This window comes from Eucyclogobius newberryi, unplaced genomic scaffold (genome assembly GCF_026437365.1).
Source record: "Eucyclogobius newberryi isolate DKJ021-1_F unplaced genomic scaffold, fEucNew1.0.hap1 SCAF_13, whole genome shotgun sequence".
Classification (NCBI taxonomy): Eukaryota; Metazoa; Chordata; class Actinopteri; order Gobiiformes; family Gobiidae; genus Eucyclogobius; species Eucyclogobius newberryi.
In genome coordinates this window covers 32734184-32806272 of record NW_027315757.1, presented here as the reverse complement: position 1 = coordinate 32806272, position 72089 = coordinate 32734184, and the positions used below count along the sequence as shown (strand labels likewise).

At 42.5% G+C, this 72089-nt stretch overlaps 2 protein-coding genes across 3 annotated transcripts; both read left to right on the top strand.

Annotated features, from left to right (window-relative positions):
- The first annotated feature begins 13962 nt into the window (after positions 1 to 13962).
- On the top strand, positions 13963 to 24856 carry LOC140358646 (choline transporter-like protein 2). Its single transcript, XM_072443636.1, has 22 exons — positions 13963 to 14052; positions 15460 to 15508; positions 15870 to 15943; positions 16021 to 16105; positions 16176 to 16260; positions 16490 to 16603; positions 16681 to 16741; positions 16829 to 16949; positions 17075 to 17158; positions 17243 to 17355; positions 17432 to 17563; positions 17646 to 17745; positions 18136 to 18228; positions 18316 to 18400; positions 18481 to 18743; positions 19290 to 19384; positions 19463 to 19566; positions 19647 to 19720; positions 19801 to 19871; positions 19950 to 20038; positions 20596 to 20680; positions 24598 to 24856. The coding sequence occupies exons 1-22, from the start codon at positions 14016 to 14018 to the stop codon at positions 24702 to 24704; spliced, it is 2121 nt and encodes a 706-aa protein (XP_072299737.1). The 5' UTR covers positions 13963 to 14015; the 3' UTR covers positions 24705 to 24856.
- Positions 24857 to 31686: 6830 nt separating this feature from the next.
- Positions 31687 to 59643, top strand: LOC140358639 (ral guanine nucleotide dissociation stimulator-like 1). Of its 2 annotated transcripts, none has more exons than XM_072443610.1 (17): positions 31687 to 31949; positions 35931 to 36202; positions 37337 to 37381; positions 38167 to 38366; positions 38995 to 39134; positions 39586 to 39834; positions 40575 to 40678; positions 41730 to 41802; positions 43542 to 43613; positions 44810 to 44896; positions 45606 to 45638; positions 45789 to 45910; positions 47525 to 47614; positions 47782 to 47902; positions 57587 to 57868; positions 58319 to 58433; positions 58509 to 59643. In XM_072443610.1, exons 1-17 carry the CDS (start codon positions 31926 to 31928, stop codon positions 58646 to 58648), a joined length of 2169 nt encoding a protein of 722 aa, XP_072299711.1. In that variant the 5' UTR covers positions 31687 to 31925; the 3' UTR covers positions 58649 to 59643. The 2 variants fall into 2 exon arrangements, with proteins under 2 accessions (XP_072299711.1, XP_072299712.1); XM_072443611.1 differs by having other exon boundaries at positions 31688 to 31949; positions 57593 to 57868.
- Positions 59644 to 72089: the final 12446 nt, after the last annotated feature.

The window sequence follows — 72089 nt, the reverse complement described above, 5'->3', positions numbered from 1 at the left end:
ACTCACTCGCTCACATTCATTCTCACTCACTCACTCGCTCACATTCATTCTCACTCACTCACTCGCTCACATTCATTCTCACTCACTCACTCGCTCACATTCATTCTCACTCACTCACTCGCTCGCTCACATTCATTCTCACTCACTCACTCGCTCACATTCATTCTCACTCACTCACTCGCTCACATTCATTCTCACTCACTCACTCGCTCACTCACTCACTCACAGTCACGCACGCTCGCTCGCTCACATTCACTCGCTCACATTCACTCACTCGCTCACATTCATTCTCACTCACTCACTCACTCACTCACTCGCTCACATTCATTCTCACTCACTCACTCACTCACTCGCTCACATTCATTCTCACTCACTCACTCGCTCACATTCATTCTCATTCACTCACTCGCTCACTCACTCACTCACAGTCACGCACGCTCGCTCGCTCACATTCACTCGCTCACATTCACTCATTCGCTCACATTCATTCTCACTCACTCACTCGCTCACATTCATTCTCACTCACTCGCTCACATTCATTCTCACTCACTCACTCACTCACTCACTCACTCACTCGCTCACATTCATTCTCACTCACTCACTCACTCACTCACTCGCTCACATTCATTCTCACTCACTCACTCACTCACTCGCTCACATTCATTCTCACTCACTCACTCACTCACTCACTCGCTCACATTCATTCTCACTCACTCACTCACTCGCTCACATTCATTCTCACTCACTCACTCACTCACAGTCACGCACGCTCGCTCGCTCGCTCACATTCACTCACTCGCTCACATTCATTCTCACTCACTCACTCGCTCACTCGCTCGCATTCATGCTCGCTCGCTCACTCACTCACTCACTCACAGTCACGCTCGCTCGCTCGCTCGCTCACATTCACTCACTCACATTCATTCTCACTCACTCACTCACTCACTCGCTCACTCGCTCACATTCATACTCGCTCGCTCACTCACTCACTCACTCGCTCACATTCATGCTCGCTCGCTCACTCACTCACTCACTCGCTCACTCGCTCACATTCATGCTCGCTCGCTCACTCACTCACTCACTCGCTCACTCGCTCACATTCATGCTCGCTCGCTCACTCACTCACTCACTCGCTCACATTCATACTCGCTCGCTCGCTCACTCACTCGCTCACACTCACTCACTCGCTCACATTCATACTCGCTCACTCGCTCGCTCACATTCATTCTCACTCACTCACTCACTCGCTCACATTCATTCTCACTCACTCACTCACTCGCTCACTCACTCACTCACAGTCACGCACGCTCGCTCGCTCACATTCACTCGCTCACATTCACTCACTCGCTCACATTCATTCTCACTCACTCACTCACTCACTCGCTCACATTCATTCTCACTCACTCACTCACTCACTCACTCGCTCACATTCATTCTCACTCACTCACTCGCTCACATTCATTCTCACTCACTCACTCGCTCACATTCATTCTCACTCACTCACTCGCTCACTCACTCACTCACAGTCACGCACGCTCGCTCGCTCACATTCACTCGCTCACATTCACTCATTCGCTCACATTCATTCTCACTCACTCACTCGCTCACATTCATTCTCACTCACTCGCTCACATTCATTCTCACTCACTCACTCACTCACTCACTCACTCGCTCACATTCATTCTCACTCACTCACTCACTCACTCGCTCACATTCATTCTCACTCACTCACTCACTCACTCGCTCACATTCATTCTCACTCACTCACTCACTCGCTCACATTCATTCTCACTCACTCACTCACTCGCTCACATTCATTCTCACTCACTCACTCACTCACAGTCACGCACGCTCGCTCGCTCGCTCACATTCACTCACTCGCTCACATTCATTCTCACTCACTCACTCGCTCACTCGCTCGCATTCATGCTCGCTCGCTCACTCACTCACTCACTCACAGTCACGCTCGCTCGCTCGCTCGCTCACATTCACTCACTCACATTCATTCTCACTCACTCACTCACTCACTCGCTCACATTCATACTCGCTCGCTCACTCACTCACTCACTCGCTCACATTCATGCTCGCTCGCTCACTCACTCACTCACTCGCTCACTCGCTCACATTCATGCTCGCTCGCTCACTCACTCACTCACTCGCTCACTCGCTCACATTCATGCTCGCTCGCTCACTCACTCGCTCACATTCATACTCGCTCGCTCGCTCACTCACTCGCTCACACTCACTCACTCGCTCACATTCATACTCGCTCACTCGCTCGCTCACATTCATTCTCACTCACTCACTCACTCACATTCATTCTCACTCACTCACTCACTTGCTCACTCACTCACTCACAGTCACGCACGCTCGCTCGCTCACATTCACTCGCTCACATTCACTCACTCGCTCACATTCATTCTCACTCACTCACTCACTCACTCACTCGCTCACATTCATTCTCACTCACTCACTCGCTCACATTCATTCTCACTCACTCACTCGCTCACATTCATTCTCACTCACTCACTCGCTCACTCACTCACTCACAGTCACGCACGCTCGCTCGCTCACATTCACTCGCTCACATTCACTCATTCGCTCACATTCATTCTCACTCACTCACTCGCTCACATTCATTCTCACTCACTCGCTCACATTCATTCTCACTCACTCACTCACTCACTCACTCACTCACTCACTCGCTCACATTCATTCTCACTCACTCACTCACTCACTCGCTCACATTCATTCTCACTCACTCACTCACTCACTCGCTCACATTCATTCTCACTCACTCACTCACTCGCTCACATTCATTCTCACTCACTCACTCACTCACAGTCACGCACGCTCGCTCGCTCGCTCACATTCACTCACTCGCTCACATTCATTCTCACTCACTCACTCGCTCACTCGCTCGCATTCATGCTCGCTCGCTCACTCACTCACTCACTCACAGTCACGCTCGCTCGCTCGCTCGCTCACATTCACTCACTCACATTCATTCTCACTCACTCACTCACTCACTCGCTCACTCGCTCACATTCATACTCGCTCGCTCACTCACTCACTCACTCGCTCACATTCATGCTCGCTCGCTCACTCACTCGCTCACTCGCTCACATTCATGCTCGCTCGCTCACTCACTCACTCACTCGCTCACTCGCTCACATTCATGCTCGCTCGCTCACTCACTCACTCACTCGCTCACATTCATACTCGCTCGCTCGCTCACTCACTCGCTCACACTCACTCACTCGCTCACATTCATACTCGCTCACTCGCTCGCTCACATTCATTCTCACTCACTCACTCACTCGCTCACATTCATTCTCACTCACTCACTCGCTCGCTCACATTCATTCTCACTCACTCACTCGCTCACATTCATTCTCACTCACTCACTCGCTCACATTCATTCTCACTCACTCACTCGCTCACTCACTCACTCACAGTCACGCACGCTCGCTCGCTCACATTCACTCGCTCACATTCACTCACTCGCTCACATTCATTCTCACTCACTCACTCACTCACTCACTCGCTCACATTCATTCTCACTCACTCACTCACTCACTCGCTCACATTCATTCTCACTCACCCACTCGCTCACATTCATTCTCACTCACTCACTCGCTCACATTCATTCTCACTCACTCACTCACTCGCTCACATTCATTCTCACTCACTCACTCGCTCACATTCATTCTCACTCACTCACTCGCTCACATTCATTCTCACTCACTCACTCGCTCACTCACTCACTCACAGTCACGCACGCTCGCTCGCTCACATTCACTCACTCGCTCACATTCATTCTCACTCACTCACTCACTCACTCACTCACTCGCTCACATTCATTCTCACTCACTCACTCACTCGCTCACATTCATTCTCACTCACTCACTCGCTCACATTCATTCTCACTCACTCACTCGCTCACATTCATTCTCACTCACTCACTCGCTCACATTCATTCTCACTCACTCACTCGCTCACTCACTCACTCACAGTCACGCACGCTCGCTCGCTCACATTCACTCGCTCACATTCACTCATTCGCTCACATTCTTTCTCACTCACTCACTCGCTCACATTCATTCTCACTCACTCACTCACTCACTCACTCACTCACTCGCTCACATTCATTCTCACTCACTCACTCACTCGCTCACATTCATTCTCACTCACTCACTCACTCACTCACTCGCTCACATTCATTCTCACTCACTCACTCACTCGCTCACATTCATTCTCACTCACTCGCTCACATTCATTCTCACTCACTCACTCACTCACTCACTCACTCGCTCACATTCATTCTCACTCACTCACTCACTCACTCGCTCACATTCATTCTCACTCACTCACTCACTCGCTCACATTCATTCTCACTCACTCGCTCACATTCATTCTCACTCACTCACTCACTCACTCACTCACTCGCTCACATTCATTCTCACTCACTCACTCACTCACTCGCTCACATTCATTCTCACTCACTCACTCACTCACTCACTCGCTCACATTCATTCTCACTCACTCACTCACTCGCTCACATTCATTCTCACTCACTCACTCACTCGCTCACATTCATTCTCACTCACTCACTCACTCACAGTCACGCACGCTCGCTCGCTCGCTCACATTCACTCACTCGCTCACATTCATTCTCACTCACTCACTCGCTCACTCGCTCGCATTCATGCTCGCTCGCTCACTCACTCACTCACTCACAGTCACGCTCGCTCGCTCGCTCGCTCACATTCACTCACTCACATTCATTCTCACTCACTCACTCACTCACTCGCTCACTCGCTCACATTCATACTCGCTCGCTCACTCACTCACTCACTCGCTCACATTCATGCTCGCTCGCTCACTCACTCACTCACTCGCTCACTCGCTCACATTCATGCTCGCTCGCTCACTCACTCACTCGCTCACTCGCTCACATTCATGCTCGCTCGCTCACTCACTCACTCACTCGCTCACATTCATACTCGCTCGCTCGCTCACTCACTCGCTCACACTCACTCACTCGCTCACATTCATACTCGCTCACTCGCTCGCTCACATTCATTCTCACTCACTCACTCGCTCACATTCATTCTCACTCACTCACTCACTCGCTCGCTCACATTCATTCTCACTCACTCGCTCGCTCACATTCATTCTCACTCACTCACTCGCTCACATTCATTCTCACTCACTCACTCGCTCACATTCATTCTCACTCACTCACTCGCTCACTCACTCACTCACAGTCACGCACGCTCGCTCGCTCACATTCACTCGCTCACATTCACTCACTCGCTCACATTCATTCTCACTCACTCACTCACTCACTCACTCACTCGCTCACATTCATTCTCACTCACTCACTCACTCACTCGCTCACATTCATTCTCACTCACCCACTCGCTCACATTCATTCTCACTCACTCACTCGCTCACATTCATTCTCACTCACTCACTCGCTCACTCACTCACTCACAGTCACGCACGCTCGCTCGCTCACATTCACTCGCTCACATTCACTCACTCGCTCACATTCATTCTCACTCACTCACTCACTCACTCACTCGCTCACATTCATTCTCACTCACTCACTCACTCACTCACTCGCTCACATTCATTCTCACTCACCCACTCGCTCACATTCATTCTCACTCACTCACTCGCTCACATTCATTCTCACTCACTCACTCACTCGCTCACATTCATGCTCGCTCGCTCACTCACTCACTCACTCGCTCACTCGCTCACATTCATGCTCGCTCGCTCACTCACTCACTCACTCGCTCACTCGCTCACATTCATGCTCGCTCGCTCACTCACTCGCTCACATTCATACTCGCTCGCTCGCTCACTCACTCGCTCACACTCACTCACTCGCTCACATTCATACTCGCTCACTCGCTCGCTCACATTCATTCTCACTCACTCACTCACTCACTCACATTCATTCTCACTCACTCACTCACTTGCTCACTCACTCACTCACAGTCACGCACGCTCGCTCGCTCACATTCACTCGCTCACATTCACTCACTCGCTCACATTCATTCTCACTCACTCACTCACTCACTCACTCGCTCACATTCATTCTCACTCACTCACTCGCTCACATTCATTCTCACTCACTCACTCGCTCACATTCATTCTCACTCACTCACTCGCTCACTCACTCACTCACAGTCACGCACGCTCGCTCGCTCACATTCACTCGCTCACATTCACTCATTCGCTCACATTCATTCTCACTCACTCACTCGCTCACATTCATTCTCACTCACTCGCTCACATTCATTCTCACTCACTCACTCACTCACTCACTCACTCACTCACTCGCTCACATTCATTCTCACTCACTCACTCACTCACTCGCTCACATTCATTCTCACTCACTCACTCACTCACTCGCTCACATTCATTCTCACTCACTCACTCACTCGCTCACATTCATTCTCACTCACTCACTCACTCACAGTCACGCACGCTCGCTCGCTCGCTCACATTCACTCACTCGCTCACATTCATTCTCACTCACTCACTCGCTCACTCGCTCGCATTCATGCTCGCTCGCTCACTCACTCACTCACTCACAGTCACGCTCGCTCGCTCGCTCGCTCACATTCACTCACTCACATTCATTCTCACTCACTCACTCACTCACTCGCTCACTCGCTCACATTCATACTCGCTCGCTCACTCACTCACTCACTCGCTCACATTCATGCTCGCTCGCTCACTCACTCGCTCACTCGCTCACATTCATGCTCGCTCGCTCACTCACTCACTCACTCGCTCACTCGCTCACATTCATGCTCGCTCGCTCACTCACTCACTCACTCGCTCACATTCATACTCGCTCGCTCGCTCACTCACTCGCTCACACTCACTCACTCGCTCACATTCATACTCGCTCACTCGCTCGCTCACATTCATTCTCACTCACTCACTCACTCGCTCACATTCATTCTCACTCACTCACTCGCTCGCTCACATTCATTCTCACTCACTCACTCGCTCACATTCATTCTCACTCACTCACTCGCTCACATTCATTCTCACTCACTCACTCGCTCACTCACTCACTCACAGTCACGCACGCTCGCTCGCTCACATTCACTCGCTCACATTCACTCACTCGCTCACATTCATTCTCACTCACTCACTCACTCACTCACTCGCTCACATTCATTCTCACTCACTCACTCACTCACTCGCTCACATTCATTCTCACTCACCCACTCGCTCACATTCATTCTCACTCACTCACTCGCTCACATTCATTCTCACTCACTCACTCACTCGCTCACATTCATTCTCACTCACTCACTCGCTCACATTCATTCTCACTCACTCACTCGCTCACATTCATTCTCACTCACTCACTCGCTCACTCACTCACTCACAGTCACGCACGCTCGCTCGCTCACATTCACTCACTCGCTCACATTCATTCTCACTCACTCACTCACTCACTCACTCACTCGCTCACATTCATTCTCACTCACTCACTCACTCGCTCACATTCATTCTCACTCACTCACTCGCTCACATTCATTCTCACTCACTCACTCGCTCACATTCATTCTCACTCACTCACTCGCTCACATTCATTCTCACTCACTCACTCGCTCACTCACTCACTCACAGTCACGCACGCTCGCTCGCTCACATTCACTCGCTCACATTCACTCATTCGCTCACATTCTTTCTCACTCACTCACTCGCTCACATTCATTCTCACTCACTCACTCACTCACTCACTCACTCACTCGCTCACATTCATTCTCACTCACTCACTCACTCGCTCACATTCATTCTCACTCACTCACTCACTCACTCACTCGCTCACATTCATTCTCACTCACTCACTCACTCGCTCACATTCATTCTCACTCACTCGCTCACATTCATTCTCACTCACTCACTCACTCACTCACTCACTCGCTCACATTCATTCTCACTCACTCACTCACTCACTCACTCGCTCACATTCATTCTCACTCACTCACTCACTCGCTCACATTCATTCTCACTCACTCGCTCACATTCATTCTCACTCACTCACTCACTCACTCACTCACTCGCTCACATTCATTCTCACTCACTCACTCACTCACTCGCTCACATTCATTCTCACTCACTCACTCACTCACTCACTCGCTCACATTCATTCTCACTCACTCACTCACTCGCTCACATTCATTCTCACTCACTCACTCACTCGCTCACATTCATTCTCACTCACTCACTCACTCACAGTCACGCACGCTCGCTCGCTCGCTCACATTCACTCACTCGCTCACATTCATTCTCACTCACTCACTCGCTCACTCGCTCGCATTCATGCTCGCTCGCTCACTCACTCACTCACTCACAGTCACGCTCGCTCGCTCGCTCGCTCACATTCACTCACTCACATTCATTCTCACTCACTCACTCACTCACTCGCTCACTCGCTCACATTCATACTCGCTCGCTCACTCACTCACTCACTCGCTCACATTCATGCTCGCTCGCTCACTCACTCACTCACTCGCTCACTCGCTCACATTCATGCTCGCTCGCTCACTCACTCACTCGCTCACTCGCTCACATTCATGCTCGCTCGCTCACTCACTCACTCACTCGCTCACATTCATACTCGCTCGCTCGCTCACTCACTCGCTCACACTCACTCACTCGCTCACATTCATACTCGCTCACTCGCTCGCTCACATTCATTCTCACTCACTCACTCGCTCACATTCATTCTCACTCACTCACTCACTCGCTCGCTCACATTCATTCTCACTCACTCACTCGCTCACATTCATTCTCACTCACTCACTCGCTCACATTCATTCTCACTCACTCACTCGCTCACTCACTCACTCACAGTCACGCACGCTCGCTCGCTCACATTCACTCGCTCACATTCACTCACTCGCTCACATTCATTCTCACTCACTCACTCACTCACTCACTCACTCGCTCACATTCATTCTCACTCACTCACTCACTCACTCGCTCACATTCATTCTCACTCACCCACTCGCTCACATTCATTCTCACTCACTCACTCGCTCACATTCATTCTCACTCACTCACTCGCTCACTCACTCACTCACAGTCACGCACGCTCGCTCGCTCACATTCACTCGCTCACATTCACTCACTCGCTCACATTCATTCTCACTCACTCACTCACTCACTCACTCGCTCACATTCATTCTCACTCACTCACTCACTCACTCACTCGCTCACATTCATTCTCACTCACCCACTCGCTCACATTCATTCTCACTCACTCACTCGCTCACATTCATTCTCACTCACTCACTCACTCGCTCACATTCATTCTCACTCACTCACTCGCTCACATTCATTCTCACTCACTCACTCGCTCACATTCATTCTCACTCACTCACTCGCTCACTCACTCACTCACAGTCACGCACGCTCGCTCGCTCACATTCACTCACTCGCTCACATTCATTCTCACTCACTCACTCACTCACTCGCTCACATTCATTCTCACTCACTCACTCACTCGCTCACATTCATTCTCACTCACTCACTCGCTCACATTCATTCTCACTCACTCACTCGCTCACATTCATTCTCACTCACTCACTCGCTCACATTCATTCTCACTCACTCGCTCACATTCATTCTCACTCACTCACTCGCTCACTCACTCACTCACAGTCACGCACGTTCGCTCGCTCACATTCACTCGCTCACATTCACTCATTCGCTCACATTCATTCTCACTCACTCACTCGCTCACATTCATTCTCACTCACTCACTCACTCACTCACTCGCTCACATTCATTCTCACTCACTCACTCACTCGCTCACATTCATTCTCACTCACTCACTCACTCGCTCACATTCATTCTCACTCACTCACTCACTCACTCACTCACTCGCTCACATTCATTCTCACTCACTCACTCACTCGCTCACATTCATACTCACTCACTCACTCACTCACAGTCACGCACGCTCGCTCGCTCGCTCACATTCACTCACTCGCTCACATTCATTCTCACTCACTCACTCACTCACTCACTCGCTCACTCGCTCGCATTCATGCTCGCTCGCTCACTCACTCACTCACTCACTCACAGTCACGCTCGCTCGCTCGCTCGCTCACATTCACTCACTCACATTCATTCTCACTCACTCACTCACTCACTCACTCACTCACATTCACTCACTCACTGTATATTGATAAAGCAGTACTTTGTGACACTGTCTGCATGTACAGTATTGATAAAGTATTTCTCATCAAGCCCAAAGTGAAAGCAGAATGCAGCGCTCTGATTGGCTGTGCTTGGGTGGTCCACCCTGTCTGAAGAAGCTGTGGGTTTGTGAGAGAACTAGTCAGACAGATTTAATACTTCCTCTTTCCACAGTGATAATCAGGTAATCCAGCTCTAATAGAAAATAAAATATACCGGTCAATCATAAGAATTATGACCGAGACAGCTGCAGTTTCTCCTTTAGATTGTGTGCTGCTTAAATAGGTCTTGGTGCTTTCGTTTCAGTGGAAGTGGGTGAGTTTTCCTGTAGTGAAAGTCCCTGATCTAATTTTAGCCACTGACCTATACGTTGTTTGTTTCAATCTAAAGGACAGATGTTGAGGCATGTTCAGGTGTGGGGAAAGTGTCGTAATCCTGACATGTTTTTACAGATTATCGTGTAACTTTGCTGTGACTTCCTGTAGACTTTAAATAGACACGAGGCTGGATATAACCCCTCCACACCCTCCACACCCTGCTGTAATGAAAGACATGTGGATAGAGGGCGCACGGGCCCCCAGCTGAAGTCTGTGCACTACAGTGGCCTTGTCCCCTAAAGTCAAGTGATTTTAATTCATAAGAGTGGAATCATTTGGGGTGTTTTTTTACTTCTCTAGCTCTAGTAATGTGTTGGGTATTTTTGGCGATGTGATAAAGCGAGGAAATTGAGGAATGTCAGGACGTGACGTGAGACAACATCAAGTCATAAGTGTGTTTCACGGCACACACTGCTGGTTCTTTGGATTATATTAACAGCTTGTGTATTCTTGAATTGTACAGTATTTTTGTGTATTGTCCGACACCTGGACTTGTCTTGTTTTGTTGATAGTGTCGTAAATGGATGAGACAAGATCTTGTTCAACACAAAACAAATTGGCTCAATATTGTACACACAAGTAGAAAATTATCTTCGTCCTTTTGCTTTACATTTGGCCCGGATAGAGTTGCTGGTGAGTTACTCCTCTTGAGGCAACAGACATATTAAATCAAATAAAAGTGAGGCAAACATTTTGAATTGAACTAGAACTGAACTAGTACTGCCACTGAGAGCAACCACTCTCAACTTCAACGACTTACCACCGACTAGTGATGAAAAGAAGGGGAAATACTTCTAGATTCATGCCCTAAATGTTTTTCAAAATGTTTCCACTCGTATTTCTGAAATTGCCTTCAAAATAAGTGTTTTTGACGTAACCAGTTGGTGTCCGGTATCAGTTACGTCCACGCAGTACCAATTACCACGGCCATCAGAATTTTGGAATCGCCACGTCATAAAAAGACAACACTTTATTGCTGTTGTTGTTGTTGTTGTTGGTGGTGTTTTATGGCGATTGCTGTACTCGACGGTGGGACTGTTGGTTGTGTCTACTCACGCACCAAAGAAGAAGGCGGCGAATAAAGTCTAAAGAATAAAGTCTAAGAATAAAGTCTAAAGAATGAAGTCTAAAGAATAGTATCTGACCATAAAAGACCGAAGAAGAAAAGTCTCCCTGGAATAAAGCCGGTCGGTCTCTGAAACAACAACAACAACTATTCTAGTCACAAAGACATATCATGACCTCATGGGCTTTGTAACAATGGAAGGAGTACTTTTACGGACTACGACAGAGTCTGAGGACTACGAAAAGTCTGAGGAATAAAGTCTGGCGGTAATGCAACAATTGGATGCCAACCGCCGTTCAATCATAATTTAGATCACTTTTCGTGTCCTTTTATGAGTTGTTACGTCGAAACAACATTGTTTACCACGTGTGGAAAACCAACATGCCAAACGCAGCACCGCCCGGCCCAAAATGGTTCTCCATTTTTCCAGTTTGGGGTAAATAAAGAGACAACTTGACTTGAGATTGTGCGGTTGCGTCTGCAAACTCTGCAACTCTGGTTTTTATCATATTTTTCTGCATACGTGAAGTTAGGATTTTGTCCCCACACACACTTTTAGCTTGAGTTTTTTGTATAAATGAGACCCCTAATTAGAAAAATAGCTATATTTTGTAAAGGGGGAAAGGCCACATCCAGTCCTGGGATCAAACCTTGAGTTAAAAGCGCCTTGCCCTGTTTGACTAGGCAGAAGGAATCAAATATGTCACAAAAACACATCATGACCTCATGGGCTTTGTAACGCCAAAGCGATGGGAGGAGTACTTTTACGGACTACGACAGAGTCTGAGGACTACGAAACGTCTGAGGAATAAAGTCTGGCGGTAATGCAACACTCGGATGCCAACCGCCATAAAACAACAACAACAACAACAACAACAATATACATGAACGAATACATGGATAGTGCAACAGCCAACCCAGTGGACACTTTTACCATAAAAATGAGCATATTTGTCCTTAGTGCAATGGCAAAGACAGACGCTGTTGCGATGAATCTTTATTTTCATATTTAGGAGTCAAATTCCAGAAGCGCTCACAGAAGGACTCTATAAAATGAAGGCTATGGCAGCTTTCCCCTTTTCTTTCTTCATTGCCAAGATCAAAAAACAAAATGGGATGGAAACTTTCAGTCCGTCCAGCTGAACAGAACCATCTGGAAAACACATTGCAGCGTTTATTTCCCTCCATTTCTGAAAGTAACAGAACACAGTGTATTTGTTTCTCTCACATCAGCGTTAAATACATTTGGATTCAATTCTACTCAAAACTTCTTGTCCTTCGTTTGTACAAATAACAAAGTGTTACATCCTTGGATTTAAATGTTCTAATTCCTAATTTCTAATGTTGTAATATTATTTTGTATTGATGTGCAAAGTACTTGAGTACAATTGGTAGTATCGTTTACTACAGTTGAGCGCAGAATGGGTTCAGTCTACATTTTTAGACTGGACTGAAAAGTAGAAGGTCTTTTCAGTTCAGTCTAAAAATGTAGACTACCGACTGTCCAGAGCCAGCTTTGAGCAAACAAAATATGCACATACAATTATCATTTTACTCTACAGGTACATTTGTAATCAGGTGTTTCAAAACTTTAACTGAAGTAGATTTTTGTACTTCGTCCCCCACTGTGATTTAACAATTATTCCTGTTTAATGATTCCTTGACAGTCAAATCTGTTCCTCTGGTGTGTGAGCTCAGCTTTATGAAATCAAAATTTTCTGAATGACAAAATAAAGTTGACGTAACATAAAACAGCCAGATAAAAGTGCTTTACATTTTGGTTTACTTCTTTGCAGTATCATTATGATTGTCATGACTTAAATGTGCTTATGAAATTGCATTTATTTATTTGTCCCGAAGAATCACTTTTATCGATTAACCTAATTATCCTGACGTCCCTAAAGCCCACTAGTGTAGACTTTGCACATGTTTCCTATCACCTTTGCAGATAATAACCTCCACTTCTCCACAGGGGGCAACACTGTGAGAAAATTCCTTCCAGTTTTTCCACTAAATACAGATAAACATCTTCCATTCCTCGCCCAAACGCTTAGCTAATCTCTACTATTTATCCTAAAGCTTTATGAGTTACATCTGCCTGTTGTGCTGTGCTAATTGCAGTTAAACAGTATAGTTTTGTAGCTCAGGTAGCAGCAGGTTGTTTCAGGCTCAACATTGGGAGAAAGGGTTGTGGTGGTAGGTGGAGTCTAAAGTTGCCAGTGTAGAGCGCACTTCAGTCACAGACGGGTTGGACTGGTTCTTGCTTTCACAAAAGTTGCTCCAGCACAAATCAGGCCAGAAAGTGTCTCTTCCTTGAAAGAAACATGCCAGAGGACGAAGGAGAATCCTATGGAAAGCATGGTAACGACCTGTTTTTATGCATAGTCTTATAAGTTGACATTTGTTGGTAGTTTTTGTTGCTTGGAGTTGTTCATTGAAGCTGTTTACGTGCCGTTTAGCCTGAGCGATACTGTGACATGGGTGTGTTGTATTGAACCAGTGCAGCTGATTATACAGGTGTGGGGCTCCTGCTTTTTTTATCTGCTAATGTTACTTGCTCTAGATTGCACTGCTGCTGCTGCACATTATAGCGAAAGGTACAACTTCTGTTTTGACTGTACACAGGCTTTGGTTTAGAGAAGTAATCTTAGGCAAGGCAAGTTTATTTGTAGGGCACAATTCATACACAAGGCAATTCATAGTGCTTCACACAACAAGAAATGTTTTTGAATTGTGGCGCTACGAGAGACTTCACTGAGAGTGCACTGTTGTTTCGGGAAGAGATTGTTTAGTGCTTACTACAGTGTTTTCACTGGAGAACGTATGCATAATTCATGCAGAGATGAACCTGTATTTTTACCCAAGAGACTTAAGAGTAGTACTTCAGTTTTCTACAGCACAACCGCCTGCAGCAATGTCTTTAGTTCATTTAAGTTCAATGGATATAGTGGGATTGTTGTACTGCATGGTACACCGGCCTCCTGTATGTCTGTGTCAGCCCTGCAATCTTTAATACATAGATATATCAATGTGATGGATTACATGGATGTAGGAAACTCCAAAAAGAGCAACATGTACACAAACAATATGCTGCATGCAAATCCATAGGCGCCTTTAGATTGACACTGCCTCTGCTTCTGTCCAGTCACTTTAAATGTCCTGTAAGAAGTTACACCAGGGCAAAGCACAAGCTCACACGCCCCTGTTACATGAGCCCTGCATCCACTCAACGCTCCCCAGATACTATTCTTGTACTTCTGACTTCTCTTCATTCACCATCCTCCATCTTGCTATTAAACTGCTAAGAATGACTAAAATACCATAATGTAGATAAAGGTATGACAATGCCCACGCTGCATGCTTTTTCCCATGGCTCCTGCTGGTGTCACTGGGGAGGAATTTGCGGGGTTGCCAGGCGTGTCTCCCTTCAGGCAACAGGCATCTAACGGAAGAATGGCAGGAAGAGGAGGCGGCAGTGTTTGGAATAGAGTTAAATGTCACTTATACTGTTTTAACACTATCTTTTCCATTTGCTATTTCAAATAATAGACTGTGGCTGTCAATCATATGTTATGTTTTCTTCAGAGACTGAATTAAAGTGGCATTTGCTGATTTCATGACCGTAAACAATACAAACTTTTAATCATTGCCATTTAAGTCTGAACTCTGCTGCCCTGCTGCGCTTTTAGAGAGCCTCATTTACAATCACAATCAAGCCAAACGGTATCACATTGTCATAGTGGTGTCATCTTTTCTCTTGTCTTCTAGGCGAGTCAAGGAAGTATGACGCCACGTTCAAAGGCCCAGTTCAGAACAGGTAAGGCCAGCGTTACTTCAGCACTGCACAGACACAACACAAGGTGTGCTGGATTTGACCAAAGGAAATGTCATTGTCCTTAGGTAAGAAACAAATGCTGACAAGAGGAATTGAATCTGTTTGACTTGTTAAAAAACAAACGGCTAATTCAAGCACTGTGTCATTAAACAGAAAACGTCCTCTTGTATAAATACATAAAGTTATTTTGTGCTGCAGGGTAGCTCAGTGACTCATCTGTCTATCCACAGGCAAACTATACAGCTGCTCTCAGCATTTTCTTTCTGTCCTGACAAATGCCTCAAATCTGCTGAAAAAGGAGTGGTAATATATATTTTTTAAATGTTGTCTTCTTGCTTTGCAGGGGCTGCACAGACATTGTGTGCTGTGTCCTGTTCATTTTGGCCGTACTGGGCTATTTTGCAGTGGGGATTCTGGGTAAGAAAGTACTGTGCGCTCAACTTCAACGTCAATTATTATGACAATAAAGTGACTCGTTCTTTGCTGATTAACAGCGTGGTCCCAGGGAGACCCCAGGAAGGCGATCTATCCCACAAACAGCCGAGGCCAGTTCTGTGGTCACGTTGGCACGCCCCTCGAGTGAGTGTCACTAAAGCTGCTTCTCACACTTTAAACTGCTCTTTCAACACGCCTCTTCTCACTCCTCCAGGAAGAAGCGTTTTTTATTCTACTTTAACATCATGAAGTGTGCCAGTCCCATGGCGCTGCTGGAGTTCCAGTGTCCTACTCCACAGGTCTGTTTTGGTTTTATTACTCCCCACTAGCATTTTGACTGTAAATGTGTAGATGCATCAGAAAAGTAGAGTCCTGGATATACGGTAATGTTTTAGTTTAGTACTTTTTGAATATAATTATTCTATATAACAGTTAAGCATTTAACTACCACTTATTTTCTTCTGACAATCTTTTTGCATGACTATACTATGAATGTTTAGTTCATCCTAAACATGTAATTTTCACTAGATATGCGTGGAGACCTGCCCAAGCCAGTTCATGACCCTGGTCGTAGCTATCAACAAGAAAGAAGACTTTGACTACTACAAGAACTTCTGCAAAGATGGTGTAACCAACCAAATGGTATTACAGCCATGTCTCCACACATTGAAAGGACTTCTTACTTGTATAGTAACTTCTCCTTTTTTTGGACATTTTAGAGTGTCCCAGAAATCCTTCAAAAAGGTCTATGTCCTGCTATACTGACCCCAAGCATGCCATGTAAGCTGTTTTATCAACAACATTAACCTGTATGTCACGTTCTTTTCTTTACTATTACTTTATCTTTTCCCTTGTTTACATTTTCAGTCACTCGTCGGTGCTTCCCTGCTCTGGGGAAGGTTGGAGACGTGATCACTGTGGGAAATCAATCCCACTTTAACGATGGCAGTAAAAATAGAGAGGCTAAAGAACTTGTCGACGCTGTCAAGTAAGTGTTAATGATATTCTCATGTGGTCGGTAGAGTACTTTATGTAGTATTATACTGTCCGAATATGCCATAAGAAGCTGTACACATTATGTTGGTGTACAAACGACAAACAATCTTTCCACAGAAATGCCACCGTTGTCATCGAGGCTCGTCAAGTTGTGATGAAGATCTTTGAGGACTACGCCCATTCGTGGTACTGGATTTTAATGTAAGTCCAAAGCGACAGTGGGATTTTTGCTGCTGACTGCGCCTGAACCTCACGCCTTGTGTCCTGGTTTGAACCCTTCTGCAGAGGCCTGGTCCTTGCTATGATCCTCAGTCTGCTCTTCGTCATGCTCCTGCGTTACCTGGCTGGCGTCATGGTGTGGGTCATGGTTGCACTGGTTCTACTGGTCACTGGATATGGTAAGATTCAAAAACGCCTATACACAACGCTTCAAAGTAAGAACTGTGACCATTTATTCTGTTGTTCTGTTTCTAGGCATCTTCCACTGCTACATGGAGTATGCGTCGTTGAAAGGGGAGCCAGGTGCCAGCGTGACCATTCAGGAGATCGGCCTCCAGACCGACTTCTCTGTCTATCTCCAGATCAGGCAGACCTGGCTGGCCTTCAGTCGGTTCACATTATATGAATAACATGCTCATTTGAATGCATTCATCCTTTACATATATATGTTGTTACTTCTGTCTAACAGCGATCATCCTGGTTATTGTGGAAGTGATCATCATCCTGCTGCTCATCTTCCTCAGGAAACGGATCCTCATCGCCGTTGCTCTCCTCAAAGAGGCCAGCAGGTGAGAGATGGCCTGGAATTTGACAGATCAAAACCAACATTTTGTGGAGATTAACTTCTTTCAAAACCCTGGGTCACTTGCATGTATTTCCCTCTCAAGAATAGTTTTGTACGTGCAAATCTTCATACTATAAAAGGAAATTGTCTGAAAGTCAAAATCTGGTGCCATTTGACAGCATTTTGCTGTGGCCCAAATATTGAGTATGTTAAGTTTTTCTCTTTAAAAATCACACAAGCAAAAATAACAAACTACCCATATATATACCGGTACGTGTGATTGAAAAAAGATGGACAATTAGAATAAAAATAGATCAAAAGCAAAGCATGTATCAGATAATATACGGCCTTGAACCAACAGTATTTCATAGTCATATTTTGCTTGTTTTGACAGAGCGATTGGCCATATGATGTGCTCCATGTTTTACCCAGTCTTCACCTTCTTCCTGCTGGCCGTGGTCATCGCTTACTGGGCAGTCACTGCTGTGTATCCTTTTGACAAGAAACTAAAAAATCCAACCCAAACACAACTTGTCACACGGTAATCTCATGTATCCTTGACAGAATAAACCAGGTTCTTGTCTACTTCCAACCAGCCAGTGTACAAGGTTTTCAATGAGACTGACTGTTCATACTCTAGAGAAACATGTGAACCAGAAGTGAGTATAACGTTGCATGTGGACGTATTATATTTTTATTTTGTTTTTTTCTGAGAACATGTTTTTGAATATGATTTCAGAATTACGAAGAAAGTGATATGAAAAAAGCGTGTCCAGACTCTGAGTGCCTTTTTTCGTTCTACGGAGGCGAGACGGTTTACCACAAGTACCTGATGGGACTGCAGTTCTACAACGTCTTCCTTTTCTTCTGGTGCGCTAACTTCGTCACAGCGCTGGGGCAGATGACTCTGGCCGGAGCGTTCTCCTCATATTACTGGGCCTTTGTCAAGCCGGACGATATACCTTCCTCTCCCATCTTAGCCTCCTTGGGAAGAGCTCTCAGGTGAGTAGAGAGAGAGTTTAGTTTAGTTTGTTTCCATGTTGTGAAGCGTTACAGATGAAACAATAACCTCTATGAGACCAGCAGGTGGTGGAGCACAGTTTGAGCACCATTTAATGTTAATAGCCACTTAAAGGAGACATATTATGCAAAATCAACCTTAATGAGCTTTTAACCTTATTATCACTGTGTTCCCTCATCATTAGTTTACTCAAAGTTGTATTCTGATTGATTCATGTATGTTGGAGTACTCCTGTACTGTCCTGCAACTGAGGCACGAGTGCTTTTCATCTACTCCCTATCCCCGCCCACATTACAATTATAATCTACTTGCGTTATAGTTATACAGTTATTTCTCCTTTAACATTTTGCTCTATATGCAATCTATAATAAGCATTTGTACTCATTAGTCTTTGTAAAGTTGTCAGAATGATTAAACTTGTGTATTGTCAAGACAACGGGGACTAAAATAGAGTGTTTAATTATTTGACAGAAGTTGCATGATTGTTCTCTTCTGTCACTACAGTTACTTTGTGTTTGTGTTTGCAGGTACCACACGGGGACCCTGGCCTTTGGCGCTCTCATTCTCTCCATCGTTCAGATCATCAGAGTGCTGCTGGAGTACCTCGACCACAAGCTCAAAAGTATGTCCTTTTCCTTTTCCAACATGCTGTGTCATTTTTATTACTAATACCCTACTTGTTATGTGTTGCTGCTTACAGAATTCCAAAATAGGTTTACCAGGTTCCTGTTATGCTGCCTCAAGTGCTGCTTCTGGTGTTTGGAGAAATTTGTCAAGTTCCTTAATAGAAACGTCTACATCATGGTGCGTGACCTCAACCTGCCTCTTGAAGTGCACACGACCTTTAGTAATAGTGATGTGTAATGACTGTGTGTGTCCACCAGACGGCCATTTATGGCAAGAACTTCTGCAGCGCAGCCAAAGATGCCTTCTTCCTCCTCATGAGAAACATCATCAGGTTGATGATATGTTTTTTAAATGAATATACACTATTCAATAAATCAGCTTGAAATGTTAAACTATATTGTGCCGTTTCAGAGTTGCCGTCCTCGACAAAGTAACTGATTTCCTCTTGTTCTTGGGGAAAATGTTAGTTGTCGGGATTGTTGGTAAGTTAAGTTGGTTAATTTGACCAATCTTCTAAACTTGGTGTTTGTTCTAAATCAAAATGATGAATTATGTTGCAGGTGTCTTTGCCTTTTTCTTCTTCTCTGGAAGAGTCCGGGCCTTTGAGGACACTGCTCCCAATTTGCACTATTACTGGGTTCCCATTCTTGTAAGTCACATTTTTACATTAAGTACAAAAAGTAAGGGTTACAAATGATAATTTTACAAGAATAAGAAGATGGAACGATAAAATGTGTTATTCACCTTGCACTTGTTTATTCATATTATTCTGCAATTTTGAAAACTGAAATTTGAAGGGGAAAAAAAAAAAATCAATTAAAAGAATAACATAAGTATTATTAGTTCTACCAATTGCTCAATTTTAAAATATCACATACAGTTAAATCAACTAGAAAGTGCTTCCTGTACAAATGGTTTGGAAAACGGTGCTGATAAATGTGATTATTAAAGTCAAAATAATCATAATATTGACCGCGTTCGAAGCAAAAATAAACCATCAATTGATACTCTAAAAGGAGTACACCTAAATTTGATTTTCATAAAGCTGGTCATATACAGTAAAGGATTTCACGTTTGTTTTGTTGCATCAATAATCGTGATGTTTCCTCACAATAATTAAAACTCAAATGTACCACCGTAACATTATTGGTGCTGTAAGATGTATTTTTTGTTAATTATTCCCGACTCAAATGTGTATTTCCACAGACTGTGGGGGTCGGCGCCTATCTGATCGCTCATGGCTTCTTCAGTGTGTACTCCATGTGTGTGGACACTCTCTTCCTGTGTTTCTGTAAGTGCTGCTCCTTCACTTTATAATCTTTCACACTTTATTAGAACTTTGTACTCTCTTTGCTTGTGGTGTTGGGCTGTCACTAATTCTAATTCGCATGGGGATTCTCTGCTATTTGTGATATTTAAACATAACAGACCTTAGCTTTTCGTGTACAAACATTTACAGATTGAACTGTTCAATTGCTTATGGGTGTCTTGGCTTTGCATGCTTTTTAACTTTCTCTTTTTGTTTCTTTCTCCCTGTCCACACTCCTGTCCTTCCCACTACTGCTCCTGTAACGCTCCCTAACATTATCACTACTGCTCCTGTAACACTCCCTAACATCATCACTACTGCTCCTGTAACGCTCCCTAACATTATCACTACTGCTTCCGTAACGCTCCCTAACATTATCACTACTGCTCCTGTAACACTCCCTAACATTATCACTACTGCTCCTGTAACGCTCCCTAACATCATCACTACTGCTCCTGTAACGCTCCCTAACATTATCACTACTGCTCCTGTAACGCTCCCTAACATTATCACTACTGCTCCTGTAACGCTCCCTAACATCATCACTACTGCTCCTGTAACGCTCCCTAACATTATCACTACTGCTCCTGTAACGCTCCCTAACATTATCACTACTGCTCCTGTAACGCTCCCTAACATTATCACTACTGCTCCTGTAACGCTCCCTAACATTATCACTACTGCTCCTGTAACGCTCCCTAACATCATCACTACTGCTCCTGTAACGCTCCCTAACATTATCACTACTGCTCCTGTAACACTCCCTAACATTATCACTACTGCTCCTGTAACACTCCCTAACATTATCACTACTGCTCCTGTAACACTCCCTAACATTATCACTACTGCTCCTGTAACACTCCCTAACATTATCACTACTGCTCCTGTAACGCTTCCTAACATTATCACTACTGCTCCTGTAACACTCCCTAATATCACTACTGCTCCTGTAACGCTCCCTAACATCATCACTACTGCTCCTGTAACACTCCCCAACATCATCACTACTGCTTCCGTAACGCTCCCTAACATTATCACTACTGCTCCTGTAACGCTCCCTAACATTATCACTACTGCTCCTGTAACGCTCCCTAACATCATCACTACTGCTCCTGTAACGCTCCCTAACATTATCACTACTGCTCCTGTAACACTCCCTAACATTATCACTACACTCCCTAACATTATCACTACTGCTCCTGTAACGCTTCCTAATATCACTACTGCTCCTGTAACACTCCCTAACATTATCACTACACTCCCTAACATTATCACTACTGCTCCTGTAACACTCCCTAATATCACTACTGCTCCTGTAACACTCCCCAACATCATCACTACTGCTTCCGTAACGCTCCCTAACATTATCACTACTGCTCCTGTAACGCTCCCTAACATTATCACTACTGCTCCTGTAACGCTCCCTAACATCATCACTACTGCTCCTGTAACGCTCCCTAACATTATCACTACTGCTCCTGTAACACTCCCTAACATTATCACTACACTCCCTAACATCATCACTACTTCTCCTGTAACACTCCCTAACATTATCACTACTGCTCCTGTAACACTCCCTAACATTATCACTACACTCCCTAACATTATCACTACTGCTCCTGTAACGCTTCCTAACATTATCACTACTGCTCCTGTAACACTCCCTAACATTATCACTACACTCCCTAACATTATCACTACTGCTCCTGTAACGCTTCCTAACATTATCACTACTGCTCCTGTAACGCTTCCTAACATTATCACTACTGCTCCTGTAACGCTCCCTAACATCATCACTACTGCTCCTGTAACACTCCCCAACATCATCACTACTGCTCCTGTAACACTCCCTAACATTATCACTACTGCTCCTGTAACACTCCCTAACATTATCACTACACTCCCTAACATTATCACTACTGCTCCTGTAACGCTTCCTAACATTATCACTACTGCTCCTGTAACACTCCCTAACATTATCACTACTGCTCCTGTAACACTCCCTAACATTATCACTACTGCTCCTGTAACACTCCCCAACATCATCACTACTGCTCCTGTAACACTCCCTAACATTATCACTACTGCTCCTGTAACACTCCCCAACATCATCACTACTGCTCCTGTAACACTCCCTAACATTATCACTACTGCTCCTGTAACGCTCCCTAACATTATCACTACTGCTCCTGTAACACTCCCTAACATTATCACTACTGCTCCTGTAACGCTCCCTAACATTATCACTACTGCTCCTGTAACGCTCCCTAACATCATCACTACTGCTCCTGTAACACTCCCTAACATTATCACTACTGCTCCTGTAACGCTCCCTAACATTATCACTACTGCTCCTGTAACGCTCCCTAACATTATCACTACTGCTCCTGTAACGCTCCCTAACATTATCACTACTGCTCCTGTAACACTCCCTAACATCATCACTACTGCTCCTGTAACACTCCCTAACATTATCACTACTGCTCCTGTAACGCTCCCTAACATTATCACTACTGCTCCTGTAACACTCCCTAACATTATCACTACTGCTCCTGTAACGCTCCCTAACATTATCACTACTGCTCCTGTAACGCTCCCTAACATCATCACTACTGCTCCTGTAACACTCCCTAACATTATCACTACTGCTCCTGTAACGCTCCCTAACATTATCACTACTGCTCCTGTAACGCTCCCTAACATTATCACTACTGCTCCTGTAACACTCCCTAACATTATCACTACTGCTCCTGTAACGCTCCCTAACATCATCACTACTGCTCCTGTAACACTCCCTAACATTATCACTACTGCTCCTGTAACACTCCCTGACATTTGATTCACACTCACACACACTTCACCCCGATGCACCCCAAAGGCGAAGACTTGGAGCGCCACGATGGCTCCGCTGAGAGGCCGTATTACATGCCGACGCGCCTGAGCAACCTCCTGACAAGGGAGGAGAAAAAGCAAATGGAATAACACAGTCTGGATTTATTCATCTATGATCTGAACATGATGAATGCATTTGGGTGGAAAATCACCTCTAGATTCCTTAATGTGGACTTTTTGAATTCAATGTGGTAGATGTACATTTGTTACACACATCTGAGCTGCCTGACCACACACCAATGAACGGTTGAGACACTTTATCTTTTCTTTTTTGAACTAGTACCAAAAATGTTGACTTCAGAGACTCTGAGAAGAACAACTCTCGAACAACTTGCCGAACACTATTAGAAATCACACAAAAATACTTCATCAATGTGGCTAGAAATGAGTAAATGTGATAAACACAATTATGTTTAAAGACGCATATAAAAACATACTTATTTTTGGTATTAGTTTCCCAACGACCGCAATCTTGGACTGAAAAGTTAATGCTGTGAAAAATCAATACGTTGTGTATTGTTGTGATGGCGAGGACTGGATGAACTGCCTTTTTTTTAATACAGATCTTATTTTTGAAACTTGAAGCCGCTCTTGTGCCTCTTTTACATCTCACCGCACTTTACTGAGTTTGAAAAGCATTGAAGTGATTTTTTACTCATTATTCTATATGTTTGGTTTATTATTATTCTATATGTTTATTATTCTATATGTTGTTTGGTTCTTTAAAATCAAGATGCATGGTTTGTTATTGTTGCTATGGGTGCCCAGACTGGTCAAACCGTATGCTACATTGTCATAAAGATTTTTTTATTTTACATTTTTTTTCTCTTTTGTACACCACAAATGTCAAATACAGTATCAGTACAGTAGCAACAATGAAATATTGATTTTGTACTGTGTAGCTCTGTCAATAAAATGATTAAAAATGAGTTAATTTGCTGCATTTAGCACAATTTACAAATGATAAATGTATGGCATTTAAAGTTGTGATGTGCTGTTCTTCCCAGTGGAGGATCTGGAGAGGAACGACGGCAGTGCAGAGCGTCCATATTTGATGGCAGAGCGGCTTCGCAAAATCCTCAAAAAGAAAAATAAGACTGAACCGGCCCAATAAACCACAGGAGAAATGGATTTACTGTGACGAACCAAAGTGGCTCTCCATGTTACAAACTGGTCACTTTTTTACTTTTGTCATTTATACAGAAATTACCCAGGTCCGTTTTTAGTTATAGTATATTTTTTAATGACATGTTTTTATGTTATATGAAGCTTCGTTCTGTATAAATATGTTCATTTTTGTTATGTCAGAGTGATTTAATACAAATGCATGTTGTTACTAAAGCCATATTATTTGCATTAAAGTTGTATTTTATTCAGAGTGTTGCTATAGCTACAATCAAAAGGACAAAGATGTAGCATTGTTTCATGTGGAACTATTCATATTTTTGGAATAAATATTTTTTTACATAATTGTGTTAAGTGAGTTATGTTGCCTACAGTAAAGAACATGATTCTAAAAGTAGTTACAAATTCCTGGTAAGACTCACTATTTTTATGACTAGTTTTGGTCACTGTTGTCTCTGTTGTCAAATGTCCAGGTACAATGGCTAATAAAGGCCTAATAAAATGTAAATAATCTTAGACTTATATTTTAGATAAACTGATACTGATTCCTCTCAGAATGGTTGATTAGACTGAAAATAAGTGGGTGACAGCTTTATTTTTATATTTTACAAAGCCAGGAGTTATATTTTATCAGATGGTGAACAAAAGGGGATAAATGCAAGATAATTCAAGCAAACCTAAACAGCTATGTCCAAATTGTAAAAGGGGTTCAGAGCCAAGCAAAATTCTAATCAAAAAGTATTTTACCAAACAAACACCATTAAAGTCCTCAACAGCATTTAGTCTTTGTGTTATGCCATGATTATGGTAAATGTATGTTAAATTATAAAATGATGTATGACTTGACATGGTTTGCCCTATTATTTATATATATATAATTTTATTTCTGTCACGTGCATGAGCCTCAATCTGAACCAACATGTTCTGCACCACTGCTTTTCACCGCTAGAGGAAGTGCCGCGCAAAAGTGTGACTGGCCTGCTGCGTAAAGTGTCATCTAACTCTTTTTTTTACTATTTTATTTTTCATCAGAACATAAAACATACACAAACTCAACAACAATTATTACACTAGAAGAGGGGGTAAAAAACAAAAACAAAAGCAAAACAAATGATACGGGAAATAAAAATAAAATAAAATTAATAATACTAATAATAGCAATAAATTAAAAAACTCAAGAGCGTGCTAGACTTGGTGAGGCTTGGGTTTCAGGAGCAAAAGTTGAAAATAAGGGAGTGGCGTCAGAAAAAAGGGGGGAAAGAATAAATAAGACATTTCATTGGTATACCTATCCATACTTAAACGCCCACACACATATATATATATATATATATATATATATATATATATATGTATACACACGTGCACATAGTCGGCCATATATTCATATATATAAACATATACGTACTTCTCGCCTACACAATACATACACAAGGAGGAATTAATCAAGATAATTCAAGATAATTGTCCCATTATGACCATTGTCTTTTAAATTTGTCTATTTTTAAGTTGAGTCCTGAGGTTATTTGTTCCATTTTGCGTACGTCAGTTATGATATTTATCCATCCAACTTAGTGTCATCTAACTCTGTCAAGGATGTGACCTCTCAGATTCTGATCTCTTATAAACTACATTCCTCTGTCATGATGTCTTCTGATGCTGGCGTTTGTGTCGTGCAGGTGAAGACGTCACTTAAGAATTCAAGCTGATATTGTTTTTTTTACTTACACTGTACACGGCAGAGTAACTACTACTATTATAATATGATTAATCATTCACATGTAACAAGAAAAACATGTCTGTCTAACGCTTTGCATGTTCTCTTGGTGAAGACTTCAACAAAATCAGAACCACAGGTGCCCCGTACTCTGCAACTTTGGGCCTTTGGTGGGTCACAATGGTGTCCAAATTTCCAGGAAAAGATACAAGACATATCTGTTGTCCAGTCTGAGTTGTAGCATCAAGCCAAGGTCCAAAGGAATGTATTGTGGGTCAAAAAGAGCACTTGGTTTATGCAATAAGGTGTATTATATTCTGCAAATCAAAGCACACGGAATGCACTGTGGATTCTGTTCGTCCTTTGAACGCATCAGCCATGTTGAGTTCTGACCAATCGGATTCATCGGAGAAGTAGATCAATAGAAAACCAAGCCAAAGTTACACGAAGGCCTATAGATTCACATTTGGAAAATTACCAAGCTTAAAACACATATTAAAAATGGATTCTCTGACATATTAATGGACGTGTGCCTTAGATCTACTGTGGTAAGTGATGGTTTGTTGCTGTTGCTATGATGTTTACATGCAGATGCTTAGAATGCCTAGAAAAAGAGTCTTATCGACCCTAAATGCAGAAGTCATGTCATTCTCTGCTCCATCACGATGACAATGTTTCATTTACGTCATTGAACTTCGAGAGCTCTGTTTTTCAGCGACGGTGAGAGCTTGGGTCAAGAGTTAGTGCTCGCCACAGTCCTTGAAAGTGACTCGTGTGCACTTGATCCAGGCAACTGTGACTTTAGCAACCCACAAGAATGCTCACCAACCTTTTGGCCATACCTAGAGAAAGAATGCGTGTTATGTGTTATGTTTTCAAATGTCAGCGAACAGAATGCTCCAGATGAACGGCCTTTGCTGCAGCGTTTCCCCAAAGGTCAGACACAGCTGTATATTGAACTAGGGATGGGTGATATATATCGGTTCTAGCAGTATCGGATCCAATTTCAACCAATTTCTGCCAATATTGATAGTGGTCTACATTGACAAAATTGACCAATATTTGGCGCAGATTTTTTTTGCTGGTGCGTCCAATCTGTGCGTCCTCACTGCATCAGATTTTTCATCAGACAAATGACTAAACAGGGGGAATAAAAGATAAAAAAATGTATTATTTTACATCCCAAAATCATATTATTTTTAGTTCAGTGCAAAGTGAATTTGTCTATACTTCAACTTAAAGTGCATATGACAGGTTCTCATGGTTTTGTAATGATGATTATGTTTAGTGCATTGTACCGGTGGTAAATGTTATCAGTCAAATGATAGTTTGTAAAGAACATTTGAAAAATAAATGACAGGAAGTAGCGTAGTGTTGAGTTCTAAATCAGCAAGTGACAAAGTATCAAAAATGCAGAGACAATTTATGCTTAATTTCCCCCCCAAACAAGTCACATGTTTCATTTTTTACAATATAATTTTTTCACAATATGATTTTTTTTACAATATGCAACTTAAGAGTTGTGCAGTGTGTTTTTAAATCTAAATAGGGAGAAAGCCCTGTATCGAACACTCCTGATGGTCCATAGCAATGCATTAGTTAGACTTTCATGAGCATGATGATCGAGGTCATGCATTATGTCACCAGTTCTTTTTCCAGGGTATGTTCTATGCACATGTTTCTTTTGTTTTGTTAATGGCTTATTAACTTTTATCAGATGTTATACGCCAGCTACAATGACCTAAGCGCTTATGAACAATTAACTAGTGCTTATTAACACCTTATAAATACTTTTAGAGGGAAAACTATTTTAAAACGTTACCAGTTCTGTTTATCAAAGCTGAAAATAGTGTTGTGAATCATGCATTTTGTGTCATCAAAATTTCCCCTTCTAAAAAAGGAGTTATTCTCACCACGGTTCAAGTGAAACATCAGATCCCTGAAACTGCTTGGGGCATGTCATGGTGTGCACAATACATCTCACTTACCATCTCATTTAAGAAGCTCAATATCTTACGGCTTTATCTGTTTCCGTCCGCTATGAAATAATAATACATTGACATCCGCTCGTTTGAACACCTGGGATGTTGTGTTTCCATGTGGGAGACGTGCATATGTTCACTGCCTGTGTTCTGAGCTGGATGACACATGTGCTGGATGAGACGCATTGTACTTACGTTGTAGATAAAATACTGTCGGTCCACATTCCTGGTGTGGCGGGCGACTGTGACTGGAGTCAGGCTTCTTGTGCAGGCTTTGAATTCCTCTGCTCAGGAGGCGCATCAGTGGAATTCTCACCTTACGTCAAGGGCTTCACACATAATGTTCAGAGAGGATGCAACTGCCACTTTATATGGCCAAATATTGAGGCTAAAGCGGTTTTCAAAGCAGCAAATATAGGGCCTTGAGGGTCTTTTAGTCGATCAATTGGTCATTTGGCATTTCAGTAAACCAAAACCTGTCTGTAACCTGACTAATTAAAGATGATAGACTATAACAATTTCTATGGGACAGCAGCAGAACAGAGAAGGCCTGGAGTGAGGGAGTTCATCTTCCTTTTGACAGTTTTCTTGTACTTTTCGGTATGATTGTTGTTTTTGCATCAACTCTCATACAGTTTTTGTCTTGCAAGTGCAGTTTGGTTCAGATAAAGTATGATATAATATATGATATATACTACAAAAATGAGACAAAACAGATTAATAGGAAAAGAATATTACATTTAGAATGTTTTCTTGCATAAATGTAAGGAAAAAAAAGTATTGCAAGTTTTTCATGATATGAATAGGGCATTTGATTAAAACAGATCCGGCTAAAAATTGGCATAAAAAGTCAAATTTTACCAACATTTTTGCCATTAAAATGTATATAATTCAGGCTTTTAATTAGGTATAAACAAATCCGATGCATTAAAATCTTGTTAAGTGCAAGACTGTGCATTACCCATACCCTGCGCTTTGGTATGTTTAGGTGCTGCTTTAAGGGCAGATCTTTATGTCTCTGTGGGAGGAAAAATACATCATAGTTTATAAAAAATATACATATATATTAAAAGGTAAAACAATATTGAGAGAGCAAACTAACAAAAAGAAAAATGTTTCCTGTTGTCTTGTCTTCATTGTATTTTGATTATAACATTTTTGTAATTGAATAGAGCAATCACGATTACACATTTGATTCAATTTACATGTGCAATATGGTTCGGAAATAAATAGATACAGACTAAAAGCCGGCCTTTTCTTGTGATGCCTGAACTGTACAGTCCCTAAAGCTCAAACCGTATTCAACCACAGGAATGCTGTGGATTGTGTCATACATGATATCCCCATGTACAACATTGACAATATGTACAGTATCATAACTAAAGCCAAACCGTTCCCAGAGAAAAGTCACATGTTGTAACCTCTATAGGGTTCAAATATACAGCTATGGTTATAAGAAACATGACACCTTTTCTACCCAAAAGAATAACCGCACCTATGTTCAAATAATACTGTGCACCTCAGGGTTCAAGCTGATTCACAAACTGTAACATTAGCCAACCTTAAAACACAACAGACGGAGGCCAACTCGCTCTGTGGTGAAAGTGTTGGAACATGTGCCGGTGGATTACACTCGGTTCACATGAGAAGATGTTTATGAACAGCGGATGAGTCAAATAAGCTGGAGAAGGTGAGCTCTTTGCTGAGAACTGCTTGAGAAAGGCAGAAACAAAAAAAACACAAACACTGGATTGTGGGAAAGTGGCTTTGTTAGCTTCAGGTAAACATGAATTAAGGCAAACGAAGAATACACACAAAATACTATAAACCCAATTCTATGTCAACTGGTTAATGTCTGTTTTGTCAGGCACGTTTCTGTGTTTGTGACCTTCAGCTCCATTATATAAGCTCAGAAAACAAACAAGTATTTAACAGTTGATACTCTTGTTTGCGCCTTGACTTTATTTTGGCACCAGTCTTACTTTAATTATAAGCACAGGTTACATACATTTAACATTAAACATTTATAACATTTAATTTATTTTGAGGCTTCTGAGGCTTTTGGGAAAAAATAATCACATTGTGTTCATTTATGTTGACAAAAAAGACGTTCAATTCAAAGCCATTTTTTTTTTTAATGTGGATAGATGAATACAGAGATATGAACCATAAACCAGGTCAAAACATCTACAATTCACAGTTAAACAGAACATTTCTACTATAGAATCCTGACATCCAGCTCAATGTGATGATGTCATACGCCCAGAGCCAGATTACTTTTGATTACATTAGTATTTGGCATAAAATATCGAACAGATATTCTCCAAATGTTGCAGGAGATAATCACTCCTCACATAAGTCACTATCTTACAGCAAAAATCTGCATTATAACAATATCAATTTGTTGCTGCCTCCATCTGTGTTAAATATTGTTGGAACAGAACACAGAATGTTGTGATGTCTGATTTAAATATGTCAAATAAAAGGCCAAAACTGTTGCTGTTACACTCCCATTATACCCTCAAAAATCAAGAGGAATGTATTTATTTTCATTTATTTTTCATTCATTTTTCATTTATTTTCATTTATTGTCATTCGTTGTAATTTATTTTCATTTATTGTCATTCGTTGTAATTTATTGTCATTTATTGTCATTTGTTTTTCATTTAATGTCATTTATTGTCATTTATTTTCATTTATTGTCATTTAGTGTCATTTATTTTCATTCATTTTCATTTATTGTCATTCATTGTCATTTGTTTTCATTTATTGTCATTTATTTTTCATTTATTTTCATTCATTGTCATTCAGTGTCATTCATTTTCATATATTGTCATTTATTGTCATTTATTTTCATTTATTGTCATTTATTGTCATTTATTTTCATTTATTGTCATTTATTTCAATACATTTTAACCTATTTCCATTGAGTTCATAATTAAAACATATATCTACAAGTCCTTTACCCTCACTGTGCCCTCAGAGGATGTGCCACGTGCGGTTAACGTCATCCAAAACGGACCATCACCAAACCAGAGCCGCATCCAAACCTGATTTACACACAGGGCCCTCTCCTCAACACAGCCTCCTCCTCCTCCTCTCACCCGGACCCGCGGCTCTGGTCCCGGGGCCCCCGCTGCGTGACCCGTGCGTAACGCGTCTCGAGCCTCGCCACGCCCCCTCCAGCAGCCGCGCGTTCCTCCCACTATAAAGCCGCTGGATCGCCGTGTCCCGCGCCGCGTCCGTCCGTCCGCGGGGGGTGAAACTGCAGACACTTCACCTCGTCAGTCCCCGGAGCCAGACTTTTACATTTGTACACGGAGTTTCCTAAAGGACGCGCTTAATTTTCTCTTTTTTAAAGTTGTCGTGCGCATGTAGTCAGTTCACTTCACAAGAGAACACGATTTTATGACTAAGATGAAACCTTGAATTGTTTAAGCTCTTTAGATAACTGGATTTTCTTTCAAAAAACTTTCCTGACGAGATGGCTAGAACTCCTTAAAACGTCACTATGAGGAAATGGGAGCTGACTATGGTGAGTAAATGATGAATAATAGGCTGAATTCTGCTTTATGAGTTTTTATCGAGATAAGATTGCTACCTTTTTGTCCTAAACTCTTCAAAAATGACAAATTCGTCCTATATATTGTATAGCGTTTAGCCAAAGTGACTGTAAATAATAAGGCTATATATGTATTGCAAAATCTCTAAATCCAATCCAATCCTGCTCAAATTGTTTCACGTTCAGTGGTTTTATATTTAACAATACATTATACAGGTTTGTTCATTTGTCAACGAGTGTAAAACATTGTGAACATTATTTATCCATTAACGTCCATGATATAAACTCCTTTTCGTTCTCAACAATCATGTCTTTGATCATTCTGCACGACATATTGAGCCCTTATGGAATATTTAGTATCATTTCTCAAAACGTGCATGAATAATCGCCATTTTAAAGTACATACAACAAATCCTAACGGCGAAGAGAATAATGTAGGACACAAGAAACTATTGTTGAACACTGGGACAATGGCGCTTGTGTGATGCTGCTGTTTGTCACTGGATTTAAGAGCGTGACTGATGAAAGTGGCTTTAGATGAATCGAAATGTGTGACAGTGTCAAAGTGCCGCGACATGCCTGCGTTTTGTTCACTTTTGCGTGCGTTTTGTTCACTTTTGCATGCGTTTTGTTCACTTTTGCATGCGTTTTGTTCACTTTTGCATGCGTTTTGTTCACTTTTGCATGCGTTTTGTTCACTTTTGCATTCACAGCAGAAGAATAAGGAGCTATAAGTGTCAAGTTATGCAACGGAACAATGTAATGCTCGGATACGCAGTGGGACTTTTTACACTACAGTGGCTTTTAATGATTCGTTTAACACCCAAGAGTGTTCGGTGTGTCAAGAGTATTTGGTTATTCAATATTTGCAGTAGTATGAAGTAGAAAAAAATAATCGTGAAAATGGTAGGCAGCAGCAGCAACGAGTAATTACAGTTTAATCGGGAGTACTTTTAAATCTGGCTGTTTATGTGACGATATTTCTACACATTTTTGGGACAATTTTAGCATTTTAAGAAGGTCACATTGATATTTATTCTCACCATAATGAATAAAATGTGATATAACACGTCGTAATGTGCGGTAATATCCAAACGGCATGAGAACACAGGCTTATACGGAAATAACGGAATAGAATATAAAGAAAAACAATGTATGTAACAAAATATTTCTGGACTCAAATACTTTCACAGTATTTTGCCAATTTATAGAACATTTCGGTGTGTAATCAGTAAAACAGTGTCCCGGTGACTACTGTTGAAACAAAGACTTTTTAGATCAATAATCGATAATACATCCTGAGCTTTATTAACCGGCGAGTACTTCTCAGCACTAAAACATGTCCCACTGCTCTGCAACTTCGTCCACAACATCTGTTTTTATCGTTCAGCTTTAGAACTTTAGAGGTCAGTGTCGGCGGTGTGCATTTCACTCAACCGTTTAATAATGCGCATAGATCAGCGTTAGGCCTGAAAATGTTCTTTAAGTGCAATTTTTGTGACAAACGCCGCGATTGCGATCAAATTTGCGGTTTGTTTCTTTGGCTTCTGTTCGAGCTTAACATTTTAAACACGTTCAGACAGAAAAATGAAAAATGCAACTGCTCAAATAGCCGTTCCGATTCGATTGCGATACATCTTGCCGCCCTAAATCTACCATAACACTTTTTGCAGTTTTTGGTGATAAGCTTAACTGTCTTTGAACTCCCAGTGACCCGCCTGTGAAATCAATGATCCGCCTCTGCTCATTTGCATGTTCACAAAGCATGAACCAGATTTTCCATCCGCTCGCCTTCACCTCTCCCATTTACCCGAGCGATTAGATATTCAGGAAACTACTCGCCGACGTCATTATAACATGTACGGACATCAAACGGCTCGGCACAAAGGAGAGAACTGCTGCGTCGGCCGTGATTTGATTTGAATATGATACTTTCTATGATACTGCTCGTGCCAAAAACGCAGTTGAATTCTAGGAAAACCAGGTCAGAACAAAAGATGACGCTGACCTGCTCGTGTTGCACGTGTGCCAGGCAATTCTAATGCCGCATTTTGCTGTCATCATTTCCTCGGACGACATGCTGGTCCACTGCTGTATTTACATTCATGTTGTGACTAGAAACCTCTCCATGTTTTCTCTCTGCGACTTAGAAACTGCAATGAGGTCATAGTGACATGGAGTTATACACAGACCGTCACCTCCATTCTGGAGCCCAGAAACTAGACTTCCTGTCTCTGTGAACACTAACATTGTTATTGATCGTCATCATGGTCATTTGTTATTGAAATAAATGAAAAAAAATATATAATATTAAGCCCTAACCCCTAACCTTAACCCTAACCCCTAACCTTAACCCCTAACCCCTAACCCCTAACCCCTAACCTTAACCCTAACCCTAACCTTAACCCCTAACCTTAACCCTAACCCCTAACCACTAACCTTGACCCTAACCCCTAACCTTAACCCTAACCCCTAACCCCTAACCACTAACCTTGACCCTAACCTTGACCCTAACCTTAACCCCTAACCTTAACCCTAACCACTAACCTTAACCCTAACCACTAACCTTAACCCTAACCTTAACCCTAACCCCTAACCTTAACCTTAACCCCTAACCTTAACCCTAACCCCTAACCTTAACCCTAACCCCTAACCTTAACCCTAACTCTAACCCCTAACCCTTAACCCTAACCCCTACTTCGTCTGGTTAAAACTAGTTTATGCCATGGATCTGTATTAGCGAGTGTAGCTAACTCATTCCAAAACAAACTAGACTGTGCAATCTATAAGTTTAAAATGTTTAAACCCGAAAAAAAAAATTAATTGGGTCAAAGCGGGAGTCGAATTCAGGACTTCACACGTCCGAGTCCTAACCGCTCCCTCTAACCGCTGGGCCAATACGTTTTTGTAGATAATTCGCTGCGAGACAGAACATCTCTCCAGAATCGGGCGACGGTCTGGGTAGAACCGCATGTGTCATAGTGGGAGGAGTCTACGAAAGTCTTATGAAATGTATGACTTTATTAATATGTTACTGGTTATTGGATAATGACTGTGAGAAATCTAGTTTTTAGGGCTGTTCAATGTGTCGCAATCGCAATCGAAAATGTTGAGTCGTCGCAATGATGGTTTGGCTCGGGCTGCAGTTATCGTTAGCGAACGGAATGTCCTCTGCAAACAGGTTGTGACTGCGTGTGGTTATCGTCGTGTCGGTTTAGAAGTTCATATTTCTGTCTTCTCTCAAGCGTGAATGCACCTGGAGTTGCTTGTAAGGCACACGATGGACAGAATCCTTCTTTTTGCAAATAAATTACAAATTGAATCGCATTCCCTCTCTCTAATCCATAGTGTGAAGAGTGACATTCTTAAATGAATAAAAAATAAACTAATTGCGTTCCTGTGTGACCAAATTGCAAACCTGAATGCAAAAATATTATATATACTGTTTTTGGAGTATAAATTGATTTTAAGTGTAGGGATGGTTTATTGGTTATCGGTTATCAGATATCGGTGTTGGTCCGATTCATTTGTAGTAGAAAGTAGAAATCGGAGGCAATCACAAGGCTGCATGTTCACACAATCATTCCGACGTTTTCAGATCAATACAATGTGTTATTATTTTTACCAAAGTGAAAAGTTCATCTGCAAACTTTGCTCTAACTTGACACAGTCTTGTATTTCGGGTATCGGCAAATATCGGTCAACATCGGGCATTGGCCACAACAGTAAAGCATATATCGGATATCGTATCGGCTCAGAAAATTCATACCAGACCTTCCCTATTTATTATTTTTGCTGATTAAACTCTTACTATTATCATCTTTTTTTGTAGTTCTTGTTGCGATTCTGTTGTGACCTGAATCTCTACATTTGAAGTAACGAGACCATCTCTACCAGTGCCTCCTTAATCATCTCATAACAGCTTTATCCATGATTGTTTTGTGCGTTGTTTAGAACCCGGTGCAGGAGTGGGGCGAGGAGGTGGAGGGCGGGGCCGTCTATGGCGTGACTCTGCGGCGGGAGCCCGTGCCCTCCTCGGCGCCGTGCACGGCCTTTGTCCAGTACCGGACCTGCAAAGTGCGTCGCCTGAAGGCCGCCGCGCTCAACACGCTAGTCGATCACCTCCTGGACCCCGAAAACCAAGACCCGGACTGCGGCCAGATCCTCCTGTCCACCTACCGCACCTTCACCTGCGACTCCGCCCTCATCGAGCTGCTCTTCCTCAGGTACTCACAAGAACATGACGTATTATTTGTTGTTGGATGTAGATTGCTGTTTTCTGACTCGCTTCAAGATTAGAGCGTTTGTTTGTTAAAGAAGTTAAGAACGATTCAAATTAAACTAAACCTGTCAAACATCTGAAATCAAAACGTTTCAAATGACTAAAATACTATTAAAACGCAAGATAATGTATAACGCTGTTTCTTTTTTCCTTTATCGTTTTTCGTTTTAATTGATAACTATTTTTGTTATTAATCAAAAAGAAAAAAAGATTATAGTTATTAATTAATAGTTAACTATAATTAATGACGTGATTGACTTTATTTGACTTTAAAACAACGTATCTGGGATGTAAAACTCCAACAACAGAGACGATGGATGGATACATGTGTAATGTAGTTTTGGCTCAAAAAAAAATAAATTGGATGATGTGAATGTTAATGTTTGGATTAAAATAACTTTGGATATCTATGAAATGGAAAAAGGAAAAATGACAGTGAATTTGAAAATGGACAAACTTGCTGGACATTGGGACAAATCGGACGGAAACAAAAGGAGGCAGATTTTCACCGTTTTAACGTGTCTTGTTCTGTTCGTTTTTATTTTGCGTTGTATTTTACAAAAACATAAAAGAAAAAGAAATAAGAAAAACATTGCCTCCCTATAGTGAATATTTTCAGAGGATTGGGAATCATGGTAACTTCTACTTCAACCAATACTTGTACACAAACCACTACTTCTAGAAATGCTGCAGTTCAAATTGAAATAAATAAATTAAGTTATCTGGTTGGACTTCCCAGGTTTTCTTGACATTTCTGGCAATAATATAACGTTTATTATTAGTCAGTGGATTATAAAGAACTGCTAATATTCTTCGTGTCTCTAAACAGCTCAGAATCACATGTTGCCGTGGCGTTTGCGGCCGCTGAGCCCGTCAGATTAGATATAATCATAATTCTGTTACTGCAGGTGCCTATTATCCAGCCATTGCCACAACAGCCATTATCTTCTGGCTCAGACTGTGGGAGCTTCAGAATAACTCCTGTCATTTCATAAATAATAATTAAAGCAAATGACAAACGGCATGATAAGTATGTTCATGTCTTTAATCATTTCTGTTTTCTCTGTTTCGGTTATAGAGACAGTTCAGCTGCAGATCTGGACAATACAAACCACTATCACAGGTGAGTCACTCAGGAAAAAATACTTTACAAATGAAGTTTTAAATATCTAATTGTTTTATATGTGGGCAATATATTAAAATGTAGATTTTGTTTTGAAGATATGCTAACTTTGAATACTGATTATATAGTTCATAATAAAAAAAGGCTAAAGAAAAGAGCTGAAAAAAAAAGAAAAATTATGCGAATTTACAAATCATGGAATTATGTAATTTTTCTGCACTTTTGTGATTAATTTGATTCAAATTTGTCACATTTCAAATCTGTTTGATAATTAAACCTGAACTAATACGTTTAAAGGCACGTTTTGAACACATTTCTGTTGGATTGACATAATAATGTCTGAATATCGCTATCAAGAGACTTAATGTTTTAATAAAACCGAGATATTCATTTTTGTCAATTTCACCCTCCCCTAGTTGTGCCTTTGTATTTGTGTCCTTTTTATTTCCCCAAAAATTTTTATGAATATTTAATGTATCTAAATCAACTGATATTTGTACTTAAAAGTGAATACAACTGACAAATATATAGTTAGAAGTTGCTTAATGTTTCTTACTACAGATGCAAGTAGACTTCCTGATGTTTTGCATCATTTAGCATTTGTAATTTACATATGCTAAAAGCATTACAAGAGCTTTGTTAATGAAACAGTTTTTTACACAATATACATGTAATTTATGTGGGCCTTTTGTAAACATTGATGTTCCCTTCACTCAGTTGAAATGCCACAGGAAGTGTCCTGACCAAAGGTGTTTTCAGAAGAGTTAAAGTGTAATGTTCTGCAGGCCGCTGCTGACCTTCGTCCAGGCCTGGTTGGATGAGTACAGTGAGGACTTCAGGGACGCACCTCTGCACCCGGCCCTCCGGCTGCTCCTGGACCACCTGACCATCAGCTCGGCCGTGCACGCCCACATGCGCACGCAGCCCAACTTCTGCTCTCTGGCCGGGCAGGCGGAGGAGCTGCTCAGGAGGTTCCAGAAAGAAGGTGACAGTTATAAACACACATTTTATCTGCCTGTTTGTGGCTGTAGCAATAATGTGCATTATCAATATTGTTACGATATTTGAATATACTTTTTGACTAGGACTGCATATAACTGTTATGTTAGTAGTCAGCGAATATTTCTATTGTAATTTATTTATTTTTTTCATAAAGGAGAGAATATTTACAAATAAAGTATATTATTAGAGGAAAATCTGAAATTGTGTATCATTTTTACCTTATGTCACTGTCTTTGTTATAAACATATCTTTTGTTTTAGAGTTTGTATAGTCCAAATAACGATTACCACTATCAAAATACAACTTTGACTTCTCGGAAATATTTTTTTACAATCATTTTCTTTTACAATAATTCCAGTTATTATGTATTGAAATGAAAACTCAACAGAGACTTTTAGATTTTAAAAAGATTACATTTCTGTCTGATAGAAGAGCTCGGTGTTATTGTCATATATTTAGTTTGTTGAGATACTTTAGCGATATTTCATGCAGTCTGATGCTAAATTGCACCAAACGTTTTTTTTTCAGCAAATAGCTCTCATTGGTTGAAAAAGTGACATTCAAGTGCACAAAACACATTCCCTCATTCATCATCTCTCTGCCCTCTTTAGACACCGAGGCCAGTCTGCGTTCTGCTCTGGATTCCTGCTCCGCTGACGAAGACTCCGGCTGTGAAAACTCTCTGGATCACGGCGACGTCATGGATTTTGCGACTGTCGCCATCGCAGAGCAGCTCACTCACCTGGACGCGGTACGCAACAAAACCAGGGATGTCAAGAGGATTATCGATTATTTAGGTCACAATATAATCATAAAAGACAAAAAAATGGATGATTGTGACATTTTAAGAAGAAAAAATGGTAGAAAAGTTACAATTTTCCAGTTGTATTACGTCTTTTTTGTTCAATGAAAGAAATGTGACAAATGTAGACGCAAAATTAAGTCCTTTCTGCTAAGCCTAAGTAAAGTGCTTTTTTATCTTGCTGTTTATGTCTAATGAATCATTTGGAAAGTTTGATTTCATGAGGAGCTGTAATGTGTTACGAAAACAAGAAGGAAGGAAAATGTAGGATTTTGTTGTTTTTTTAGGTTAATAACGGCGAATAATCATCTAATTGCCTTTCTGTTTAATCTCCTGATATTTGAAATTGTGACATCCCTAAACACATCTCCCATACCTAATGACGCTTCTGATGTTGCAGGCATTGTTCGTCAAAGTGGTGCCGTACCAGTGTCTCGGCTGTGTGTGGTCACAGCGAGACAAGAAGGAGAACCTGTCCCCCACCATCAGGGCCACGATAGCGCAGTTTAACGCCGTGACCAACCAGGTGATGTTGTCCCTGCTCTGCCCGTGCGTGGACGCCAGCTCCAGTCCCACGTGCTCCGGCCGACCCCCGTCCACGCCTGCACACCGAGCCAGGATCATCGAGAAGTGGATCCGAGTAGCACAGGTACAACCATGTCGCGAGCACGTCTGTTAGAAAAACATGCCTTCGTTCATCATTACATTAGAGTTGCCTGGCCCACCAGCCCCGCCCACATTCTGTTCGAACGCGCAAGGGTCTGGAATCGGAGCCAATGAAATCGTCGGTATTCCATCTACCGACCAATCCCAGTCGGAGGTTTTAACGAGTCACACTGAGATACGGAAGTAGCGCTTCCCACCACCGTTCCAAAACATTCAAGATGGCGGACCCGGCTCGTGACCCGGCTCGTGACCCGGCTCGTGACCCAGTGTTTACTTCTGCTCTCGCTTCGGTTTGAACGATCAGGAAAGTCCGCTCTACTCGCCAAGATGAACGTGCGTTAGATGCGGTTATACGAAGGGCATCATCGCGATTCAGGAGACATTTTCTGCGTTCGGGGACGGATAACGCGGAACACGCCTTGTTGACATGGGCTACGTAACATCTGGTTAAGCGTGTGGCGTTTTTTGCGTCACTTCTGGGTTTATGTGATTGGTTCTGTCTCTGCTCTCTGCTCTTCTCCGCCGTAGAAATTGAACCTCAGCGCTCGAGCCTCAGACCCACACACAGTTTTGATAAGTCGTCTGCCAAAACGTGTTGGGAATGACTGGTCAGGCAAACATTAGAGTGCAGTTAGCCGTCTGCACGTACGTTTATGTTCATGCACAATCTGCTGGTTTGGCTGGACGATACACTGTTGTAAATAGGTGTTGTTTTGGTTGCAGGAATGCCGACGCTTGAAAAACTTTTCCTCGCTCAAAGCCATCCTCTCAGCGCTCCAGTCCAACGCCGTTTACAGGCTGCGAAAGTCCTGGGCCGCAGTAAACCGGTGAGTGCGGCTCATGTTTCAACAGCTTTATTGATGCTCCACATAATCTGTTTTTAATGGAGGTGCTGAACTCTGATCGGCGAAGAGTCTAAACAGTAGCTATAAAGCCGGACTCAGCAAAGTAAACAGCCCGGAGCAAGTGTGACAGTTAAACAGCTGCTATTGTAAAAGGAAAGTTAATGATTGAATTGTGGACATGCTGATCAAGTTGAAAAATAAATGCAAATTCATCTTATAAATGATGAATTGTGGTCATACTTAAAGGATCATTCCAGAGCACGATGTTATTGCTGCACTAGGATGATGACGGACTCAATTTGACTCCAACAAATACATTTTTTGTCTTTTAAACTGTAAAAGCATCAAAAGCTATTCATGTTCATGCTGTTCGGATTAAACTATGATTGAAAATGAAAAAAGTTAAATTTAGACCGCGGTGTCAAACAGTTTAGAATTTTACATTTTTACATTTACTTTTACCCCAATCCATTGTGTTATAAAATGATGCATTATAATTAGGGCTGAACCAGATCACAATCAAATCTGCACTGCAACACTGCAATTATTTACGTATATATAGATAATAAGATCATTTCCTGTTCATTTATACTTCATTCTCTACAATCATGTTCTGATTCATGTATTAAATGAGCAGTTTATGTTCTTTTCTCAAATGGCACTGTTTCTGGTTGTGTGCCTGAATCCTGATTTGGAAAACATACATTTCAAATATAATTGCAATCGTAGAAAAATAATCCTGACCATGCGAGGAATTACACCGGCCCAAATCGCCTTGTTTTTTCAAGTATCCCTAGTACTATAAGACAATTTACCAGCTATTGTCAGTAGATGCAGTACCCAAAAAACGAAATACCACGCCAACAAACACACATAAGACTTGTCGGATTTGAACACGTTAGAACATCATGATACGTTCAATCTGTTCAGGAATCCTTTGACTTGACCCCAAAACTAAGTAGGGCATTTATTGTTCAACAAGTCTATAAAACACTGCTGCTGTACTTGACATATTTGATCTCTTTTTCTGCAGGGATAGTATGTCCACGTTTGATAACCTCTGCGAAACCTTCCCAGATGAAAACAAAGGCGAGCTTCTGGAAGTGGTAAGTAACTTATAAACGCACACTACCGACCGCTATTGTTGGCACCGTGTAGATACCATGTAACACTGACACCAGCAAACACGCACGAACGACGGTGAATGAACTTGTTGTGTTTCTTGGAGTCAAAGAGTGTCCTGTCCGTTTCCAGTCATTCATTTGCAATAACATATTCCACAGAATCGAGAGGCCTCGGGCACAATGTGTTCCATTTCACTCACTTTCAGGCGTCCGTGTCACAAAATACAACAAACAACATAAAACTACTTCATCATGTATATCAACCATAAAACTCATAACTTTATTTCAAACTTAACTCACACAGAATATATGGCACATTAGTATAATTATAAGACAAAAAAACTTCTGTTTTAGCTAGTTTTTCAGTCACACTTTACTTACTGTAAAGAGGAAATGGAATGTAAACTAAACTAAATACTAAAGAGGCAAAGATACAGTTTGTAATCCTGTTTCTATATTATTACCAAGACAAATAACAAACATAAGGTTTGAAACTAAAATAAGGTGCCGTTACCACACTATTACTGTGCCGTTACCACACTATTACTGTACTGTTACCACGCTATTACTGTGCCGTTACCACGCTATTACTGTGCCGTTACCACACTATTACTGTACTGTTACCACGCTATTACTGTGCCGTTACCACACTATTACTGTGCCGTTACCACACTATTACTGTACTGTTACCACGCTATTACTGTGCCGTTACCACGCTATTACTGTGCCGTTACCACGCTATTACTGTGCCGTTACCACACTATTACTGTACTGTTACCACGCTATTACTGTGCTGTTACCACACTATTACTGTGCCGTTACCATGCTATTACTGTGCCGTTACCACGCTATTACTGTGCTGTTACCACGCTATTACTGTGCCGTTACCACGCTATTACTGTGCCGTTACCACGCTATTACTGCGCTGTTACCACGCTATTACTGTGCTGTTACCACACTATTACTGTGCCGTTACCATGCTATTACTGTGCCATTACCACGCTATTACTGTGCTGTTACCACACTATTACTGTGCCGTTACCACGCTATTACTGTGCCGTTACCACGCTATTACTGCGTTGTTACCACGCTATTACTGTGCCGTTACCACGCTATTACTGCGCTGTTACCACACTATTACTGTGCTGTTACCACGCTGTTACTGTGCCGTTACCACGCTATTACTGCGCCGTTACAATGCTATTACTGCGCCGTTACCATGCTGTTACGGCGCCGTTGAGATGCTGTTACTGCGCTGTTACCATGCTATTGCTGTACTGTTACCGCGCTATTACTGTGCTGGCACCATGCTATTACTGCGCTGTAACCATGCTATTACTGCGCTGTAACCATGCTATTATTGTGCTGTTACCACGCTATTATTGTGCTGTTACCACGCTATTACTGTGCTGTTAGCACGCTATTACTGTGCTGTTAAGTAAAAGTGCATGAAACTAATTGTACTTTTTATAAATCAGCATTTCCAATTCTCTGTAGAGTTTTGATATCCACTTAAGTTGAACCTAGCCCTTTACTTTTTAACAAGAAAACATGTAAACATGAGATCCAGGTTAATGTGTGATGCGCAGCTGACACTGTGTTCCGTGAGTTGCCTGACATAAGCCATTTTCTCCACAACACAAGCCTGTAATAAACAAACCGTGGGGTTAATGTACAGTAGAGACACTGTGAGACCTGCTGACTCTCGCTCTGTCTGGCAGGACGGAAGTCAAGCCGGCGTGGATACTGTGTCTCCAAAGATATCCAAGAGGTGTCCGATCTCCAGGCAGATGGTGAGACGTGATCCCAGCTAGAATTTAACCCCATTCGACTCACGCAGTGCGGAGAAGTCGACTGGAGCTGTTCTGAAATACAGTTGTAAAAGGATCTGATATGATCTGGTGCAGTGTTTTAAAGAAGGCATATTGTGCTAGATCAAGTTTAATAATGTTAAGGATTGTTTCTCTTCTCGTTTACACACTCAAACACACACATTTGTATTTAGAGTGATCCATGTTCGAGTAATCTGTATTCTCCAAGACTCCATTGCACCAAAAATGACCTCTTCACTGCCACCTGTAAATGCTCTGTACTGAATTATTACAGTTTTTTTTTTCTTCCTTTTTTTAAATGGCAATACGCGTTCCTTTTATATATCATTTATCATTATTAGTTAAAGATCAATATTGCAAATTCAAATGTTCAAAACATGACACATGAAAAATCTGAGTCATAGATTATAAAATGACAAAAGCATAATGCGTCCTGTCAAATAAAAGATTAATTTAGTTCAGAACATGACTCGTAAATCCAAAATGACAACAAAGATGAGATTTAAAACTCCCATTAGTCTCGTCCAATATAGTCACAGTTGGAGACGAATACAAAGTTGAAAAAGTCTTTCAAAGTCTTTTTTACCAAGGACAAGTTGTACTGTACTTCTTCACTCTTTGTATCAACTATCCATAGCGATCAAAACGTCGCCATAGCAATTATCTATTCAAAACAAAATCATGATGAAGACGCTGAAAGCCACGAACGGTGCGACCAACCCAAACACCGAACGCAAACGTGGCAGCTGAAAAGCGTTGTTGTCACACCTTGTTGCCATAGCGACTTGTGAAATACAATGCAACAGGATCTTGTATCTCACCTAAGGCAGCGTTTTCAAATAGTGCCACATGAGCGCCAAAAAGCCACAAAAGAAGTGCGTTCACCAGGCGTGGGCGGAGCAGCAGGAGAAGGAGGCGGCGGCCTATCTTTAGCCTCATGAGTCTCCAGTGATCACCAGGATTATATGGGTCGGTAATAATAGCCCTGGCCACTGTCTTTTATGAGTCATATGCACATTCTCTGGGGACAGAACATGAAGCAGCCGCTAATGGGGGATTTGTGAGTCACTCGGGACAGTACAAAAACACTCTTATCCGGGACACACACGATGACACGCCTCTGAGCTGACAATGTGGCGTGTTTTGATGGTTTTCAGAGTGCCACGTCCGGAGTGGTGCCGTACCTGGGCACTTACCTGACGGTGCTGACCATGCTGGACACCGCTCTGCCCGACACCGTGGAGGTACATCGCGTTACTAGTACAAAGTGTCTTTAATTGAGTAATAATGTGCCAAAAGCTGATCTGTTATTGTTATCTTCATACGAATACATACAGCGTCTGCCCAACACGTAGTTAGTGATAAGGTTGCAACTAACAATTATACTAGTCGTCGACCAGACAAATGATTATTTCTATTGTACAGACTTTTTAAACACATTTCAAACTAAATAAAGGTTGAAATATGGCGACTGAAGGCTTCTAAATAGAGAATATTTACAATTGAAGTTGATTGAAATCCAAACTTAGAAAACTCTTTTTGCCTTTTTGCCTTAATTAAGCCTCTGTCTTTGCTATAAAAGGTATTTTTTATTTATTTGTATTTTCCTTATGAGGATCTCGATGATCAAAATATGATTTATTTTTTTAAAATAGTCAACTGGTCTCTGTTTTGTGTGTTTTATTCTGCTTGGATAAAAAGATGGGGAAGATTTTGCAAAAATATTATCTCAAAATAAAAGCCATTTTGCCATTCAACACAAAAAATGTCACAGTATTTAATCTTGATGAAAGCTAATTTGCATAAAATGTAACATTTTAAACATGAAATCTGGTGAGTACATTGTATTGAAAATGAATAAATGCAAAAAAGAGATTGAAACTATAAACACATTTTAGTGATCAGATTCACGAATTTGACAATCTCTTATCATCATTATCATTTCTTTTAAAGGGAGGCCTCATCAACTTTGAGAAGAGACGACGGGTAAGTGTTTTTCAAAGTTTCACACATGTCAACAACATTTGTTTGCAGTACGTGTCCAAACCTTATTTACCTTACTATTATTATGTGTATTATTACGTGGCCGCGAGCACGTCTCATTATCGTACGCTAACATTGGTGTTGTTTTCGAAGGAGTTTGAGGTTCTGTCCCAGATCCGACAGCTCCAGGCGTCCTGTTCCCTCTACAACCTCCATCGACATCCTCAGATCACGGCGTGGCTCCAGGGACGCGCGCTCCTGTCCGACCAGGAGAGGTGAGCCGGCACACGGGACGGGTGCACACGGGACGTCACATGGCTCCGAGACAGAATATGTGCGCTTTACGTAATCGGAGGTTCACAAGATGCACACATTCCATACTGTTGTTGGAACACGTGGTGCACAAATGTGGGCGTGTTGCTTTTATTTTGTCCTGGAAGATACATACCCAAGTACACTGTGATCTTAAGGCTCTGTACTTTTAAATTGTTTTAGTTCAGGATTATGCCCTTTGTGCCATGCTGTGTTTGCCTGACCAGTCATTCCCAACACGTATTGGCAGACGACTTATCAAAACTGTGTGTGGGTCTGAGGCTCGACCGCTGCGTTTCAATTTCTAGGGCGGAGTTTAGAGACAGAACCAATCACATAAACCCAGAAGTGACACAAAAAAACGCCACACGCTTAACTGGATGTTACGTAGCCCGTGTCAACAAGGCGTGTTCCGCGTTATCCGTCCCCGAACGCAGAAAATGTCTCCTGAATCGCGATGACGCCCTTCGTATAACCGCATCTTCATCACGGCGAGTAGAGCGGACTTTCCTGATCGTTCAAACCGAAGCGAGAGCAGAAGTAAACACTCGGTCACGAGCCGGGTCACGAGCCGGGTCACGAGCCGGGTCACGAGCCGGGTCACGAGGCGGGTCACGAGGCGGGTCACGAGCCGGGTCACGAGGTGGGTCACGAGCCGGGTCGGCCATCTTGAATGTTTTGGAACGGGGGGTGGAAAGCGCTACTTCCGTATCTCAGTGTGACGCGTTAAAACCTCCGCCTGGGATTGGATCGGTAAATGGATTACCGACAATTTCATTGGCTCTGACTCGGATTCCAGACGCTTACGCATTCGAACAGAATGTGGGCGGGGCTGGCGGGTCAGGCAAATGCTGTGTGTTATAATCTGTTAGAGTTGAATCTTCAGCGACTCAGATCTGCCTAAACCCACATAACAATAACATCTGATGGCATTCGATCACATGCAACGATGAGATGTAATCCACTGTTGCATGTTTAAAATCTTTAAAACATTGTGTTATGGTGTGTATTTTGTTAATAAAACGTTCAGAATGGAAAGAAGTTGTTTGGAACCTGCGGAATCAAACCTTTGAAAAGAGCTGGACTGATTGTCACTAATCTGAACATAAAAGTGCTTGATTCTGTAAATGCATTTGAATATCATTTTATTGGATAAGATTGGTCCTGCAACCACCAGTTGGGACTCTCTTTTTGATCCAATTAGACAAGTAGTTGGATAAGAACAGTTTGAAAGCATCTGCTGCCAAGACGATCCCACACAGTTGTTTCTAATGCGATGGTGCCCTGTTTGAAAGAGAAAAAAGGGCCAAACAGAGACGTGTTCCTCAGTCACAAAGTTCAAATTCAGGTTCAGGCTTTTATATCGCCTTGTCAAAAACATAGATATACTGCTTTACACAAGACTACGAATAGATGATATGAACCTTAACACCAAAACAAACCCTTTTAACCCAGGATTTATAGTGACATTAAAAGCTCTCCTGCTCAGTCTATTTGAGTCAAACTGCTGCTTTAAGTGGGCCTGATTTAACGATCATGTGCATTTCTTGTTCTAACAATGAGCATGTGTGTTGCAGTTATGACCTGTCCAGACAGATGGAGCCGCCGGTGGACCTCAGCTCACCAACAGCCTGGAGTCATCGTTCCATCACCAAGAAACTTTCCTTGTAAGTGCTCGTTTGCCTGTTTAAACATTGACTTTACATTTCACTATGTTCACAATTATCCTCTTAAAGTGACAAAACATTCAGTCCTGTTAATTCACCTCCTGTACACTTTCAGTTTTAAATGCATTGTTATTTTTTGTTCATTAACATTAGCTTTTTGTCCTCAGTCTCCGCACGATGAGCGAAGGGTCGAAGAAGTTGCCTCCCGACCAAATCAGTGTGACGTCCTCTGGATCCAGCGGCTCCGAAATGGAAGATCTGCCCCTTCCAAACTCCATCGCTCTCCAGGTAATAGTCTGTTCCTCTGGTGTGTGTGTGTGTGTGTGTGTGCTGGTGTGTGTGTGTGTGTGTGTGTGTGTGCTGGTGTGTGTGTGTGTGTGTGTGTGCTGGTGTGTGTGTGTGTGCTGGTGTGTGTGTGTGTGCTGGTGTGTGTGTGTGTGTGTGTGCTGGTGTGTGTATGTGTGTGTGCTGGTGTGTGTGTGTGTGTGCTGGTGTGTGTGTGTGTGTGTGTGTGCTGGTGTGTGTGTGTGTGCTGGTGTCTGTGTGTGTGTGCGTGTGTGCTGGTGTGTGTGTGTGTGTGTGTGTGTGTGTGCTGGTGTGTGTGTGTGTGTGTGTGTGCTGGTGTGTGTGTGTGTGCTGGTGTGTGTGTGTGTGCTGGTGTGTGTGTGTGTGTGTGTGTGTGTGCTGGTGTGTGTGTGTGTGTGCTGGTGTGTGTGTGTGTGCTGGTGTGTGTGTGTGTGCTGGTGTGTGTGTGTGTGCTGGTGTGTGTGTGTGTGTGTGTGTGTGCTGGTGTGTGTGTGTGTGTGTGTGCTGGTGTGTGTGTGTGTGTGTGTGTGCTGGTGTGTGTGTGTGTGCTGGTGTCTGTGTGTGTGTGTGTGTGTGCTGGTGTGTGTGTGTGTGTGTGTGTGTGTGTGCTGGTGTGTGTGTGTGTGTGTGTGTGTGTGCTGGTGTGTGTGTGTGTGTGTGTGTGCTGGTGTGTGTGTGTGTGCTGGTGTGTGTGTGTGTGCTGGTGTGTGTGTGTGTGTGTGTGTGCTGGTGTGTGTGTGTGTGTGTGTGCTGGTGTGTGTGTGTGCTGGTGTGTGTGTGTGTGTGTGTGTGTGCTGGTGTGTGTGTGTGTGCTGGTGTCTGTGTGTGTGTGTGTGTGTGCTGGTGTGTGTGTGTGTGTGTGTGTGTGCTGGTGTGTGTGTTTGTGTGCTGGTGTGTGTGTGTGTGTGCTGGTGTGTGTGTGTGTGTGTGTGTGTGCTGGTGTGTGTGTGTGTGTGTGTGTGTGTGTGCTGGTGTGTGTGTGTGCTGGTGTGTGTGTGTGTGTGTGTGTGCTGGTGTGTGTGCTGGTGTGTGTGTGTGTGTGTGTGTGTGCGCTGGTGTGTGTGTGTGTGTGTGCTGGTGTGTGTGCTGGTGTGTGTGTGTGTGTGTGCTGGTGTGTGTGCTGGTGTGTGTGCTGGTGTGTGTGTGTGTGTGCTGGTGTTTGTGTGCTGGTGTGTGTGTGTGCTGGTGTGTGTGTGTGCTGGTGTTTGTGTGTGTGCTGTTGTTTGTTTGTGTGCTGGTGTTTGTGTGTATGCTGGTGTTTGTGTGTGTGCTGGTGTTTGTGTGTGTGCTGGTGTTTGTTTGTGTGTTGGTGTCTGTGCTGGTGTCAGTACTGGTGTCTGTGCTGGTGTCTGTGCTGGTGTTTGTGCTGGTGTTTGTGCTGGTGTCATTACTGGTGTCAGTGCTGGTGTCTGTGCTGGTGTCTGTGCTGGTGTCAGTACTGGTGTCAGTGCTGGTGTCTGTGCTGGTGTCTGTGCTGGTGTTTGTGCTGGTGTTTGTGCTGGTGTTTGTGCTGGTGTCAGTGCTGGTGTCTGTGCTGGTGTTTGTGCTGGTGTCTGTGCTGGTGTCTGTGCTGGTGTCTGTGCTGGTGTCTGTGCTGGTGTCTGGTGTCTGTGCTGGTGTCTGTGCTGGTGTCTGTGCTGGTGTCTGTGCTGGTGTCTGGTGTCTGTGCTGGTGTCTGTGCTGGTGTCTGGTGTCTGTGCTGGTGTCTGTGCTGGTGTCTGTGCTGGTGTCTGTGCTGGTGTCTGGTGTCTGTGCTGGTGTCTGTGCTGGTGTCTGGTGTCTGTGCTGGTGTCTGTGCTGGTGTCAGTGCTGGTGTCTGTGCTGGTGTCTGTGCTGGTGTCTGTGCACCACTGTGTTTTGCCTCCTCAGCAGGAGAATCGTGACTCTGAAGTGTTTGTTTGAGGTTGTGTTTTGCCCGTGGACTTGTTCCATGGAAATCAGCAGATTTCATTGAATCCAGGAACTGTTGAAATTGTATGCAAAAAAATCATATGATACAATCTTTTCAAAGATGACAGACTAACGAGTCATGCTATTATGATTATTGGGCCCGAGCGCCACAAGCTGGCGAGAGGGCTATTAGTCTCGTAAGGCCGTGCGAAGCACGGCTGCGAAAGTGCGCACGTAGTGCGCACGAAATCGAGCGCGAAGCGCTCGCCCACTTCCAAACACTCACTAACGCACTCCTCCACTCATGCACGCCCCGTGCATACTAATTAGTTGTAGGAAAATGGAACATTACCGTTGTAAACTGGCGAAGCCCGTGCAAAAGTTCGCACTAAACGAGCACATAAAGCACTCATTTGCGCTAAGTAGCTCACGAATACGTTCCCCATCTCTTGCATGTTCCGTGCATATAAGCATTTAATGCAAAAATTGAACATTATTACTGTATAGAGGGCCAAAAACACAAAGTGGGCGGCGCCAACTCAAAATTATCGAAAGCACCCGTCAGGGACCCACACCATGAGGACCGAAAATGTATAGTTTATGATATTTGAAAAATGGGAAACATTGTTTTCGCATCGGAATATTTAGGCCCGAGCCCCAGCAGGGCGGAGGGCCTATTGCTCCCGCAACGCTGCCGAAGGCAGGTCAAAAATTAGTTTTACCAAAATTGTCTAAACTTTACCCAAAATTCTATTTTGGCGTCCCGATCAAAAAAGCCAATCAGACAAATGCCTTATTTTTACGGCGTAGTCGTAGCGATGACAGAAACCTCCCATGTTATCCCTATGGGAAAACCGCAAAATCTCTCAAATATCCACATTTTTATGTTTCACACTTTAACGAACTCCTCCTAGTGCGTTTTGCCCACCAACCTCAAAATCGGTGTACGTCCTCTAGACAAGTGGGGCATCTAAAGTTATCCAAATTTTAAGGATAACTTTTACGGTCTCTGTGTGACGGAGCCGCAAACGTTTCCCAGAATTCTGACTATTTGGCCTTCAGAGTGGTCTATAAACAATAGAGTTTTTCCAAATGACATGATATTTTGAACAAAATTCTAATTTGCCATCCTGATCATACAAGTATGAGAGCCAAAGTCATATTTTGTACGGCGTAACCGTAGCGATGACAGAAACATCCCATGTTATCCTTATGGGAAAATTGCAGAATCGCTCAAATCACCACATTTTTACGCTTCACACTTTAAGGAACTCCTCCTAGGGCGATTGTCCGATCAAGCTCATATTTGGGGAAAATCATCTACACAAGCTGGGCATCAAAAGTTATCCATATTTATATTCTAAGTGCTAGGGTCTCTGTGTGGCGGACCCGCAAATATAGGTCAGAAATGGGAAAACAGCGAAATCTCTAAAATGACCACATTTTTACGCTTCACACTTTAACAAACTCCTCCTAGGGCGATTGCCCGATCAAGCTCATATTTGGGGAAAATCATCTACACAAACGGGGCATCAAAAGTTATCCATATTTTGATTTTAAGTGGTACGGTCTCTGTGCCGTGGAGCTGCAAACATACTGTCACAAATGGGAAAACGCCAAATCTTTGAAATGTTCACATTAACGCTTCACACTTTAACAAACTCCTCCGTGGGCAATAGCTCGATCAAGCTTTACTTTGGGAAATATCATCTACACAAGCGCGGCATCAAAAGTTATCCATATTTATATTCTAAGTGCTACGGTCTCTATGTGGCGGAGCAGCAAATTTGACTGACACTTGTGTTGATTTGCACTGGATTGGCCATGTCCAATGTGTCGCCGTCTGTCAAGTTCTTTTTTAATTCAACACAATAAGGGCCCCATCTTTATCAAGTCGAAAGCGCAGAGTCGGAAGGCCGTTGGATGCCGCTTGCGGCTTTAATATTCTTTCTTCTTTCTTTCTTTCTTTCTTCTCGGGACCAACCCCCCTATTTTTCACCCTGTGAACATTGACGAAAAGTCACAAAAATTTCCACACCTCTAAAAATCGTGCCTCTCTACATTCTGGCTATTTCCCTTTTCTAAAATAAAAAAAAATTGGCGCGTCAGCGCCCCCAAATGTACGAAAAATGCATTGAGAGATGGGAAATGACCCCAAAAAAATCTGATCGTAGAATCATGAAATTTGGCGCAGAGGTAGATGGTGACAAGAGAAGTAAAAAATATTATTACGGCAACGCCGTCCGCCCAACCAAATGTCGGCCATATTGCTTCAAAAATTGCTAAACATGACTTCGGAGTTTTTCCAAACGTCGTACTTTTACGAACTCCTCCCAGGGCGTTGGCCCTAAAAAGCTGAAATTTGGTGAAAATGCTACTGAGGAGTGGGACATCAAAAGTTATCCAAATTACATTGATACTTGTCACGGTCTCTGTGCGGCGAAGCCGCAAACTGTAGCTAGAATTTCAGAAATCTCCCAAATTTAACATTTCTGCCGTTTGCGCAGATAAAGTCCGAATTGCGTCAAATTTGAATCAGTTGTTAAACTCTTTGCCCTAAACCTACTTGAAGTGAAATAAATTAATTTGGAGCCACAGCGCCCCCTACAGATTTTATATGGAGGTTAAATATTTAGTTTTGCGAAATTATATGAAATTTGACACACAACTCAATTTTGGCCCCATCAAAAAAGTCAATGAGACCCATGTCATAATTGTTATGGCTTTGCCGTAACGATGACCGAAACCTTCCATGTTATTCCAATGGGGAAATCGCCAGAACATGTTTACACTTTAGACTTTCACAAACTCCTCTTAGGGCGTCAGCCCTATTAACCTGAAATTTGGTGAGACTCATCTTCAGGGGTGGACCATCAAAAGTTATCCACATTTTTATTCAAAGAGTCACGGTGTCTGTGCGGCAAAGCCGCACATTTTGCCAAGAATTCAAAATAAAATTGCTTTTTGATGGTAAAACAAAGGGAAGAAGATGTGACAGCGTCACAGATTCAGCAGTAGGCGTAATAAAAGGACAATTGGGGCGCGTTAGCGCCCCCTCCTCTTGCGGCGTGGCAGCGGCGGCGTGGCGAGGGCCGATCATTGCCGCTTGCGGCTTTAATTACTATTATTATTAGTATAATTATTATTATCATTATTATTATTACTATTATTATTATTATTATTACCATTATTATTATCATTATTATTACTATTATTATTATCAGCATTATTATTAAATTCATTACTTGTTCATGTTTCCTCATCGTTAACTTTGTCAATGTTATTTTATAGTTTAATACATAATACCCTCTTCAAACATCTGTAGAACTTTTAGAAGTAATTTGTATTAACAAGGTTCACGAGTAATTTAAAACTGTATTTCATAATAACATTTCAGTTTGAAACATGAATGAGCGTTCCAGTCTTCATTCAGTACAAAACTCTTTTGTCCAGTGTAAACTGTCCGACGTCACATTCTGTAGGACATCACATACTGTAGGACATCATATACTGTAGGACGGACATCACATACTGTAGGACATCACATACTGTAGGACATCACATACTGTAGGACGGACATCACATACTGTAGGACATCACATACTGTAGGACGGGACATCACATTCTGTAGGACATCACATACTGTAGGACGGGACATCACATACTGTAGGACGGGAGATCACATTCTGTAGGACATCACATACTGTAGGACGGGACATCACATACTGTAGGACATCACATACTGTAGGACGGGACATCACATACTGTAGGACATCACATACTGTAGGACGGGACATCACATTCTGTAGGACATCACATACTGTAGGACGGGACATCACATACTGTAGGACGGGAGATCACATTCTGTAGGACATCACATACTGTAGGACGGGACATCACATACTGTAGGACATCACATACTGTAGGACATCACATACTGTAGAACATCACATACTGTAGAACATCACATACTGTAGGACGGGACATCACATACTGTAGGACATCACATACTGTAGAACATCACATAATGTAGGACATCACATACTGTAGGACGGGACATCACATACTGTAGGATATCATATACTGTAGGACATCACATACTGTAGGACGGGACATCACATACTGTAGGACATCACATACTGTAGAACATCACATACTGTAGGACATCACATACTGTAGGACGGGACATCACATACTGTAGGACGTCACATACTGTAGGACGGGACATCACATACTGTAGGACGTCACATACTGTAGGACATCACATACTGTAGGACATCACATACTGTAGGACATCACATACTGTAGGATGGGACATCACATGCTGTAGGACGTCACATACTGTAGGACGGGACATCACATACTGTAGGACGTCACATACTGTAGGACATCACATACTGTAGGACGGGATGTCACATACTGTAGGACATCACATACTGTAGGACGGGACATCACATACTGTAGGACATCACATACTGTAGAACATCACATACTGTAGGACATCACATACTGTAGGACGGGACATCACATACTGTAGGACGTCACATACTGTAGGACGGGCCGTCACATACTGTAGGACGTCACATACTGTAGGACGTCACATACTGTAGGACGGGACATCACATACTGTAGGACGTCATATATTGTAGGACGGGACATCACATACTGTAGGACGTCACATACTGTAGGACATCACATACTGTAGGACGGGATGTCACATGCTGTAGGACATCACATACTGTAGGACGGGACATCACATACTCTAGGACGGGATGTCACATACTGTAAGACATCAAATACTGTAGGACGGGACATCACACACTGTAGGACATCACATACTGTAGGACATCACATACTGTAGGACGGGACATCACATTCTGTAGGACGGGACATCACATACTGTTGGACATCACATACTGTAGGACGGGACATCACATACTATAGGACATCACATACTCTTGGACGTGATGTCACATACTGTAGGACATCACATACTGTAGGACGGGACATCACATACTGTAGGACGGGACATCACATACTGTAGGACATCACATACTGTAGGACGGGACATCACATACTGTAGGACATAACATACTGTAGGACATCACTTACTGTAGGACGGGACATCACATACTGTAGGACATCAGATACTGTAGGACGGGACATCACATACTGTAGGACATCACATACTGTAGGACATCACATACTGTAGGACAGGACATCACATACTGTAGGACGGGACATCACATACTGTAGGACGGGACATCACATACTGTAGGACATCACATACTGTAGGACATCACATACTGTAGGACGGGACATCACATACTGTAGGACATAACATACTGTAGGACATCACATACTGTAGGACGGGACATCACATACTGTAGAACATCACATACTGTAGGACGGAACATCACATACTGTAGGACGGAACATCACATACTGTAGGACATCACATACTGTAGGACGGGACATCACATACTGTAGGACATCACATACTGTAGGACGGGACATCACATACTGTAGGACGTCACATACTGTAGGACGGGCCGTCACATACTGTAGGACGTCACATACTGTAGGACGTCACATACTGTAGGACGGGACATCACATACTGTAGGACGTCATATATTGTTGGACGGGACATCACATACTGTAGGACGTCACATACTGTAGGACATCACATACAGTAGGACGGGATGTCACATGCTGTAGGACATCACATACTGTAGGACGGGACATCACATACTCTAGGACGGGATGTCACATACTGTAGGACATCAAATACTGTAGGACGGGACATCACACACTGTAGGACATCACATACTGTAGGACATCACATACTGTAGGACGGGATGTCACATACTGTAGGACATCACATACTGTAGGACGGGACATCACATTCTGTAGGACGGGACATCACATACTGTAGGATATCACATACTGTAGGACGGGACATCACATACTATAGGACATCACATACTCTTGGACGTGATGTCACATACTGTAGGACATCACATACTGTAGGACGGGACATCACATACTGTAGGACGGGACATCACATACTGTAGGACATCACATACTGTAGGACGGGACATCACATACTGTAGGACATAACATACTGTAGGACATCACTTACTGTAGGACGGGACATCACATACTGTAGGACATCAGATACTGTAGGACGGGACATCACATACTGTAGGACATCACATACTGTAGGACGGGACATCACATACTGTAGGACATCACATACTGTAGGACAGGACATCACATACTGTAGGACGGGACATCACATACTGTAGGACATCACATACTGTAGGACGGGACATCACATACTGTAGGACATAACATACTGTAGGACATCACTTACTGTAGGACGGGACATCACATACTGTAGGACATCAGATACTGTAGGACGGGACATCACATACTGTAGGACATCACATACTGTAGGACGGGACATCACATACTGTAGGACATCACATACTGTAGGACAGGACATCACATACTGTAGGACGGGACATCACATACTGTAGGACATCACATACTGTAGGACGGGACATCACATACTGTAGGACATAACATACTGTAGGACATCACATACTGTAGGACGGGACATCACATACTGTAGAACATCACATACTGTAGGACGGAACATCACATACAGTAGGACGGAACATCACATACTGTAGGACATCACATACTGTAGGACGGGACATCACATACTGTAGGACATCACATACTGTAGGACGGGACATCACATACTGTAGGACATCACATACTGTAGGACATCACATACTGTAGGACGGGACATCACATACTGTAGGACGGGACATCACATACTGTAGGACGGGACATCACATACTGTAGGACATCACATACTGTAGGACATCACATACTGTAGGACGGGACATCACATACTGTAGGACATAACATACTGTAGGACATCACATACTGTAGGACGGGACATCACATACTGTAGAACATCACATACTGTAGGACGGAACATCACATACAGTAGGACGGAACATCACATACTGTAGGACATCACATACTGTAGGACGGGACATCACATACTGTAGGACATCACATACTGTAGGACGGGACATCACATACTGTAGGACATCACATACTGTAGGACATCACATACTGTAGGACGGGACATCACATACTGTAGGACGGGACATCACATACTGTAGGACATCACATACTGTAGGACGGGACATCACATACTGTAGGACGGGACATCACATACTGTAGGACATCACATACTGTAGGACGGGACATCACATACTGTAGGACATAACATACTGTAGGACATCACATACTGTAGGACGGGACATCACATACTGTAGGACATCACATACTGTAGGACGGAACATCACATACTGTAGGACATAACATACTGTAGGACATCACATACTGTAGGACGGAACATCACATACTGTAGGACATCACATACTGTAGGACGGGACATCACATACTGTAGGACATCACATACTGTAGGACGGGACATCACATACTGTAGGACATCACATACTGTAGGACATCACATACTGTAGGACGCGCTGTTCAGACAACGACTGCCTTTTATCTAGTTCTACTGAGACACAGCTGTGGCCTCAACACACGAGCTCTGTCCTTGTTCACAGCTCGACTAGAACAGGAACAAGGAAAAGTAGGATTTAAGTGTCTTAAAATGTCTTATCCACTTGACGACCTGAAAATGACATTGTGTAACACCTATTTGACATTCTTTTGTCAAATAGGTGCAGGCCTTTCCCAGCTCTTGTCCCAGTGAGTCGGACTTCTCCTCCACTGAAGTGTCCTCCGCCTCGCCCACTCCGTCCAGCTCCTCCTCGGACACTCAGCTGGACTTGCTGTGTTCGCCCTCGGGCTCAGAATGTGGAAAGCCTCCTCTGGGATCACACAAGCGCTCTGTGTCCATGACATTGCTGCCCGTCTACAACCGACAAGTGGACGACTCCTGCATTATAAGGATCAGTGTGGACTTGGGACACAACAACGGAAACATGTACAAAAGCATTCTGGTAATTAACTACAAATATCACTTGATGCAAACTACATTCATACATCAAAATCTGAGGATGTGCATAAAGGCAGTTATTCCACAGTCATTGTTCAATATGGAAAACAAATCATCTGTGGATTTAAAACCTCATTCACTTCATTAAATGTAAATCCTTGTGATAAATATGTGTTTTTGGGGCATTTAAAGCACCCGTCGTCGCCCCCTGCTGTCCATGGACAGAAAATCAGCCCTGCAACATTTGCCAACTCAAAAAAAAAAGCTTTTGCATCTTTTTTCTGACAATGTATTTTCACATAAAGGGAATGAAACCTAAAGAAGCATATTCAACTTTCTTTTTCCATGGAGTTCCGTAGCTCTTGACTCTAGTGTTCACACATAGATAAAACGGGTCATATTTGAGTGAAACTACTGCACATAAAACTAATGATACTTCTTTGATATTTTGTAGTTGACGAGTCAGGACAAGACGGCCCAGGTCGTCCAGAGAGCTCTGGAGAAGCATCACCTGGAGGACTTGCACTGTGCCCACTTCACATTAACTCAAGTCATCTCACCGGAAAGAGGTAAGCACTGATTAAAAAAAAAGTTTGAAGTGTGAAGTATACTTCATAAATGATCTGTGTTTTGTTTTCTCCCAGAGCTGCTTATACCAGACAAAGCTAACGTCTTCTACGCAATGTCCACTACTGCCAACTTTGACTTTGTGCTGCGCAAATATGAACAAAATCAGAAGAAAGTGCTGAGTAGCACTCAAAGTCTGGGAAGATACACAAAGTAGCACCTTTGGATAGACAAACAAATGCAAAAGCACTTTATTATTAAGAAGACAGAAAAACTTGTCACTGGAGTTTGCAAATAGGTTTTGTTGGGCCGTGATCCCCAGTGTGACATGTGCTGCCGTCACTTACCCTCCTCCACACAGGACTCTGAAATGTGAGGAGCCGTTCCATCGTTGCCAGTGGGAAAGTGGGTCAGCGAGAGCCGAGTGGAGACACGGTTAGGTACCAACATGGACAACATGGAAAAGCACTGGTCCTGACAGCAGCGTACCACTACAGTGATCCAGACGTACAGAGATGTTAAAGATAAAGAAAACAGAGCTATAGAAAATGTCACTTGGTTGCTTTGTGTACGAAAAATACTAACATGTTTTATTCAATATGTATTACATTAAGTATTTTTCTAAAACATGAATTCTTACATCTTTAATATAATTTTCAGAGAATAAAACAAAAGAGACACTGGGTTTGGAATAATGCATTTGTCTCGTGCTTCACGTGTTCTTGTCATGTTCGTGGACATCGTGGGGACACTTTGACTCGAGGGACGACATTCCTCAGTCTAACTCAAACATCTGAACCTGGAGACGGCACGAGCTAAAGTCTGTGCGTGAGCTAAAGTCTGTGCGCGAGCTAAAGTCTGTGCACGAGCTAAAGTCTGTGCGCGAGCTAAAGTCTGTGCGCGAGCTAAAGTCTGTGCGCGAGCTAAAGTCTGTGCACGAGCTAAAGTCTGTGCACGAGCTAAAGTTTGTGCACGAGCTAAAATAACAGCTAAGTACATGACTACTTTACATGAGGTTCACACTAATCTAATTGACTGTACGTTGATATGAATAATGCTATAATGTAAATGACTGTAAATATGTACATGTGTCGATGTATTTAATTCAAATGAGAAATATTTTTTTAATTGACATGATGTTTGATTGTACTGCTGCTAACATGTAGGAAACAGATCCAACATTTCAATAATGTAATTAGTCGCATTAATACTGTTTTAAATCATCTTTAATTGCCAACCTGTTGAAATAAAATGTTAAATTGATTTGACATACAAAATGTCACTGTTCTCCTTGGTTTGAATGTAATGTTCAAAGAAAATGAATTAAAAACAAATACAAATATAGCCGCAAGCGGCAATGATCGGCCCTCGCCACGCCGCCGCCACGCCGCAAGAGGAGGGGGCGCTAACGCTCCCCAATTGTCCTTTTATTACGCCTACTGCTGAATCTGTGACGCTGTCACATCTTCTCCCCTTTGTTTTACCATCAAAAAGCAATTTTATTTTGAATTCTTGGCAAAATGTGCGGCTTTGCCGCACAGACACCGTGACTCTTTGAATAAAAATGTGGATAACTTTTGATGGTCCACCCCTGAAGATGAGTCTCACCAAATTTCACGTTGATAGGGCTGACGCCCTGGGCAGAGTTAGTGAAAGTATAAAGTGTAAGCATATTCTGGTGATTTCCCAATTGGAATAACATGGGAGGTTTTGGTCATCGCTACGGCAAAGCCGTAACAATTATGACATGGGTCTCATTTACTTTTTTGATGGGGATGCCAAAATTGAGTTTTGTGTCAAATTTCAGATAATTTTGCAAAACTAAACATTTAACCTCCATATAAAATCTGTAGGGGGCGCTGTGGCATCAAATTAATTAATTTCACTTCAAGTAGGTTTAGAGTAGAGTTTAACAACTGATTCTAATTTGACGCAATTCGGACTTTATCTGTGCAAACGGCAGAAATGATAAATTTGGGAGATTTCTGAAATTCTAGCTAAAGTTTGCGGCTTCGCCGCACAGAGACCGTGAGAGGTATCAATGTAATTTGAATAACTTTTGATGTCCCACTCCTCAGTAGCATTTTCACCAAATTTCAGCTTTTTAGGGCCAACGCCCTGGGAGGAGTTCGTAAAAGTACGACGTTTGGAAAAACTCCCGAGTCATGCTTAGCCATTTTTGAAGCAATATGGCCGACATTTGGTTGGGCGGATGGCGTTGCCGTAATAATATTTTTTACTTCTCTTGTCACCATCTACCTCTGCGCCAAATTTTATGATTCTACGATCATATTTTTTTGGGGTCATTTCCTATCTCTCAATGCATTTTTGGTACATTTGGGGGCGCTGACGCGCCAATTTTTTTTATTTTAGAAAAGGGAAATAGCCAGAATGTAGAGAGGCACGATTTTTAGAGGTGTGCAAATTTTTGTGACTTTTCGTCAATGTTCACTTGGTGAAAAATAGGGGGGTTGGTCCCGAGAAGAAAGAAAGAAAGAAAGAATAATAATCCGATGCGAAAACAATGTTTCCCATTTTTCAAATATCATAAACTATACATTTTTGGAAAGCGCTCACGCTTTCCTACCTCATGGTGTGGGTCCCTGGTCACTGAAGGGTACTTTCGTTAATTTTGAGTGAGCTCCGCCCACTTTGTGTTTTTGGCCCTCTATACAGTAATAATGTTCAATTTTTGCATTACATGCTTATATGCACGGAACATGCAAGAGATGGGGAACGTATTCGTGAGCTACTTAGTGCAAATGAGTGCTTTATATTCGCGGTCGTCATCCCAATGTAAAGTGCTCGTTTAGTGCGCACTTTTGCACGGGCTTCGCCCGTTTACAACAGTAATGTTCCATTTTCCTACTACTAATTAGTATGCACGGGGCGTGCATGAGTGAAGGAGTGCGTTAGTGAGTGTTTGGAAGTGGGCGAGCGCTTCGCGCTCGATTTCATGCGCACTACGTGCGCACTTTCGCAGCCGTGCTTCGCACGGCCTTACGAGATTAATAGGCCTCTCGCCAGCTTGTGGCGCTCGGGCCTAATTAATGTAATTTGTATAATTGTATGCTTTTTATGTTGTGCTCATGCTGTGCTACATGTGCCATAACAGTACATCATTATGTCATCTCCTGCCATAATGTATAGGCAATAAGCACATCTGTCTGAGTGACATTTTATAGAGTAAACTCTATTTTTATAGATTCCATGACAAATTATTTATAATCGTGTATTTGTGTAATTGTGTATAAAAGTGTATATAAAAGGCCCATACTTGCCATACTTTAGGAGCCTATTTAAAATGTATGGGTTGCAATTTTCTATTTGAAATTCAAAGCCTGTATTAAGATAAGATAATGTATTAATTCTCCGAAAACTTTATGAAGATACGGCGAAAACCTTTGAACCGTAACCGTAGGCCTGCACTAAGAACTATTAATGCGACTTTAAAAAGCTATTCATTTGCGTATACATTAGCAAAATGTTTGGTTGACACATTTAAAAATGGTTTACTGGCCTCTATTACTTGGATGTCAAACTGCCTTTACCCTATTGACACAAAGAAATAGACACATACATAGGCTTGAATCAATACATACAAACAGAGAATATAGGAAATAAGATGTCTAGGGGTGCACGGTGGCAAAGGCGGTTGGCACTCATGGGTTCGATTCCTGGACCAGACCAGCATCACATGATCTCTCTGGGTGGAGTCTGCATGTTTTCCCCGTGTTACCGTGGGTTCTCTCCTGGTTCTCCGGCTTCCTCCCACCGTCCAAAGACATGCATGTGTTAGGGAAAAATGGTGACTCTAAATTGGCCCTAGTGAATGAATGTGAAAGTGAACTGTCTGTAATGTCTATGTCTCTGTGTTGACCCTGCGATGAGTTGGCCACTGTCCAGGATGTACCCTGCCTAAGGCCCGAAGTCACTGGGATAGGCTCCAGTCACCCGCGACCCCGAAAGGGAACAAGCGGTAGAAAATGGATGGATGGAGATATGTCTATAAGAATGGCCATGCTGCGTGTACAGTATGTTGTAAATGTCTGTAAATTTGACCACAAGAGGTCGCCACGGCTGCATTTCAGAGCTCGCATTTTGCCAAACTGACAGTTCTTCCAGAGCTGTAATGACACAGAATCACCACAGCACGGCGCTGTCATCCTTCTGCGTCATCACTTTTCAGGCTCGTTACATATTCATCACCTCCAGTTCATCCCAAAGACTCTCCTAAAATTAAACCCTGTCTAGAATCTACAACAAAAGACACGTCTCTTTGCTCCTCAAACCATTATTTATTATTATTATTATTATTATTATTATTATTATTATTATTATTATTATTATTATTATTATTTATTTGTGTTAATTTGCAAATCCAATGAAGACACAAAAGTAAATCTGACAGACGATCCACACTGGCCCCTGAAGGTCATAATCACACAGGGACATCTCGTACAAACGTCTCCTCTCTGTGCACTCTGCAGCTCACTCAGCAGAAGGTTTTGGTCCACTTGGTGTGTAGGTGGCGTGCATGATTGTGTGCATGCTTGTGTGTGTATGCGTGATTGTGTGCATGATTGTGTGCATGCTTGTGTGTGTATGCGTGATTGTGTGCATGATTGTGTGCGTGCTTGTGTGCGTGCTTGTGTGCGTGATTGTGTGCATGATTGTGTGCGTGATTGTGTGCGTGCTTGTGTGCGTGATTGTGTGCATGATTGTGTGCGTGCTTGTGTGCGTGATTGTGTGCGTGATTGTGTGCGTGCTTGTGTGCGTGATTGTGTGCGTGATTGTGTGCGTGCTTGTGTGCGTGATTGTGTGCATGATTGTGTGCGTGCTTGTGTGCGTGATTGTGTGCGTGATTGTGTGCGTGCTTGTGTGCGTGATTGTGTGCGTGATTGTGTGCGTGAGTCGGGGTGCCGCGGGTGCACCGGTCAGCACTTCTGGAGGAGAAACAGGACACTGCTCTTCATCGCACACGCGCTCATGCATTATGGATGTGAGTCCGGTCAGTGGGAATATGGAGCAGAGAGAGCCAGGCGTCTTGACCCAATTAGGAAAAGTCATCTAGTTTGTTTAAGGTGTGTAACCAGGGCAATTAAGAAGAGGACTATGAGGAGTGGGCTGCTTTGTTCTGGGAAAAAGAAGAAAGAAAGAAAAGGGAAAAGTTTGCTATTTTAAGGGTAGACATAGAAAATAGTAAGTTTACAGTGTTGTTTGCCAAAATACTGAATGAACAAGTCACAGGTCATTTCAAAACGGTTCGCGCTTCATAAAAGCCACTCAAGTATGAGAAACATTCTTCTCTTCAGACAGGAGGGTTGTTCACCTGCTCAACACGTTTTGGGCTCTCCTGAAGTCCAGTGGTGGAAGAAGTACTGACAAATACATGCACAAATACATGCTCAAGCAAAAGTACATGCAGCCCATTAAAAATAATGGGCTGCATGGGCAATATCCTTTGGTAAAAGTAGTTTAGTGGTTTTGTTAAAGATTTGTGCTGATTCAATTGTGATTCAAATGATGTAATAATATAATAATTCATACATTTGATTTTTGCTGGGAACTCAAAACCTCACTGGTGAAAAGAGTTACTGGTCAAAAACAGGCTCTACACATCTGCTTGTTTTGTATTTCCTTGAATCTGGCCCCTGTGAAGGTGAGGGCCTCTGTGAAGGTGCGGGCCCCTGTGATGGTTAGGGAACATGACTGGTAACACTGAATGCAGCTGAAACATTTTGAGTGGCAGCTGGCCCCATGTCACCTGAACACAACCCCCTCTGTGGACCAACTGGCATGCCCTGAGGTCACAACCCTATCTCGCAATCACTGCAGCACGCTAATGGCCTCAACAAAGATCAGTCTACCTGTGTGGGGGCCTGCACTCTGTGAATAAATAGTGAGCTTCTCTTTTTCACAGAAGTGGAAGTTAGAAGGCGTGACCTCTGACCTGCAAGTGCAGAATCTGACACTCCCAGAGCAGCTCACGGGGCGCGTGAGTGACAGCTCTGCACAACAACACCTCCACATGGGAACCTGCTGCTGAGGGTCAGAGGTCAGGCGTGTTGGGGAACATACTTCCTTTTGTCTGGATTTCATAAAGTTGAAGAACAAAGTCTAACATTTCTCCCTTTACTAGAAATAAACACATGGACTTATGGACTTTTATTTAATTGTATACATTTAAAGTAGATTAATTTCACTATAACTCAAACAAAAAAATAGAATGGCTCTGAGTCTATGGAAGAAACATAAAGACAATGAAAACTTTTAAGCATTTTTTCTGCTTTCTTAATTGAAATATTTTCCTCAGTTCTGGAAGGAAGCTTGAATCTGAAAAATGTGCTCGAAATCAGAATCACTTTCAATAATCCACGGGGGGGCACAGATTTTTGCGCAGATTAACTTTATTAACCAATAGTCCCAATGGTTTAATCTGACAGGCACAGGTGATTTCAGTTCAAACTATTATAGCCACAAGATTATCATGCAACATTCGAGGAACAATGTTTTTTAAGACCATTTGATCAAAAATGTCGCCTCTTTTCCGGCCTCAGCCTCATCGTGAGATTAATTTCTTGCTTTGACAATGTAGGTGAACGTCCCTCCTGCTCTTCCCTCCGTCAAATAAAGCCTTTGATCCAAAACAACTTAAACGAGTGCGGCGTAAGGTGCATTATGCCGCACACGTTACTGTCTGTGACCCAATTTTCACATCCCTGTGCGACACTTCAGCTCGTTCTGCGGATTAAACTGCGGACCAGGTCACTCTCTGCTCTTTGTGTGTGTTTTGTGTCGCGGCTGAAGTGTTGCCTCTCTATTCCTGGACATGAGGCGTTCTTCTGCAGGACTTTATGGTGGGCTGTGTGTGAATGGGTGAGTCATGCGCTGACGTGTGAGTCCAGGGTGCGCACGCCGGCCCTCTGCACATGGCGCGCAGACGACACACGCCCAGCCTTCACGTGAGCTGCTTCCTCCATTGCTTTTCTTTTTTTTTGGTCGCTTTTTCTCTCTTTTTCTCTCTTTTTTCCCCCATGTCAGAACCCACCCATCCCTGCGCGTCGCTTCACGGACAATGAGCGCCATTATCCTCGGTTTATTCGAGCCCATAACCCAGTTTCAACAGAGAAATGAGACTTAAATAAGAGTTTGTTATAATTCACCCTGGAGAGACAAAGAGACCACGAGAATGGACTGTTTAGCAAGCTTTATTCGCGAGTTATTTGGCGCTCAGACCCCGGCGGAAGACGTTGCAATCATGGGCACTCCATGATCTATTTGTATTAGATGTCTCCCCCCGGAGCCTGGAGACTGGTGGTGGTAGATGTGAAGAGAAGGTAGAGGATGAGGGGAATGCAGAGGAGGAGCTGGGGAGGTGGTGGGTCGCAGAACGTTTTGAGCGGCCAAACCATCTGCCTGAGGGCTTGAATGCGACCGCCTGGTGCTGATTGGAGCGGGGAGGAGTCACTGAGAGCGTTGATTGGGGATGAGGAGCAGGTGCGAGGGCCATGGTACAGACGCCCCCTGACCTTTCACCCTACTTCTTTGGCCAGGAAAAACTGCATAACCTCTTTGGGATAAGCGCAGAACCCTGGGAGAGTCCATGGTGAAGTGAGGGATCTGACTCTCAGACGGACAGGCTTGAGTGCGATGATGGCGCTGGGGAGAGGGGTCCTTCCATGGTGGCCTTGACGTAGATGGATGGAGTTAGGTCTTCCAGGCTGAATTTACGCAGGCTTCATTTGTCCTCATTGTATTTTTGCAATTTGAGCAATTTGTTTGATGTGGGCTGTGTTCAGTGGAGAAAACCTATTTTGGTGTGTGTTTTGTGGGAATCGTTTTATTTTTCCAAGCAAATTGTGTGCTAAATGTGTTACCTTAGATCAGGCATGTCCAAACTACGGCCCGGGGGCCAAATTCAGACCCTCAGACCAATTTTTGTTGGCCCTCCGGTTTTCTGCTAACTTGCTCCAAACAACAAAAAACAGTACTTTTTACTTTAAAATTGGAAAAATTCAAGCATTTATATGTTATACCAACCTAATATTAGTGTTCCAAGTCTTATTAAAGGTGTTGAGGCTCATCAAAACTATGTCAAATGCAAAATTTCTAATGATTAATTTTGGCATTCGACAAATTCGACATTGTTGGGTGGTTTGTGGCCCTCTGTTTGGACACCCCTTAAATGATGTCATGGGATTCTATTTGCCAAAGTTGTTAAAGAACTCACAGCCTTTGCCCTCTGACAAGCTTTTTGGACTGTGATTCTTAGAAGTGCATGGTTTATGTTAGAAATGCACCGCCAAAGTATTTTATCATCTGGTTTTGCTAATTCCACGATTATCAATAAGTCATGAATACATTTACCTCGGTCGATAGGTGCACGGCATGTTAATCGTACACATGTGATATAATAGGTTGTCGATGCAGTAACTTCTTGCAGTATTGAATAAAGTACAATTCAGCGGGGAAAGGGCAGTATATTTAAAGATTCATTCAGATTCATCACGTTGCTGTGTTTGACTTTTGTATTATCTTCCAAAGACCGACCTTCTTCCAGCAGGGACACGCCCACTGCAAAGAACAAAGACTAATATAATCAATGCTGCAGTTAACGAGGGAAAATGTGTCATTATTAGAGAACAAACACAGCTTTTTTAACTGTTTTAACTTATTGATTTTGAGTTAATGAACAGCTCACCCATATTCCAGTAGCTTCTGTCGACCAAGTTCATTCACCTTTAACCTGCCTCTGAGGAAACTTCATCAATCATTATTAGAATTCAGGGTCACAAATGATTGACTTTTTTTTTCATTGTTTATATATAACTTTTGACATAATATCATATTCTATTATATCAGTATTATTCATCTTTTTTTTTCTTTTTTAGGTTTGATTTAAGACCCAAATGAGTTGATCGAGTAAGTGATTTTATATAAGCCCTGATGAAGACTCGTGCTTGTCGTCGTGGTAACCCCTACACCCTTGACTTTTGTACTTGTCCTCTTCTCATTAGAGTTGATAGTAAAGCGTACTCTTTGTGTTTGATTCTACACAAACAAATATTTCCTTCACGTATCTATTTATGACCGTTAATAAATAATATAAATAGCAAAAATGAACTTGACTTGGACTTATTGGACACAGACTTGGGACCTGACTTGAACTTGCCGGTCCTGAACTCGAGACTTGATTGAACTCGAGGCCAAAGATTTGCAAAACGAGGACTTGGCTCAACTTGATCACTTTCTAAAAGCAAGAACAAAAACAGTCTGCAGAAATCAAGGTCTCTGTATTTCCAACCAAAGAGCATCAAGAGCTCGCATCAGCTGAGGGTCGATAACTTCAGGATTTCTTTGAACGGCATGCTGGGTAATACCGGATAGAAGCCCCTCCAAGGTCAGGCCGCGCCCTTCTCTCAGCCTGTGCACATTCTGCCACATTTAAACCTGCAGACTGACACGAGCACCTTTATTAGGTGTTTGAAACTGTGGCTGAAATCAGGGCAGAACTGTGCACACGGTGATGTATAAAATGAAATGTATTGTATAGAGTCTGTACATGTTGTATTGTTTTAATTCTAAAAGCCTCCTATGGACAGGTGTTGAAAATGAGCTTATTGTGCTTTAAAACTTAAAACATTGCATCTGGTTCGTCCAATGCTGTGTCCATATTAAATAAATGAAATAAATGAAATAAATGAATAAAATGAATAAAATGAATAAAATGAATAAAATGAATAAAATGAATAAAATGAATACAATAAATACAATAAATACAAATTAAATAAAAAATAATAAATAATAATCAGGATGTACCCCGCCTAAGGCCCGAAGTCACTGGGATAGGCTCCAGTCATCCGCGACCCCGAAAGAGAACAAGCGGTAGAAAATGGATGGATGGATAAACAATAATTTGCTTGCTCTTCTTGTGGCTTAAGTCGTGTGTGGCATTCCTCTCGCTCGCTGGTTGTCAAGGTGTTACTGTAACACGTTGTGCACTGGCTGCATGTGAGTGAGCGGTCACATGGGACGGGCCGACACCGACTGGCCTCCCCCTCCAGGATTAACGGGAGGTGGTGGTGGTGGTGGGGTGGGGGGGCAGCATCCTTATGGTAAAATGACACCTCGCTTGGCTGTCACCGGCTTCTCACAGCGCACTTCCTGGGCTGTTCGGTCTCAAGGGCATCAACAAAGGCTTTATTGAGTTGCTGTTAAACAAAGATAACCATGTTTTGTGTCTTATCGAGGCGTGTGCACACAGAAAGCTTTACATTATCCTATGCTATCGCTTAGTTGCCAAACAAAGCATCGTATGGCTGTAAACAGGGAATTTGCAACCTGGGTTTTTGGGTAATAAAGTGTAAAGGTCATGAGGGAAAAAAGAGATGATACTCTTTGTAATAATTGTGGTCATTCTGGTTTAAAGCATGAGTTGGCAATTTGAAGGTGCGCCAAAGCGTCTTGTCTTTGCCAGATAAGACGGGAAGAGGTGTGGTAGCTTAATAATGCATGTGTCATGGTGTAACGCTGAACTTTCCTAACATTATTTTAGGTTTTGAAACAATGTCATATTGAAGCGGGTTGCATGAAAGAAATGTGTTTGGAAATGTTTAATGTATTTAGAGCAGTGTTTGCCAATCGGAGGCATCTTTTAGATTTCAAAAGAAGATGGAATTGAACCGTATTTGAATCTAAAAATGTTCTTATTATCATGAATTTTGGGACATTGGACATACTTTGAGTGTGGTAAAAAGCTTTGCGTGTACATCTCTTACTTACTATTAGATGAATCTGCTTTAAAAACGATCTGCTTTAAAAATGAATAAACTTGAGACCATGTGCTTCCCTGGAGGTACTTTCCCTGTACAAGGACAATAAAGGCTAATCTGAACCACCAGGCCAAGTTACAGCTCAGTTCTGCGGAGAGGCAACCCCATTCACAGTAACAATGCTTGTTTTTCAAGGTATTTTCGTTCCAAGATTGGCCTATTAAATGTCAGAGCAATTTTGGTAGATGTACTCAACTCTAATTAAAAGTGGATCACAGTCATACGTGGAGAAACGCTTCATAATACTCATTTATCTGTCTTATTTCTCAGTGTTTATTCCTTTAAAGTGGCAGGCTGCACTACAAATGCCATATAAATGACACAATAGTTTGACAAATAACACTTCACAGCACTTTTATTATGTTGAATGAATGTTTAAACTATCAGAAAATTGCATCTGTTGCATTTAAATTGTTTCCATGTTTTCCATTTTACAACTCACCTCTACTGTATTACTGTGATTTTCACCTTTTATTTTGCAAATATTCTTGACAAAAGGGCAACTTGACTGATATAAATCTACATGACACATACTTACCACAGGATCTAGTTCACTACAAAACATAATAATCATAAAAAAACAGCACTTCAGCAATACTGTTCATTGCGCCACCATCATTTGTCTGTTTTTCTTATGACTTCTCTCTCGGTTGAAGTGCAATCAGAGCACTTAAAATAACAAGATGGATTTTTCAAATACTTCCTCCTCCCCCTCTTTACTCACTACTTATGGCACATACTTGTTGGTACTTAAGAGTCATCGTTGTGCAATGGGAAATCCTTTTTTGGTCTTGCTGTTTGTAGGCGTAGACTGGGTTATGGTTATGTTGCAAGCAGCATGAGCATTATGAGGTAACGTTATAGATGTAATACTGGAGGAGTCAGTGTCGCAACTAGAACCGTTATTAACCGGTAAGGTTATTACAGTGTTATTACAGGTCATACCACTGCAGGAGGTTATTACAGTGTGATTACAGGTCATACCACTGCAGGAGGTTATTACAGTGTTATTACAGGTCATACCACTGCAGGAGGTTATTACAGTGTGATTACAGGTCATACCACTGCAGGAGGTTATTACAGTGTTATTACAGGTCATACCACTGCAGGAGGTTATTACAGTGTGATTACAGGTCATACCACTGCAGGAGGTTATTACAGTGTTATTACAGGTCATACCACAGCAGTAGGTTATTACAGTGTTATTACAGTACTATTGCAGGTCATACCACTGCAGGAGGTTATTACAGTGTTATTACAGGTCATACCACTGCAGGAGGTTATTACAGTGTGATTACAGGTCATACCACTGCAGGAGGTTATTACAGTGTGATTACAGGTCATACCACTGCAGGAGGTTATTACAGTGTTATTACAGGTCATACCACTGCAGGAGGTTATTACAGTGTTATTACAGGTCATACCACTGCAGGAGGTTATTACAGTGTTATTGCAGGTCATACCACTGCATTAGGTTATTGCAGTGTGATTACAGGTCATACCACTGCAGTAGGTTATTACAGTGTTATTACAGGTCATACCACTGCAGTAGGTTATTACAGTGTTATTACAGGTCATACCACTGCATTAGGTTATTACAGTGTGTTATTACGGGTCATACCACTGCAGTAGGTTATTACAGTGTTATTACAGTACTATTGCAGGTCATACCACTGCAGGAGGTTATTACAGTGTTATTACAGGTCATACCACTGCAGGAGGTTATTACAGTGTTATTACGGGTCATACCACTGCAGTAGGTTATTACAGTGTTATTACGGGTCATACCACTGCACTAGGTTATTACAGTGTGTTATTACGAGTCATACCACTGCAGTAGGTTATTACAGTGTTATTACAGTACTATTGCTGGTCATACCACTGCAGGAGGTTATTACAGTGTTATTACAGGTCATACCACTGCAGGAGGTTATTACAGTGTTATTACGGGTCATACCACTGCAGTAGGTTATTACAGTGTTATTACGGGTCATACCACTGCACTAGGTTATTACAGTGTTATTACGGGTCATACCACTGCAGTAGGTTATTACAGTGTTATTGCGGGTCATACCACTGCAGGAGATTATTACAGTGTTATTACGGGTCATACCACTGCACTAGGTTATTACAGTGTTATTACGGGTCATACCACTGCAGTAGGTTATTACAGTGTTATTGCGGGTCATACCACTGCAGGAGATTATTACAGTGTTATTACAGGTCATACCACTGCATTAGGTTATTACAGTGTGTTATTACGGGTCATACCACTGCAGTAGGTTATTACAGTGTTATTACAGTACTATTGCAGGTCATACCACTGCAGGAGGTTATTACAGTGTTATTACAGGTCATACCACTGCAGGAGGTTATTACAGTGTTATTACGGGTCATACCACTGCAGTAGGTTATTACAGTGTTATTACGGGTCATACCACTGCACTAGGTTATTACAGTGTTATTACAGTACTATTGCAGGTCATACCACTGCAGGAGGTTATTACAGTGTTATTACAGGTCATACCACTGCAGGAGGTTATTACAGTGTGATTACAGGTCATACCACTGCAGGAGGTTATTACAGTGTGATTACAGGTCATACCACTGCAGGAGGTTATTACAGTGTTATTACAGGTCATACCACTGCAGGAGGTTATTACAGTGTTATTACAGGTCATACCACTGCAGGAGGTTATTACAGTGTTATTGCAGGTCATACCACTGCATTAGGTTATTGCAGTGTGATTACAGGTCATACCACTGCAGTAGGTTATTACAGTGTTATTACAGGTCATACCACTGCAGTAGGTTATTACAGTG

Excerpts from the sequence above, each read along its gene's own strand:
- LOC140358646 (XM_072443636.1), top strand. The coding sequence starts at position 14,016 with ATGCCAGAGGACGAAGGAGAATCCTATGGAAAGCATG. Across the intron at positions 19,721-19,800 it reads CTCATGAGAAACATCATCAG|AGTTGCCGTCCTCGACAAAG; the intron begins GTTGATGATATG and ends GTGCCGTTTCAG. Across the intron at positions 19,872-19,949 it reads GTTAGTTGTCGGGATTGTTG|GTGTCTTTGCCTTTTTCTTC; the intron begins GTAAGTTAAGTT and ends ATTATGTTGCAG.
- LOC140358639 (XM_072443610.1), top strand. The coding sequence starts at position 31,926 with ATGAGGAAATGGGAGCTGACTATG. Across the intron at positions 31,950-35,930 it reads GGAAATGGGAGCTGACTATG|AACCCGGTGCAGGAGTGGGG; the intron begins GTGAGTAAATGA and ends TGCGTTGTTTAG. Across the intron at positions 58,434-58,508 it reads AGTCATCTCACCGGAAAGAG|AGCTGCTTATACCAGACAAA; the intron begins GTAAGCACTGAT and ends GTTTTCTCCCAG.